The 72089-nt window shown below is 39.0% G+C and overlaps 2 protein-coding genes across 3 annotated transcripts; one reads left to right on the forward strand and one right to left on the reverse strand.

Moving 5' to 3' along the window:
- Window positions 1-4614: 4614 nt before the first annotated feature.
- Window positions 4615-29454, reverse strand: CLIC2 (CLIC family member 2). Of its 2 annotated transcripts, XM_055393458.2 has the most exons (7): window positions 29149-29454; window positions 16141-16216; window positions 14389-14498; window positions 14138-14263; window positions 6606-6712; window positions 5761-5942; window positions 4615-5165 (listed from the first exon to the last, which is right to left on the reverse strand). In XM_055393458.2, the coding sequence occupies exons 3-7, from the start codon at window positions 14442-14444 to the stop codon at window positions 5004-5006; spliced, it is 633 nt and encodes a 210-aa protein (XP_055249433.2). In that variant the 5' UTR covers window positions 14445-14498; window positions 16141-16216; window positions 29149-29454; the 3' UTR covers window positions 4615-5003. The 2 variants fall into 2 exon arrangements, with proteins under 2 accessions (XP_055249433.2, XP_055249432.2); XM_055393457.2 differs by lacking the exon at window positions 16141-16216.
- Window positions 29455-40327: 10873 nt separating this feature from the next.
- Window positions 40328-40822, forward strand: LOC129535199 (histone H2A-Bbd type 2/3-like). The gene has a single exon (XM_055393840.2). The coding sequence runs from the start codon at window positions 40496-40498 to the stop codon at window positions 40820-40822; it is 327 nt and encodes a 108-aa protein (XP_055249815.1). The 5' UTR covers window positions 40328-40495.
- Window positions 40823-72089: the final 31267 nt, after the last annotated feature.

Genomic DNA, 72089 nt, shown 5'->3' on the forward strand with positions numbered 1-72089 from the left:
GTACTGACTCCCAACATGATATCAATCCCCTGACTGATCAGCCAGCTCCCTGGTGGCAGGTTAGTGTTAGGACCCCTTCCCTTGTGGAAAAGGCAGTGAAGAGTTTTGTCCTTACTGCAATGGACACTCAGCGTGGCCGAAGATTTGCCTCCTCTGCACACAAGGCTTCTGCCCAAACTACCCTCCGTGGCCTCACAGAACACCGCGTCTGGCTTAACGGCCTTCCAGGCGGCACTGTACTGATGAAGGAAGTCGCTTCACAGCACAGGAAGTGCAGCAATCGGCCCCTGCCCATGAAATTGACTGGTGTTACCTCCAGCGTGAAGGAGCTGGCTTGGTGGGTAGAAGGGTGGCAGGCCCTCTTTCAGGCTCAGTTGTCGTGTCAGTTGGGTCGTGACACCTCTGAAGCAAGGCCAGGGTCTCTAGAAGGCTATGTACACAAGGCTGTGCACACAAGGTTGTATACGCTCTGACTCAGCGTTCAGTGTATGGAGCTGTTTCTCTAGCAGCCATGATTCGCTGGTGCGGGCATCAGGGGCTGGAAATGGGGGTGGCACCAGTCTCCATTACCACCAGTAGCCCACGAGAAAAAGCTCTGCTTCCTGTCTCTGCAGCATTCTGCTCCACTGGCCTCGAGGTCTTAGTTCCAGGGGGAGGGTGCTTCCATGAGGAAACTCCACAATGATTCCATTGCACCAGAAGTTAAGATTGTCACTCAACCTCTTTGGGCTTCTCATACCTCTGAATCAACAGGCAAGGAACAGAGTTCCTGCGCTGGCTGGGGTGATAGCTCCTGACCACCAATGGGAAATTGAACTGCTGCTCCACACTGAAGGTAAGGAAGATGATGTCTGGATTATGGGACATCCCCTAGGGTGTCTCTGAGTGTCACTTACCATACCCTATGATTAAAGTCAAAGGAAAGCTATAATAACCCAATTCAGGCAGGACTACCAATGGCCCATATCCTAGAGGAATGAAGTCATCCTACCAGCTAAAGAACCACAATCAGTTGAGGTGCTTGATGAGGGCAAATGGAATATGGAAGAGATCATGAAAGAAAGTAAGCATGAACACCAGCAATGAACATGTGACTAGTTACAGAAGTAAGGATTATAATTGTCACAAGTATTTCCTCCTCGTTTTGTTATGAATATGTTTGTGTGTATATATGCATATGTTCAGAAAACATCTTTATTTTTATTACTCTTCTATTGCTTTATTATGTAACCTGTATCATATAGAGGTTATAGAATTTACATCATAGTATTTTAGTATCATTAACTTTCCATCGTATTATTCAAGTTAAGGATACCAAGGGAAGAGTTAACATTACTTGAAGGCTTCACATCCTCTTCAAGGGAAGAGTGTGTTTTAGTTTGCATTGCAGAATACTTATGTTATTAATAGATAGAATTAAGATCTGTTCTTGTCTTTACTTGGAGATTAAGTATGATCTAAGGTAATGTGTATAAGTGCCAAGTAGAAAAGTGGTGGAATTGCAAGGATAATTTTATGTGTCAAGTTGACGGGGATAAGGGATGCCAAAAAAGTGGTAAAACATTATTTCTGGGTGTCACTATGAAAATGTTTTGGATGTATTTGAATGGCAAACTGAATAGATTCGCCCTGACCAACATGGTGGGCATCATTCAATCCTTTGAGTGCCCAAATAGAATAAAAAGTCAAAAGAAGGGCCAATTTCCTTTCTTCTTGAGCAGCAACACCTATCTTTGCCTGTGTTTGTATGTTGGAGGACATGGTTCTAGGGCCTTCAGCCTCTGACGGTTTTACCAGTCAGGACCTCCTACTTCAGTGAAGTGAAGTGAGTCATTCAGTCATGTCCAACACTTTGAGACCCAACAGTCCATGGAATTCTCCAGGCCAGACCACCGGAGTGGGTAGCCTTTCCCATCTCCAGGGATCTTCCCAACCCAGGGATCGAACCCAGGTCTGTCACATTGCAGGAGGATTCTTTACCAGCTGAGCCACAGGGGAGTTGTACCACCGGCTTTGCCGGTTCTCCAGCTTGCAGATGGTAGTTTGTGGAATTTCTCAGACTCAATAAACTGGGTGAGCATATATCTGTATTTATCTAATTGTGTCTGTTTTTTCTGAAGAACCCTGAAAAATACACTTGTTTTGAGGTACTGTTTGTTAAGCCTCTCCACTGTAAAGTTACTTCCCCCCCACATCCACTTTCATACTCTTTGGAAGCAAGTCACTCTAGGCCTGGGGAGTTAAGCTCCACTTCCTTGAGAGGGGACTAGCTCATAAATTATTTGGAATTCTTCTGTATGGGAGATCTGCCTCTTCTCTATGTATTTATTTATTTGTATCCATATGGAATCATGTATATTTATTTTATACTTTGTGTTATAATCCAATACAATAGCGTTTGTTTTTGTTGCTCAAATTGTTCCAACTTTGGGAGTTCTTTCACGTTGACTTCTCTGTCCATTTGCCATGCACTCATATTTTGTTTTTTTGAGCACTTCCTCTCTTTCTGATTCTACAGAATGCTCCAGGCTCATTTTGAATTTGTCCCTGACCCGACATTTCTCCAATGAATCCTGGTTCTTTTCTTTGGAAAATAATGTGAAACCAGTATCTTGCTACTGAGTGTATTTGTTGCTACTGGGGTACCATTGCTCCTGGATAGAGCTAGGAAAGTTACTCGTGTATATACACCTATCTAATTTTTGTATTTATTTATCTTTCTTTATATTAATCTAAATATAAGTACATACTGATATCTCTAAATCTAATCCAGTGCCACATAGTACACTGTAGCCTACCCCCTTTTTTATTTGTAACTTTTCTCAGACAATGAGAAACTTGGTTTTTTAATCCAGCATCTATTTCCTTATTTTTCAGTCCTAGTATACATATATGGCTGTTTCAATATTGTTTAACCATATTCCCTTGAGAAACAAATTTGCCAACTAGATACAGTGTTTACATACAGTTTCTTTTGTCTTTAGTTATATATTTTCCCGTGAAAGCAAGATTTTCCAGAGTTATTGTTGCCAATTCCTTTCTTCCTTCACCTTGTTTGGCCAACAAATGAGCCACTCACTAATTTATTTTGATTTTGGCCTTTTTCAATTTTTGTGATGAAGTTATGTTGTTATATTTCAATTTGAATCTAAGTTTTCTGACTGTTGCTTTCCCACGAGTTAGGAATATTGTGACAAGTGCTTAGTCTGATGATGTCAGTGTATGTTGGACTCTTTTAGCACAGCTATAGTCTCAGGACATAATAAACACACTACTTTGCCATATATTTTGGTATACCAAATGGATAACAAATTAATCCACACTATTTCTGCTTCATTGACTATGCCAAAGCCTTTGACTGTGTCGATCACAATAAACTGTGGAACATTCTGAAAGAGATGGGAATCCCAGACCACCTGACCTGCCTCTTGAGAAACCTGTATGCAGGTCAGGAAGCAACAGTTAGAACTGGACATGGAACAACAGACTGGTTCCAAATAGGAAAAGGTGTACGCCAAGGTTGTATATTGTCACCTTGCTTATTTAACTTCTATGCAGAGTACATCATGAGGAATGCTGGGCTGGAAGAAGCACAAGCTGGAATCAAGATTGCCAGGAGAAATATCAATAACCTCAGATATGCAGATGACACCACCCTTATGGCAGAAAGTGAAGAGGAACTCAAAAGCCTCTTGATGAAAGTGAAAGAGGAGCGTGAAAAGGTTGGCTTGAAGCTCAACATTCAGAAAACAAAGATCATGGCATCTGGTCCCATCACTTCATGGGAAATAGATGGAAAAACAGTGGAAACAGTGTCAGACTTTATTTTTTTGGGCTCCAAAATCACTGCAGATGCTGATTGCAGCCATGAAATTAAAAGACGCTTGCTCCTTGGAAGGAAAGTTATGACCAACCTTGATAGTATATTAAAAAGCAGAGACATTACTTTGCCAACCAAGGTCCGTCTAGTCAAGGCAATGGTTTTTCCCGTGGTCATGTATGGATGTGAGAGTTGGACTGTGAAGAAAGCTGATCGCCGAAGAATCGATGCTTTTGAACTGTGGTGTTGGAGAAGACTCTTGAGAGTCCCTTATACTGCAAGGAGATCCAACCAGTCCATTCTAGAGGAGATCAATCCTGGATGTTCATTGGAGGGACTGATGCTAAAGCTGAAGCTTGCCTCACTTTTCTTTGAACCTATTAAAACACTGCTTCATGGAGATTTTATCTAGGGAATTCCCTAGTGGTGAAGACTCAGGGCTTCCACTGTAAGGGGCATGGTTTCCATCCCTGGTCGGGGAACTGAACTGAGATCCCACATGCCCTGGGGTTGGCCAAAAATAAATAAATTTTATCTAACTCCCACCAAGATGTATAATAACACCTGTATTTCTTTTGTGAGGCTGAACTTTGTTTCTTCTCTGAAGGACCATGAGTAAAGTTCAGTTTTTGTTTTCAGATTTGAGTGATTTGATTGCATTTTACGGTGGACATCTGAGTACATATAATAATGGAACAGTTTAAAATTCTGTAGAAAGATTTATGATTATTCTCTAAGAACAGTTTACTTTACCCTTTAATGAATAACAACAAGACCTTTTGTTCAGTCAGATGTCTTAGTAAAATTGTTTTAATGATTTAGGTGGAAATGTCTCTAAAGGACAGTTTGAAACCATGACTATATGTCATTTTTAACTTTAGCCATCGGTTGAACTTGCACACATGATACCTTCTAGGATTTCAATCAAATGGTAAAAGATGTTGACACTTTTCATATAATTTAAAATTGCAGTGGTTGTGCCATGGGAATTAAAAAATGAAATATGAAGACCTGTAAAATACACAGTAAGCAGATAGTTTGGATTAACTAGGTACAGAAAATACAGTATTCTTTTTCATAAGAAAGTTGAATAGAGGAAATAGCATTTTCCATATTCTTATTTCTAAAAGTATTCCTAATATGATAGCAAGTGAAAAGAGATTTTTCTACTGAAAGGGCTGTCTTAACTCTTCTGTTTAGCCACACTTGCATAGGTATTTTCAATTTCTTTGTCTTCTGGACATGTGTGGGTAAATTCCTCACGGGCATAAGCATTGTGGAGATAGCGCCAGACTCCTGAGAATTCTACTGGAATGTCAAAGTCGCGGTATTTCTTTGCAGCAACCTAGGGTTTTGGAAAAAAAAAGAAGAAAAGCAGTTTGTAGTGAGGGGCATCAGTAACATGCTGACTGTGTAAAAATATATCTCAAAGATCCAGATCATTGAGGACATGTTATCTACACAAAAAGTACAAAATAAACTTAGAGTCTTGGATTTATTATTTTAATGTTTTTTCTACATATGTAAACAAAACTTCATGCTTGTAATTATTTTTATATTTATGCTATATTTAATTATAAATATATTTAGAAGAAGGAAGCACAATAAAGAGCTTGTATCTCTTCACTGGACTAAGTGTTTGTTTAGAATTCCAACAGTGTCTTACTCCTCAACTATTCTGTGCAATGGATACCCTTGTTTTATAGACAAGACAGTAGAAAACACCCTCTGATTTAGGAAGAAAGAAGCAAGAAGTGTTTATGTTTCCCAGTGGAGATCATTATGAATTTTTCCTCTGAGAAGAAAAGGAGACATACACTACGCATAACAATGATGACAAATCAATAATATAAAAACCTCACACTGAATGGTTACTGTACTTTCTGCTGGCGACTCCCCAGACCCTTCTCAATCATTCAGCCCACCCTTTAAAGACTTACTTTAATAATGTGCAGTTTGGGTAACAAACTACAGTCAGCCAGGGTCAGTTGATCGCCATCCAAGAACAACCTTCTGGAGACTGTGAGTTCCTCAACACTGTCTGGATCAATTTCATCCAGAAGTGGGGTGTTCAAGTAGTCATCCAGACGCTTAAATTCTTTAAGCAGAGATTTTTCAAAGGCTGAGGCAATGAAATCATAGGTTTACATATACATTTGTTGTTTTCATGACTGAATACATTCTCAATATGCTTTTCACACATTTAGATATCTCTGTCTTTCCATATTGCTTACACTGACTCTTCAAAATCTGTGTATTTAACTAGAATGCTCAACTACACACTGATAAGACAGAGGCAGATGTTTAATCAAATGGTGAGTGGAAATATTTTTGGGCTTTTCTTGAGGAAGTACATTGGGAGGAGAGTCAAAGAAAGAAAGGTGAGTCAGACAGTGGGAAAAGGGACTCACAGCTCTCCTGATTCAGAGAATAGTAAACCTGTTCAAGAGTGTTTGTGGGAAATGGTAGCTGCTATGGTTTAAGAAATCTTAAAGGTACACACAACTGGGAGAGTTAGAGGGTTAAGAAATACAATCCTGCAGTTAGTTCCCATCTGGCATGCCAATGTTCTAGTTGAGCTAAGTTGGTGATTACTATATTGAATATTAGGTTCTAAATCCAATAAAACTTCATTCAAGGGAATTTCAGAAGAGAGAAAAGAGAACGAGATGAAGAGTATTTCCCAATATATATTATATATTCAGGAAAATCTTATTTTAGTCGAGTCAGAATGTGATTGTGAGCACGTGAGAAAAACAAAAAGATGTAAATAAAGGTGTCTTACTCTTATTTGCCTCCTTTTGTGTATTCTTAATGTATGCAGAAAACTTGGCAAAAAGATTACAGCCCACATCAAAGGACTCTTTGTTCCTGGGACTCAAGTGAGGATACCTTAAAAAGAAATAGCACTGCACATAACATTCACATATAACAAGGCATACACCAGGTGTCCTAGCTTGCACTCTACTGAGAATAGAAGTTTTGGAAAATCGTGCTGAAAACTGAAGGTCCTGAGAAACTTTTCATTGAAAATATGTCTTTTTCCCAGTCTGGGAATACTTTAGTGTTTAAAATTCACTGGGAAACCAGCTATTTGGAATCCAAAGTTCCTTTATCTGTGAAAACAACATTTCAAATGACTGTTGGGTCCCCATGGTGGTGGTTTAGTCACTAAGTCACGTCCAACTCTTGCAACCGCATGGACTATAGCCCACCAGGCTCCTCTGTCCATGGGATTTTTTCCAGGCAGGAATACTGGAGTGGATTTCCATTTCCTTCTCCAGGGTATCTTCCTGACCCAGGAATCGAACCCAGGTCTCCTGCATTGCAGGCAAATTATTTACTGCCTGAGCTATGAGGGAAACCCCCCCATACTTGATCCTAAAAACCTGTTTGGCAGAAGATAAGTAGTACAAAAAAACATGGCTTCAAATAACAAAACACATAAAAGTGTAAAGAGGAGAAGGTGTGGAAAAGAAGCAAAGTTGTCTTTCTCTTAGTAATACAAAGTTAATTTAGCATAATACAATAAATAATGTAATTCACCACATTAACAAATGAACAAAAGCTGTATGATCATGAACAGATGCCTGAAAAGTGTCCAATCAATAAATCAATTCCTATTCAGAAAACACTGCACTAGCAACTAGAAATGGTTGGGTCCAACATTGAACCATCTTCCTTGGTTCCTCTTTCTTTCCATCCCTGCATTTGATCCATTAGTAAGTCCAGCCAGCCTACCTTTCAAAATGTATCTATAATCTGTCCACAACTTGCCAAGTCCACTGCTTCCTGCCTGGTCCCAAGCCTATATTACTGCAACTGTTTTTGATTACAGTAATTCCCCAACATACGAACCTTCAAGTTTCAAACTTTCAAGGATATAAGCTAGATCTGCAGAAGGATGACTTCATTGAACTCCTTGCTGTGTAACACAAGGAGCTCACTAATGAAGACCTGATGGAACTGGAGGGCCAGAGAAAGGACAGGGAGGCCAGAGGAATAAGTAAGTGAAGAATGGATGAGGTTTAAAACACAGCAAATGGCAAGGGGATTTTCTTTATTTGAGGAGGCACTGTTAGTTTTTGAAACCCAGGACCTGAACCTAGAATGGTACATAAATGTTGCAGCAGGTGTTCAGAATGCAATCCACTGCTACTGTGTCATCTATGGTGAGAAACAGAGTAACCACCCTGACATCACTGGGCTGTTTCTTCAAGAGGGTGGATAGAATTGAGTCCAGCAAGGAGCCAGACACTGTGCCGTCAATGCAGGCATGAATGACATTGCAGCTCGTCCTCTGTCTCCTATTGCTCTTGACCTTTCAGCTCTACTATCTCCCGCATTGTCTCCCTCCTCTAGTCAGTAACCCTTCTTTCCTGTTCACTGGATGCCAGCTCCTGGATGCCAGCTGTTGTACTGCACTACTGCACTTTTCAAGATGCTGTGCTGTAGATTAAAAATGCTTCCTTTGTTTTTTTGTGCTTGTTTACGTTTTATGCATTATCTGTGTGATAAGTATTAAAAAACCTATTACAATACAGTAGTATATAGCTGATTGTGTTATTGGGGGGGGGGTATGTGCTCAGTGGTGTCTGACTCTTTGCGACCTGTGGACTGTAGCCTGCCGGGCTCCTCTGACCATGGGATTTTCTAGATTATTGGGTACATAGCTCAGTCGGTAAAGAATCTGCCTGCAATGCAGGAGACCTGGGCTGGATTCCTGGGTGGGGAAGAGCCTCTGGAGAAGGAAATGGCAACCCACTCCAGTATTCTCACCTGGAGAATCCCATAGACAGAGGAGCCTGGCAAGCTACAGTCCATCGGATTGCAAGAGTTGGACACAACTTAGCGACTTAACCACCACCACCAGGCTAACTTCACTGGATTTACAAACAAATTGGACTTTTGAACGTGTTCTCAGAACAGAACTCGTTTGTATGTAGGGAACTTCTCGTATCCTCCCTGTCCTATGCTTGTCCCTTACACTCTCAGAATAATCTGCACCTGCTACCAGAGCCCAAGTCTTCACAGTGGTGTGATCTGATCCCACCTTACCTCTCTGCTCTCATCTCTTCCCACTCTCTGCCTTATTCCCATTGACCACATTGCTTTTCTTCAAATAAGCCTGACAAGGTCCCACTGCAGGTCCTTTTCACTTGATCTCCTTTTACATAAAGAGCTTTCCCCCGTATATGCACATGGCCTGCTTCCCTCTTCTTTCAGGTCTTTTAATCTGATATCTCCTCCTAAGTGAGGCCTTTCAATGGCCACCTTATCTGACATTGCAACCTCTCCCTTGTCCCAAACACCCTCTACTTCCCTCCCTTGCTTTACTTTTACTTCATATTTATCATCATCTAAAATAGTTTATAATTTTCTTTTTCTCTTGCTTATTTGCTATCTTCCCTAACTAAAATGTAAGTTCTGCTAGGGCAGAGAGACTTTGCCCATTTTATTCACTGATGTGTCCCAAGTGCCTCGAATAGTACCTGACACATAATAAGTATTCAGTAAATATTTGTTAAATGATTACATGAATAAATTAATTTCTTTAACTTGGTCAAATGTATCCATCAATAACTTTCAGCAAGTATCATTTTAAATGGTGAAATGTTACAACTATTCCCTTTAAAATCAGTAAAGGACAAGGATAATCATGATAACTATGCCTCTTCAATATTGTGCTGAATGTACTAACTTGTGAGACAAGGAAAACACCATTCTGGTGGTGACTACATTTTGTGCAAAAAGTTAAGGCAACAAGTCAGAAATGCCTATGATTGCTATTATAGTTGACATTTTCTGAGGTTTTAGCAAGTGGAGAAAAACAACAACATAAAGCAATCAGTATAATTATTGGAAGAGAAGTAACAATATAACTGTATACCTATAAAAGGCAAGAAAAGATTGCTTTTTCTAGCCAAAATAATTGCTAGAATGAATGAGATATTTTGATAAGGTGGCTAAATACAAATCAAGCATTAAAGAAATAGCCATAACAAAATGGATATTCGTAACATATTCCACTTACAAAAGTGACAAATATACAAAATATTTAGAAATAATTTAATATGAAAGGTATAGAACCAAAATAAAAACAGAACTGTACAAAATTTCATCAAATAACACAAGACACTTAGGACAACCTGAGTGTCCACCAGTGGATGAATGGAGAAATGTGGTTCTATTCACACACACACACACACACAAACACAATGGATATTAGCCATGAAAAAGGAGGAAATCCTGCCATTTATGCCCACATTAATGGATCTTGTGAACATTATGGTAAGTCGGACAGAGAAAGACAAATACTATATGATATCACTTACATGTGGAATCTTAAAAAGCCAAACTCACAAAAATAGAGAGTAGAATGATGGTCACAAGAGAGAGGATGGGGAATGGAAGAATTTGGAAGATGTTATTTAAAAGTAAAAACTTGCAACTAGTATATAAATATGTTCAGGAAATCGAATCCACTGCCTAGTGATTATAGTCAATAACAATGTATTATAAACTTCAAAGTTGCTAATACAGTAGATCTTAACCATTATTACCACTAAAAATAAATGATAATTATGTGATGGAATAGAGGTATTAGCTAATACTAGGTGGGTAAACATACTGTAATATGTAAATGTATTGAATCAACATGTTGTATACCTTAAACTTACACAATGTTATATGACAACTGTACTTCAATATTTTTCAGACACATTTTTCAATGACTGTATGGTATTCCATTGTATGGAGGCATGAAAATTCATTGCTAATTCTAAAGTTTTGAAGTTTAACAAAAGATACAGAGAATAGCATACAAAAAAGAAATGCCCATGTACCCACCATCCATATTTACTAAAAGCCAACATTTTGCCTTTAAAAAAGACTTGAAGGAACCTTCTACTGGGCATGTGGGCAGTGGCTCCTGAGGGATCTCTCAGAGAGAGCTGACATCTGCTGGAAAGACATCAGTGGGGACCCAAGCTATTATACACTGGGAACCAGAAGTTTACTTGAGATCACAAGTTAGCAGAAATGCAAAGTAAAGTATCAGTGAGATATGACTAAACCCATCTGGGTGCCACAGATGTTAAAAGAATGATAATGCATAGTATTAAAGATATGTAGAAAAAGTGTATCCTTATGGATAAAGCAGTAAAATTTTTTAAAAGATACGTACCATTTGAATTTTGTTCCTGTGAATCTATTCCACAGGAATAGAAACACCAGTACATAAGGACACATGAGCAAGGATGTTATTTATAGTAGTTTGTAGTGATAAAAAAAACTGGAAGGAAAGGGAATGTCCATCAGTAGAGGAATCGTTTGGCAACTTGCAGCACAATTATAGTAAGCATGAATCTACACTAGTGGAGTTGATGAACATTAAAAACGTTTTCTGAAGTCAGATAAGCAAGATGTATAAATTATGCTTACTATTATTGTGTTTATATGAGCATAAAAAGGGTACGGAAACATACATCATAGATTATTTTTCATTAATTACCTTTGGGAGCAAGAAAAGGTTGGGGAGCAGGTGGTTTGAGGGGATTCAGTAGTAGAGGAAGATGGATGAGGAGAAAATAACAAAATAAGACTCAATGCTTATAGGACAAACTTGGAACAAGTGCTTAAAATACAGGAAGCCATCACTAATGGATGAAAGAGACATAGTATAGGAACACAGAAAAGAATCTGAAATAGTATCCCTAGTTTCTTAGATAGGAAGAATTTTGTACTGATAGACCCTTTTATTTATAATGTATACATAAACATTAAGACTTTATTTTTTTAGAGCAGTCAATGTATGCAAAACCAATACAATATTGTAAAGTAATTAGCCTCCAATTAGAATAAATAAATTAAAAAAATAAGCTTACAGCCAGACTTCTGACTGATGAAAACTTTGAGATAATAAATGAGTGATATTTTAAGACACTGAGTTTGTTGAACAACAATAAAAAATGTATACAGTAGTCTTATTATTTTCAGCCACTATCCTGGGTGGGCAGAGATGTAGAGCTGTCATTCAAGTATAGACAGTGCAGTTATGGCCTCTGGCTAATTGAGAGATATCTGTTTCCTGGTTTTCTTGTGATGGGTATGTTCTCCCTTCATGCCATCAGTGATATAATGAGCTAGTCTTCATTAGTCCTCATGGACTTTACAGTGCTATTATCCCACACCTTCACTCCCAACCCTTCAATGGTTTCTTCTCTATTTCTAGACTACAGAGAATTTACTTTTTTATTTAAGTAAGTTATACATTTTAAAAATAATTTGAAATATTATATTGATGGTCTTTGTGTCTTTGAAGTCAAAGGGGGAAGTTTATGCATAATAGACATAATATTTCTCCCCTGCAAGACTAAGAGATCAGATTGAATTGAAGGCTATTTCAAAACTGTAGAACTTCTGAGGGCTCTACAATAAAATAAGTTTGATTTATACCAGTATAAGTGTCCCCAAACTTCATTATGGATCAGACAATGTGGCTAAAATTAAATTTAATTTCTAACACACTACTTGCATCTCATAAAGTTTTAATATATGTAAAAGTATTCTAATCATATATGGAGTGATCAGGGTGGATCTTTGCAAACTTTTCTAGAAAGAACAAAATGAAGGTCTGAAACAGGCCATTCAGGTATGACCTAAGTCAAGTTCCTTATGATTATACAGTGGAGGTGATGAATAGATTCAAGGAATTAGATCTGATAGAGTGCCTATAGAACTATGAATGGAAGTTAGTAACTTTGTACAGGAGGTGGTGATCAAAACCATTGCAAAGAAAAAAGAAATGCAAGAAGGTAAAGTGGCTGGGTGAGGAACACTTACAAATAGCTGAGAAAAGAAAGGAGGCAAAAAGCAAGGGAGAAAGGGAAACATATACCCAACTGAATGCAGAGTTCCAGACAATAGCAAGGAGAGATAAGAAGGCCTTCTTAAATGAACAATGCAAATAGAAGAAAACAACAGAAAGGGAAAGACTAGAGATCGCTTCAAGAAAGTTAGAGATACCAAGGAAACATTTCATGCAAAGATGGGCATGATAGAGGACAGAAACTGTATGGACCTAACAGAAGCAGAAGAGATTAAGAAAAGGTGGGAAGAATACACAGAGTAACTATACAAAAAAGGTCTTAATGACCTGGATAACCATGATGGTATGGTCACTCACCTAGAGCCAGACATCCTGTAGTGTGAAGTCAAGTGGGGCTTAGGAAGCATTACTACAAAGCTAGTGGGGGTGGTGAAATTCCAGTTGAGCTATTTCAAATCCTAAAAGATGATGCTGTGAAAGTGCTGCACTCAATATGCCAGCAGATTTGGAAAACAGCAGTGGCCACAGGACTGGAAAAGGTCAGTTTTCTAGAAGGGCAATGAAGGGCAATCCCAAAGAAGGGCAATGCCAAAGAATGCTCAAACTACCGCATAATTGCACTTATCTCACATGCTAGTAAAGTAATGCTCAAAATGCTTCAAGCCAGGCTTCAACAGTACGTGAACCATGAACTTCCAGATGTTCAAGCTGGTTTTAGAAAAGGCAGAGGAACCAGAGATCAAATGGCCAACATCCGGTGTAGCACTGGAAAACCTGGAGAATTCCAGAAAAACATCTACTTACACTTCATTGACTACACTGAAGACTTTGACTGTGTGAGTCACAACAAACTGTGGAAAATTCTTCAAGAGGTGGGAATACCAGACCACCTTACCTGCCTCCTGAGAAACCTGTATGTGAGTCAAGAAGCAACGGTTCGAACTGAACATGAGACAACTGACTGGTTTAAAACTGGGCAAAAAGTATGACAAGTCTATATATTTTCTCCCCGCTTATTTAACTTATAGGCAGAGTACGTCATGTGAAATGCTGGGCTGGATGAATCACAAGCTGGAATCAAAATTGCCAGAAAAAATATAAACAACTCACTGGAAAAGACCCTGATTCTGGGAAAGACTTAAGGCAAAATTGGAGAAAAGGGTGGCAAAGCATGAGGTGGTTAAGTAACATCACTGACTCAGTGGACATAAATCTGAGCAAACTCTGGGAGACAGTGAAGGACACAGGAGCCTGGCGTGCTGCAGTCCATCAGGTTGCAAAGTGTCAGACATGACTTAGCAACTGAATAACAACAACAAAACAAAAGTTTTCTAATCATATATGGAGTGATCAGGGGGATCTTTGCAAACTTTTCTAGAAAGAGCAAAACTGAAAAAGAAATGTCTAGAAAAACCCTCAATCTGCAATAAATAAGCCAGTAAAATAGATCATCTCAAGAACAATAATATCCTGTAAAAATGCTATACCTTGGAGGAGCCAGTGTCTGCTCTAGAAACTCCTCAATTTTAATGAAGTCTGTTTTCAACTCCTTGTTATATACCAGGAAGGGCGGATTGGTGCCTGGGGCTAAGTCCTTCAGCTCTTCAGGCTTTCTATGATTATTGAAAATAAGCAGAGTTAGGCTTCTAGATAAAATACATATTATGCAAATACCAAGATTGTATCGGTGTCTACTGATTTTAACCCCCAAAATAAAACATATCCTGATTTCTCTTACCTGGTCATGTCAACAGTAGTAACATTGAACTTAACTCCTTTAAGCCAGAGGATCATAAAAAGGCGTTGACTAAAAGGACAATTTCCAATACTCTCCCCATCACTTCCAGCCTATTAAGATAAAGAAAGGCTTCATTCATTCATTTGCTCAACAAATATTTATTGAATGCTTACTGTGAAATGAGCTAGTTGCTAAAGACAGAGTTGGAAGTCCTTAATCTCAAGGATTCTACAATCTGTGGGCAGAGAGTGCTAATGAAGCAAATAATTTTATTGTATGTAAAAATAACAAGTGTGATGAGTATATAATAATGATAAATTTTATACATTACCAAAATTTATAGAACCATTTCAGATAATCCAAAATTTTGTTACTCTAAATACTTCAGTAACAAATGTTTCCAATCATACAACTTGTTCCATTTCTAAGATTATATATTTAGAAAGATCAGATGCTGACTAAACATTTTTTGTATTTTACATTTTGATAGATCCTGCCCAGTTTCTTTCTTGAAAGATGTATTCCATATTTTCATTGGATATTTGATTTCCTTATTCTGTGAATTGTTTGTTCATGACAATTTTATATTTTTTATTAAAATTATGACTTTTTCCTTATTAGTTTGGAAAGATTATTTGTCTACTAAAGACACTAACTCTTTTTGATACATGTTACATGTAATTTTTTGAAGTCTCATGTAAAATTAAAGTTTTAAATAAAATCTTATACTGTTTTCCTTTGTAAAATCTGGTTTTTCTTATATGCTTATACAGCTGTTATATACATTAAAATTACAAAGAAAAAATATTTTCTTATTTTGTTTTACTATAAAGATGTCCTCTCATGTTTTTTCTCGTACCTTTATGGTTTCCTTTTTACATTTGTTTCATCTATTAATATTTAGAATTTATTTTCACATAAGGAGTGTATTGGGACTCCAGCTTTATTATTCTTATTATTTTACAAATAGATACATGTGCCTGTACATTCATTGCAGCCCTATTTATGATTGCCAAGATATGGAGTCAACTTAAATGTACATTGACAGATGAAAGGATTAAGAAGATATGGTGTGTATATATAATGGAATACTGCTGCTGCGTCACTTCAGTCGTGTCCAACTCTGTGTGACCCCATAGACAGAAGCCCACCAGGGTCCCCCGTCCCTGGGATTCTCCAGGCAAGAATACTGGAGTGGGTTACTACTCCACCATAAAAAAGAAGGAAACAACACCATTTGCAGCAACAAGGATGGACTTAGAGATTATCACCCTAAGTGAAATAAGCCAGACAAAGACAAATACAGATATCACTTATATGTGGAAACTAAAATATGACACAAATGAACTTATCTGTAAAACAGAAACAGGCTTACAGATGTAGAGAACAGACTGTGGTTGCCAAGGGGGGTGGTGAGGGACGGATGGAGTGGGAATTTGGGATTAGCAGATGCAAATTATTATTAGATGAAGTCATTAAGGTCAAACCCTTATGATGGGATTAATGGCCTTAAATGGCAACCCACTCCAGTGTTCTTGCCTGGAGAATCCCAGGGACGGGGGAGCCTGGTGGGCTTCCCTCTATGGGGTTACACAGAGTTGGACACGACTGAAGTGACTTAGCAGTAGCAAGAAGGGATCAGAGAGCTCCCTCCCCTGAATTGCTCTTTCTTCATTTTCCCCTACAACCATGCTTACAAGTTTGCAGCAAAGAAGGCACTTATTTATCATAAACCAGGAAGAGCGTTCTCACCAGAAACTGATCACTGCCACCTTGATCTTGGACATAATTCGTATATTTTGGTAAGTTATCCTTTTCTTGGCAGTGACTGTAACAGAGGAAATAGTGTTCATTGTTGCTGTTTGTGGCATCCGAGAGTGAAGAGATATGGGAAGAGACAACCAGTCTTGGCAGTCTGAGCTGCTTTTGTAACAGAAGTCAGACTAAAGATCCAATCATAACTGGGGTTAGTGAATGGAATCTTGATTAAGGGTGGGAGGCAGGAAGAACAATAAAGTCTGATAATAGTTACAGCAGGAAGGGTGGGTTGCTTTTGGTAAAAGGAAAGGCAGAACACTGAGGTGTGGGGGAAATGCAGTACAATTTTACAGGAAAACTGAAACTTTTTCTGTTGTTTATAATAACGCTGATTTAAAGTGCCATTACACAAAATGTATGAATATACAATAGAGAAAAAGACAGTCTTTTTTCAATAAGTGGTGCTGTGAAAACTGGACAGCTACATGTAAAATAATGAAATTAAAATATTCTCTAAAACCATAAACAAAAATAAACTCAAAATGGATTAAAGGCCTAAATGTAAGACCAGATACTATAAATCTCTTAGAGGAAAACTTAAGCAAAACACTTTATGACATAAATAGGAGCAAGATCTTTTCAGATCCACCTCCTAGAGTAATGAAAATAAAAACAAAAATAAACAAATGGGATATAATTAAATCTAAAAACTTTTGCACAGCAGAGGAAACCATAAAACAGAGAAAAGCACAAACCATAGAATGCGAGGAAATGCTTGCAAATGAAGCAACTGACAAGGGATTAATCTCCAAAATACACAAATAGCACAAGCAGCTCAGTATAAAAAAAGAAAGAGCCCAATCATAAAGTGAGCATAAGATCTAAATAGACATTTCTCCAAAGAAAACATACAGGTGGCTTATACTCACATGAAAAGATGTTCAACATCTCTCATTATTAGATAAATGCAAATCAAAACTACAACAAGGTATTACCAAACACTGGCCAGAAAGGCCATCACCAAACAACCTACAAACAATACATGCTGGAGAGGATGTGAAGTAAAGGGAACCCTCCTATACTGTTGGTGGGAATGTAAGTTGGTGCATTCACTAAGGAGAACAGTATGGAAGTTCCTGAAAAAACTAAAAATAGAGCTACCATATGACCCAGCAATCCCAGCCCTTAGCATATATTCAGAGAAGACTACAATCTAAAAAGGTAAATGCACTTCAGTGTTCATTGTAGCACTGTTTACAATAGCCAGTACATAGAACCAACCTAAATGTCCATTGAAAGATGAATGGATAAAGAAGATGTGGTATTACTCAGCCATAAAAAGGAATGAAATAATGCCATTTGCAGCAATACATATGGACCTAGAGATTGTAATACTGAGTGAAGTAAGCCAAATATCATATGATATTGCTTATATGTGGAATCTAAATATGTTGGAAATGAACTTATTTACCAAACAGAAACAGACTCACAGACTTAGAGAATAAACTTATGGTTACCAAGGGGGAAGGTGGGAGAAGGGATAAATTGGGAAATTGGGATGGACATTGACACACTGCTTCTGTTGTGGCTGCTAAATCACTTCAGTTGTGTCTAACTCTGTGTGACCCCTTAGACGGCAGTCCACCAGGCTCCCCTGTCCCTGGGATTCTCCAGGCAAGAACACTGGAGTGGGTTGCCATTTCCTTCTCCAATGCATGAAAGTGAAAGTGAAGTCGCTCAGTCGTGCCCGACTATTAGTGGCCCCATGGACTGCAGCCTACCAGGCTCCTCCATCCATGGGATTTTCCAGGCAAGAGTACTGGAGTGGGGTGCCATTGCCTTCTCCACATTGACACACTGCTATACTTCAAATGGATAACCCAAACTTTAAATGATACAATCAAACAGTTAGACCTAATTGATATCTATAGGACATTTCACCCCAAAACAATGAATTTCACCTTTTTCTCAAGTGCACATGGAACATTCTCCAGTATAGATCACATCCTTGGCCATAAATCTAGCCTTGGTAAGTTCAAAAAAAATTGAAATAATTTCAAGCATCTTTTCTGATTGCAATGGTAAGATTAGATGTCAAATACGGGGAAAAAACTATTCAAAATACATACATATGGAGGCTGAACAACACACTTCTGAATAACCAACAAATCACAGAAGAAATCAAAAAGGAAATCAAAATATGCATAGAGACAAATGAAAACGAAAATACGACAACCCCAAACCTATGGGATTCAGAAAAGCAGTGCTAAGGGGATGGGTCATAGCAATACAAACTTACCTCAAGAAGGAAGAGAAAAATCAAATAAATAACCTAACTTTACACCTACAGCAACTAGGAAAAGAAGATATGAGAATCCCAGGGTTAGTAGAAGGAAAGAAATAATAAAAATTCGGGCAGAAATAAGTGAAAAAGAAACAAAGAGACTATAGCAAAAATCAACAAAACTAAAAGTTGGTTCTTCAAGAAGATAAATAACATAGACAAACCATTAGCCAGACTCATCAAGACAAAAAGGCAGAAGAATCAAATCAATAAAATTAAAAATTAAAATGCAGAAATCACAACAGACAACTCAGAAATACAAAGGATCATAAGTCAGTTCAGTTCAGTTCAGTCACTCAGTCGTGTCCGACTCTTTGCAACCACATGAACGCGAGGCCTCCCTGTCCATCACCAACTCCCGGAGTTCATGCAAACTCATGTCCATCGAGTCGGTGATGCCATCCAGCCATCTCATTCTCTGTCGTCCCCTTCTCCTCCCACCCCCAATCCCTCCCAGCAACAGAGTCTTTTCCAGTGAGTCAACTCTTCGCATGAGGTGGCCAAAGTATTGGAGTTTCAGCTTTAGCATAAGTCCTTCCAATGAACACCCAGGATTGATCTCCTTGAGAATGGACTGGTTGGATCTCCTTGCAGTCCAAGGGACTCTCAAGAGTCTTCTCCAGCACCACAGTTCAAAAGCATCAATTCTTCGGCGATCAGCTTTCTTCACAGTCCAACTTTCACATCCATACATGACCACTGGAAAAACCATAGCCTTGACTAGACGGACTTTTGTTGGCAAAGTAATTTCTCTGCTTTTTAGTATACTATCTAGGTTGGTCATAACTTTCCTTCCAAGGAGTAAGCGTCTTTTAATTTCATGGCTGCAATCAGCATCTGTAGTGATTTTGGAGCCCTAGAAAAATAAAGTCTGACACTGTTTCCACTGTTTCCCCATCTATTTCCCATGAAACGATGGGACCAGATGCCATGATCTTTGTTTTCTGAATGTTGAGCTTCAAGCCAACTTTTTCACTCTCTTTATATTACTACCAATTCTAATTTCTGGAAAAGGCCAGTTTTCATTCCAATCCTAAAGAAAGGCAATGCCTAAGAATGTTCAAACTACTGCACAATTGCACTCATCTTACACACTAACAAAGTAATGCTCAAAATTCTCTAAGCCAGGCTTCAATAGTATGTGAACCGTGAATTTCCAGATGTTCAGGCTGGATTTAGAAAATGCAAAGGGCTGAATAACCAACAAATCATAGAAGAAATAAAAAAAGAAATCAAAATATGCATAGAAATGAATGAAAATGAAAACACAAAAACCCAAAACCTGTGAGACACTGTAAAAGCAGTGCTAAGGGGAAGGTTCATAGCAGTACAGGCGTACCTCAAGAAACAAGGAAAAAGTCAACTAAATAAACTAACTCTACACCTAAAGAGACTAGAAAAGGAAGAAATGAAGAACCCCAGGGTGAGTAGAAGGAAAGAAATCTTAAAAATTAGGGCAGAAATAAATGCAAAAGAAACAAAAGAGACCATAGCACAAATCAACAAAGCCAAAAGCTGGTTCTTTGAGAGGGTAAATAAAATTGACAAACCACTAGCCAGACTCATCAAGAAACAAAGGGGGAAAAAACAAATCAATAAAATTAGAAATGAAAATGGAGAGATCACAACAGACAATACAGAAATACAAAGGACCATAAGAGACTACTTTCAGCAACTATATGACAATAAGATGGACAATGTGGAAGAAATGGACGAATTCTTAGAAAAGTATAACCTTTCAAAACTGAACCGGGAAGAAATAGAAAATCTTAACAGACCCATCATAAGCACAGAAATTGAAACTGTAATAAAAAATATTCCAGTAAACAAAAGCCCAGGACCAGATGGCTTCACAGGTGAATTCTACCAAAAATTTAGAAAAGAGCTAACACTTATCCTCCTCAAACTCTTCTAGAAAATTGCTGAGGAAGGTAAACTTCCAAACTCATTCTATGAGGCCACCATCACCCTAATACCAAAACCAGACAAAGATACCACAAAAAAAGAAAACTACAGGTCAATATCACTGATGAACATAGATGGAAAAATCCTTAAGAAAATTCTAGCAAACAGAATCAAACAGCATATTAAAAAGATCATACACATGGGCTTTATCCAGGGATGTAAGGATTCTTCAATATTCACAAATCAATCACCATAATACACCACATTAACAAATTGAAAAATTAAAAAAATATGATTATCTCAATAGATGCAGAGAAAGCCTTTGACAAGATTCAACACTGTCCAGAAAGCAGGCATAAAAGGAACATACCTCAACAAAATAAAAGCTTTATATGACAAACCCACAGCAAACATTATCCTCAATGGTGAAAAATCGACATCATTTCTCCTAAAGTCAGGAACAAGACAAGGGTGCCCATTCTTACTGCTATTATTCAACATAGTTTTGGAAGTTTTAGCCACAGCAATCAGAGAAGTAAAAGAAATAAAAAGAATCCAGACTGGAAGAGAACAAGTAAAACTCTCACTGTTTTCAGATGGCACGATCCTTTACATAGAAAACCCTAAAGACACCACCAGAACATTATTAGACCTAATCAATGAATATAGTAAAGTTGCAGGATATAAAATTAACACGCAGAAATCCCTTGCATTCCTATACACTAACAATGAGAAAACAGAAACAGAAATTAAAGAAACAATCCCACTCACCATTGTGACAAAAACAATAAAATATTTAAGAATAAATCTACCTAAAGAAAGACCCATATATAGAACACTATAAAACACTGATGAAAGAAATCAAAGAGAACACAAATAGATGGAGAGATATACCATATTCATGGATTGGAAGAATTGACAGAATGAAAATGAGTATAATACCCAAAGCAATCTACAGATTCAAGGCAATCCCTATCAAGTGACCAACTGTATTTTTCACAGAACTAGAACAAATAAGTTCACAATTTGTACGGAAATACAAAAAACCTCTAATAGCCAAAGCAATCTTGAGAAAGAAGAATGGAACTGGAGGAATCAACCTGCCTGACTTCAGACTACACTACAAAGCCACAGACATCAAGACAGTATGGTAATGGCACAAAGACAGGAATATAGATCAATGGAACAAAGTAGAAAGCCCAGAGATAAATTCATGCACCTATGGACACCTTATCTTTGACAAAGGAGGCAAGAATATACAATGGAGAAAAGACAGTCTCTTTAACAAGTGGTGCTGGGAAAACTGATCAACCACTTGTAAAAGAATGAGGCTAGAACACTTTCTAACACCATAAACAAACTCAAAATGGATTAAAGATCTCAATGTAAGACCGGAAACTATAAAACTCCTAGAGGAAAGCATAGGCAAAAGACTCTCTAAGATAAATCACAGCAGGATCCTCTATGACCCACCTCCCAGAGTAATGGAAATAAAAGCAAAAATAAAGAAATGGGACCTAATTAAACTTAAAAGCTTTTGCATAACGAAGGAAACTATAAACAAGGTGAAAAGACAGCCCTCAGAATGGGAGAAAATAATAGCAAATGAAGCAACTGACAAAGAATTAATCTCAAAAATATACAAGCAACTTCTGCAGCTCAATTCCAGAAAAATAAATGATCCTATCCAAAAATGGGCCAAAGAACGAAACACACATTTCTCCAAAGAAGACATACAGATGGCTAACAAACACGTGAAAAGATGTTCAACCTCACTCATTTTCAGAGAAATGCAAATCAAAACCACAATGAGGTACCATCTCATGCCAGTCAGAATGTCTGCTATTAAAAAATCTACAAACAATAAATGCTGGAGAGGGTGTGGAGAAAAGGGATTCCTCTTACACTGTTGGTGGGAATGCAAACTAGTACAGCCATTATGGAGAACAGTGTGGTGATTCCTTAAAAAACTGGAAATAGAACTGCCATATGACCCAGCAATCCCACTGCTGGGCATACACACTGAGGAAACCAGAATTGAAAGAGACATGTGTACCCCAATATTCATCGCAGCACAGTTTACAATAGATAGGACATCGAAGCAACCTAGATGTCCATCAGCAGATGAATGGATAAGAAAGCTGTGGTACATATACACAATGGAATATTACTCAGCTATTAAAAAGAATACATTTGAATCAGTTCTAGTGAGGTGGATGAAACTGGAGCCTATTTTACAGAGTAAGGTATGTCAGAAAGAAAAACACCAATACAGTATATTAATGCATATATACGGAATTTAGAAAGATGGTCATGATGACCCTATATGCTAGATAGCAAAAGAGACACAGATATAAAGAATAGACTTTTGGACTCTGTGGGAGATGGCAAAGGCTTCCCTTATAGCTCAGTTGGCGAAGAATCCACCTACAATGCAGGAGACCTGGGTTTAATTCCTGGGTTGAAAAGATCCCCTGGAGAAGGAAATGGCAACCCACTCCAGTATTCTTGCCTGGAGAATCCCATAGACTGTAGCCTGCCAGGCTCCTCTGTCCATGGGGTCCCAAGAGTTGGACACAACTTAGTGACTAAATTACCACCAGGAGAAGGCCAGGGTGGGATGATTTGAGAGAATAGCACTGAATCATGTATATACCATATGTGAAATAGATGACCAGTCCAAGTTCGACGAAACAGGGCACTCAAAACTGATGCACTGGGACAACCCTGAGGGATATGATGGGGAGGGAGGTGGGAAGGGGGTTCGTGACAGGGGACACATGTACACCCGTGACTGATTCATGTCAATATACATCAAAAACCACCACAATATTGTAAAGTAATTAGCTTCCAATTATAATAAATAAATTAATTTAAAAATTAAAATGGATAACCAGCAAGGACCTACTGTATAGCACAGGAAACTCTGGTCAAAATTATATAAACAACCTAAATGGGAAAAGAATCTAAAAAAAATGAATATGTGTGTGTGTATAACTGATTCAGTTTGCTGTACACCTGAAAGTAAATCAACTATACTCCAATATAAAATAAAAATTAAACAAAAAAATAAAGTGCCATTACACAAAATGTTAGGCTTTCCAGGTGACACTAGTGGTAAAGAATCCACTTGTTAATGCAAGAGACACAAGAGACCCGGGTTTGATCCCTGCGTCCAGAAGATCCACCAGAGGAGGGCATGGCAACTCACTCGAGTATTCTTGCCTGGAGAATCCTATGGACAGAGGAGCCTGGCGGGCTGCAGTCCATGAGGTCACAAAGAGTTGGGGATGACTAAGTGAGTGAGCACATACACACACAAATTGTGAAGCCTGATTGATAAATTACCTACTTCCAGCTGGCAAAGACAGGATGTGGTCATTCACCAGAAGAACATTTTCTCTTCGCGTTTGTGATCTAAGTTTCTAAGTGTAAAAAAAATAACAACAACTGCAACATCTGACATTTACTGAGTATTTACTATGTTAAAAACTACTGTGTCTTACATATTTATTTGATTTAATCCTTATAGTGAAGATGGTTCTGTGAGGGAGGTTCTATCATTATTCTTGTTTTATAGATATAGAATGAGGCTCAGAGAAGCTGACTTGCTCAAGTACTCTCAACTAGACAAGAGTTGAACACATATACTCTTCTCATGTAGCAAATCCATTACTATCTACTCCAGAACCCACACTCCTTAAACCCTGATTTCTCCCAATTAATAGTTTTATTGGATTTGTTATTAATCAGAAAAGGCAGAGGAACCAGAGATCAAATTGCCAACATCCTTTGAATCATAGAAAAAGCAAGAAAATCCCAGAAGAAACATCTACTTCTGCTTCAGTGACTATGCTAAAGCCTTTGACTGTGTGGATGACAACAAACTGTGGAAAATTCTTAAAGAGATGGAAATACCAGACCACCTTACCTGCCACCTGAGAAACCTGTATTCAGGTCAAGAAGAACTGGACATGGAACAATAGACTGGTTCAAAATTGGGAAAGGAGTATGTCAAGGTTGAATATTGTCACCCTGCTTATTTAACTTCTACGCAGAGTACATCATGTGAAATGCCAGGCTGGATGAATCACAAGCTTGAATCAATGTTGCTGGGAGAATTATCAATAACCTCAGATATGAAATGACACCACCCTTTTGGCAGAAAGCGAAGAGGAACTAAAGATCATCTTGATGAAGATGAAAGAAGAGAGGGGAAAAGCTTGCTTAAAACTCAACAGTCCAAAAACTAAGATCATGGCATCAGGTCCCATCATTTCATGGCAAATAGATGGGGAAACAATGGAAACAGTGAAAGATTTTATTTTCTTGGGCTCCAAAATTACTGCGGACAGTGACTGCAGCCATGAAATTAAGACACTTGCTCCTTGAAGAAAAGCATAGGCAGCATGTTAAAAAGCAGAGACATTACTTTGCTGACAAATGTTTGTAGAGTCAAATCTGTGGTTTTTCCTGTAGTCATGTATGGATGCGAGAGTTGGACCCTAAAGAAGGCTGAGCACCAAAGAATTGATGCTTTCAAGCTGTGGTGTTGGAGAAGACTCTTGAGAGTCGCTGGACAGTAAGGAACCAGTCAAACCTAAAGGAAATCAACCCTGAATTTTCATTGGAAGAACTAATGCTGAAGCTGAAGCTCCAATACTTTGGCCACCTGATGCCGAGAGTTGACTCATTAGAAAAGACTCCAGTGCTGGTAAAGGTTGAAGGCATGAGGTAAAAGGGATGACAAGATGAGATGGTTGGATGGCATCACCGACTCAGTGGACATGAGTTTGAGCAAACTCCAGGAGATGGTGAAGTACAGGGAAGCTGTAGTGTGCTGCAGTCTATGGGGTCGCAAAGAGTCAGACATGACTGAGCAACTGAACAACAACAACAAAGTCTTTATGATCATCTTTATGATAGTTCTAATTTGAAAACAGTCTGGTTAGAGAATAGTATCGTTTTCTATCTCACATTTATCAATAAAGACAAAAATATTTTATTCAGGATTTTGGCCCAAATGTTAAAGTCTATAATGTTATGGGCTTTCCTCGTGGCCCAGATGGTAAAGAATCTGCCTGCAATGCAGGAGACCTCTGTTCAGTTCCTGGGTTGGGAAGATCCCCTGGAGAAGGGATAGGCTACCCATTCCAGTAGTCTTGGGCTTTTCTGGTGGCTCAGATGGTAAAGAATCTGCCTGCAATGCGGGAGACCTGGGTTTGATCTCTGGGTTGGAAAGATCTCCTCGAGGAGGGCATGGTAATCCACTCCAGTATTCTTGCCTGGAGAATCCCTATGAACAGAAGAACCTGGAGGGCTACAGTCCATGGGGTTGCAAAGAGTCAGACTTGACTGAGTGACTAAGCACAGCACACGTAATGTTATGTACAAATACGTGAAAACTTAATTTTAGACTGGTAGCTGCTGCTGCTGCTACTAAGTCGCTTCAGTCGTGTCCGACTCTGTGCGACCCCATAGACAGCAGCCAACCATACTCCTCCATCCCTGGGATTCTCAAGGCAAGAATACTGGAGTGGGTTGCTATTTCCTTCTCCAATGCATGCATGAATGCTAAGTCATTTCAGTCATGTCTGACTCTGTGCGACCCCATGGACAACAGCCCATCAGGCTCCTCTATCCACAGGATTCTCTAGGCAAGAATACTAGAGTGGGTTGCCATTTCCTTCTCCATTAGACTGGTAGAGTAGAGAACACAAAAACTCCATTTATTAGTGAACAGCAAACAAATAAGTCAACCTCTGCATCTAGAGAAAATAAAATGTGTTATTTTAGAAAATCCTTTCCTAGTTCCCATATATAAATCTTGCCCAAGTCATTCAGAGCTGAAAGGCAATGTTTTCACTAGCTACATGGAACACAGGGGTGTGTGTGATATGAATTCTTAACTGTGATAGGAAAATACTTTCTTTTAAGGATATCATCAGTGCTATTGGGAAATTGTGGTAGGTAGCTGGGAAAATTGCAGAGTTATTTAATCTTTGGAAACGCACCACAGTATAAATGAGATACAGTTGCTTTTTAAGTTTTGTTACTAACATTTTCACTTCTCTCAATCCCTATTCTCCCTCATAGTATCTTCTACAGAACTTCTAGAGATCTTTGGAATCAATCTTGCATGCATGCAAGATAAGTCACTCAGTCATGTCCAACTCTGCGACCCTATGGACTGTAGCCTGCTGGGCTCCTCTGTCCACGGGATTCTCCAGGCCAGAATACTGGAGTGGGTTGCCATTCCCTTCTCCAGGGGATCTTCCCAACCCAGGATCGAACCTACCTCTCTAATGTCTACTGCATCACGGGCAGATTCTTTACCACTGGCGCCACTCTTAAAGCAAAGCAAAAACCCAGACCAGATGATAGTCAAGGTTCTTTCAGAAAATCTGTGACTTGTGTCAAAGTCATTAGATAAGCTTACATCTAGAGGATTTGATCTAATGAAATTCTGAGAAATTTTACTAAAAATTGTGCCCAAGTGAAAACAATTAAGATTATTCACAGCTATTTTAATTTCCTAGGTGGTGCAGTGGTAAAGAATCTGCTTGCAAATGCATGAAATGCAAGAGACGTGGGTTTGATCTCTGGGTCCGGAAGATCCCCTGGAGAAGGAAATGGCAACCCACTCCAGTAGGCTACAGTCCATAGGGTCGCAAAGAGTTGGACACGACTTAGCCACTGAATATGCACACACAAAACAGCTATTTAAAAGGCCTGGAATTTTAACCCAGCCATTTATTAGCTATGTAACCTTAGGCAAAACTACCTAGCTACTCTTCTTTAGTTTCTGTACTCATAAAATAGGGTTAATGATAAATCACTTAGCACAGGCCCTGCCATATAGTAAGTAATCAGTAAGTTATTAGTTTTTAACCTGAAAGTTATTGTTTAATTTAACATTTGCTCCTCCAACGTGTGACTTCCTAACTTTACTGTCTAGATAACCACACAAATCATGGGAAGTCTATGAAGATAAACACACAGAACAGTGCCAGCAATGGGTTAGAGGAATTTGGTTGGATTGAATAAACAAGTTTAGACAGAAGAAACTAGTTACCCTATGAAGAGACTTATTACCTCTGGTTTGAAATTGGTAGGTGTAAAAAGCCAGTTAGAAAGTTAAGGCTTACTTAGATTTGCTGGAATCCAGAGGTAGGAGATGGAGAAGGAAATGGCAATCCATTCCAGTACTCTAGCCTCTAGCCTGGGAAATCCCATGAACAGAGGAGACTGGTGGGCTACATTCCATGGGGTCGCAAAGTGTTGGACACAACTGAGTGACTATACAGCAATAACAAGAGGTAGGAGAAGTGGCTCTTATGCCCCACAGTCCAGCACTTACTTGGATTCTTTTTCTGCGTAGGAATTCAAGAGTCTCTCTCTCCCCCATAATTTTGAAAATGCAGATTAACTATGTCCTTGGTGTATATATGTTAAAAAAAGTGAAAGTAGAAGTGTTAGTCCCTCAGTCATATCTGACTCTTTGCGACCCCATGGACTACAGCCCCCCAGGCTCCTCTGTCCTTGGAATTCTCCAGGCAAGAAGACTGGAGTGGGTTTCCATTCCCTCCTCCAAGGTATCTTCATGACCCAGGGATCTAATGTGCATCTCTTATGTCTCCTGCATTGCAGACAGATTCTTTACTGTCTGAGTCACCAGCATATAAAAGTATTACTTTGGCTAACAGGTGTTTAATCTAATATTTGGTAAGGACACCTTATTTATGTCTTTGTAGGCCATCAAGAGGAGATGTAGTTTTAGAGGAAAATTACTTAACCTTTATTTCCTTAGCTTACTTATCTAGAAATCATGAGAACAATATTACTACCAATGCTACATATAATACTATTTTATTAACCTATCCTCCTAAACTAAAAGAGATAATATATGTAAGGTGTTTAGAAAAGGGTCAAGCATGATATGAATTTGTTATTATTATTATCATCATCATTGTGAATACTTCCAATAGTAAATGAAAATATAGAGAATATAGTTAATATAGGCAAGGATTTAGGAAACTATGTAGTTTCTACCTGGAATAACCCATACAAATTCTTTTTCTTGATGAGATAATTTAGAAACACATGTTCCTTTATCCTGCTTTAGGGGTTTTCCAAAGGGCTTTTCTTAAAATTTAAGATGTTTAAAAAAAAAAAAAAACAAGGCAAAATGCCTGCTACTCACATAACAGGCACACAAACACTCCTGGCTTTCCCCTCCTATAGTGTTCATGTGACACTGCTGTGATGTTCATCCATTATAGAAGAATTTTAGAAAGCTCTATTTGGACCATGGGTGGTAATGAGGCTCTCGGGCCATTTTTAGCCCTCTCCTCACATTCAGGCCTTCCAAAATCTATCCAATAAAACATAGATTGTGAGACCTGGAAAGAATTAAGGATCATTTTGTCAGACTCCTTCATTGTATAGATAGAGAAACAAAGAGGTCCACGGTTACAAAGGAAGTAGCTGAGAATACAATTTAGTTGTTCTGACTACTAACCAGTCTAGTTGTCTTTCCACCATATCTTCTTGCTTTTTTCAGATGGGATGTTTTTCTATTGTTATCTAAGAGCAGCCAAACACCCAAGAATTCTTCAAGGACTCAGAGTAGGTACATAATTGCAAATTTATTTCCTATGTCTAGCTGAAATGTTGGCTTTTTAAAAAGGAGCTGAGGTCCAGTGTCAAGAAAAAATACATTCTGTATGCTATCAGTAGAGCTAGAAACTTACCTTCACAAAAAGCTCAATTTCAGGGTCTGCTTCACTGCTGGGCCTTGGGCCTGCCATCTGTCTGTTTTTAGTGGCAGTTGTCAGCCCTTTGCCTTCTGCACAGTCCACAGTACTCACAGATTGGTTTCTTCCAATTTTATCCAAAGGCTAAAATGCAGGTTGTGCTTTAAGAGGGAAATCCAGCTTCTAATAGTCAGAACTGGGCTAGTCTCTCTTCAAGAGGAGGGGTGCAGAAAATTCTAGATGCCTGAGAGCGGCTCTTGAATTCGTTTTCCTTCTTCCTCTTGACCTAGCATTTGAATCAAGGAGGAGCCAACTGGGTGTGTATAAACTGGCTGGCTAGAGGGTGGGGGTGTTTCCAGAGACACTTCAATGCTATGAGTCAGCATAGAGAAACACATACACATAAATACACAAGCATTTTCAATATATCAAGCAGACCAGATGTTCTCTAGAGCTTCCCTTTGAATCCTGGGCTTCATGCCCAGAAAATGGCCCCTTATGCTGTTCTGTAACTTGACAGCAGCAAAAACCTCTTCCAGGAAAAGATCCAGAAATCATTAGGGTGTTAACATTGAAAAGGATATTTATCTAATGATACTGCCTTTGGTTTGAAAAGAAGTGTACTTCATCAAAAGTCTCCAACCTCAATTCTACTGCTGACACAGCCAGATTTCCCTTCTGGGTTGAAAAATTTCACTTCTCTTCTATAATCGGGGAATGTTCAACGGAAGGGTTGAGTCTGGGGGTGTCTTTTGCATGTTTCTCTGTTTCTGGGAATAGTGGACTCATTCTCTGTTTCTGGGAATGGTGGACTAGAAGGGATCACTTCCTGGTTTTAGTGTCTGTATGAGGAACCACAAGCAGCTTTTGTATCTCTGTTTGTCAACCCTGGAAACAGCAGTAAAATATCCAAACTGATCACTCACTCTCTGCAGTGTTTTTGGCAGCTGTGTTTTCTGCCTGCCAGGATGAGGTGGGGTGGGGTGGACGCAGGCCCTGGGTGAATACACCCTTCTGATGGGAAGAGTCTCTTTCTGCTTGGAGCCAAAGTGAACACGGATCCACCAGCTGGGCACCATTGTGACCCTCTCTCTACAACACCACATGCCCCCCGTGCTCATATGTGCTATACATGCACCTGCAGTTGCCCACATGTAAAGAATTTGCAGGACAATTTACAGGCTTTGGGCAAAATCTGGTCTCTGCCACACCCACAGGGTTTAAACAAGGAGTGGCCACCAGTTATGAATACGAGTGTCCTTTAGGATGGAGGACATGATGATTTCCAAAGTGATCAATAGGGTGAGAGGGAACTTCTGCTAGACATCTGCTGAGCCAACCTCGTGGATAAGCGTAGGACTGGCTGTTTGGCAGGACCCCGTGGAGGCTTTGGCCATATTTTTACTCTGTTCATTCACACTGTCACTCCGAAGACAATCAATGAATGCTTCCTCTGTGCCAGGATGCTGATCCACTCTGAGATGAGCAGCACAGGAGGACAGTAAGTTTGAGAGGACGACAGGAATTCAACTTGAAGCATGTTAAGTCCGAGTCATCCTCACTATTCCTCGTTCCTAATATCTGATCAGTGCAAAATCTTGCCACTTCTGCGTCCTGAATATATTTTTGTAAACCCACTCACTTCTCTGTTCTCCCCTGTTACTCAGAATTTCAACCCAGCAACACTTTTTTTTCCTGTTAATTATAAAACTGTATTAAAGGACCCAAGTCTTTGCTTGACCCTCAGTCCTCAGGGGAAAATCTCCACTCCTACCATAACCACAGCAACAGCAGCAATATCAACAACATACAGCAGCTCAATGAGGCGTGTATGAAGCCTAATGAATAATCAAGCACACGAACTTTCTGTTTTTCTCTCCTTCCCAAAGTGTTTTTAAAATTTTGTATTGAGATATAATATTTACACACCATAAATTTGACTCCTTTTATGTGTACCTTCAAGGATTTTTAGTAAATTTCTCGAGTGGTGCAGCCATCACTGCATCTGACGTTAGCTATTTCTGTCACCTCAATAGCATCTCTCTCTTGCCCATGTGAAGTTAGTCCCCATTGCCACCCCAACCCCCTTAACAATCACTAGTCTACTTCTTGTCTCTATGGATTTGCTTACCTTGGACATTTCATATAAATGGAATCACAAGTATGTGGTCTTTTGTGACTTGCTTCTTTTACTTAGCATGACATTTTCAAGGTTCATCCGTATTGTAGCATGACCATAGTTCATTATTTCTGATGGCCAAATAATGGTAGATAACATGTATATATCACCTTATGTTTATGGACATTTGGGTTATTTCCACCTTTTTGCTATTGTGAATAAGGCAGGTATGGACATTCATGCACACAATTTTGGGTGCACATATGTTTTCAATTCTCTTGGGTAGATACCTAGCAGTAGAATTGCTGGTCATGTGGTAACTCTATGTTGAATTCTTTGAGTAACTGCAAAACATTTTCACAGTGACTGCACCATTTTACATTCCCACCAGCAGCATATGACAATTTTAATTTTTACAAAATACTTATTTCCTGCTTTTATTTATTTTTATTTTTTATTTTACAATATTATATTGGTTTGTTTTGCCATACATTGATATGAATCCGCCCCGGGTGTACATGAGTTCCCCCTCCCGAACCCCCCTCCCACCTCCCTCCTCCCGTTATCCTCCCTCTGGGTCATCCCCGCATACCAGCCCCGAGCATCCTGTAACATGCATCGACCCTGAACTGGTGATTCATTTCACAAATGATAATATACATGTTTCAATGCCATTCTCCCAAACCATCCCACCCTCACCCTCTCCCACAGAGTCCCAAAGACTGTTCTATACACCTGTGTCTCTTTTGCTGACTCGTATACAGGGTTATCATTTGCATCTTTCTAAATTCCATATATATGCGTTAGTATACTGTATTGATGTTTTTCTTTCTGACTTACTTCACTCTGTATAATAGGCTCCAATTTCATCCAACTCATTAGAACTGGTTCAAATGCATTCTTTTTGATGGCTGAAAAATGCTCCATTGTGTATATGTACCAAAGCTTTCTTATCCATTCATCTGCAGTTGCTTCCATGTCCTGGCTATTATAAACAGTGCTGCAATGAACATTGGAGTACATGTGTCTCTTTCAATTCTGGTTTCCTCGGTGTGTATGCCCAGGAGTGTGATCGCTGGATCATATGGCAGTTCTATTTTTAGTTTTTTTCAAAAACTTCCATACTGTTCATAGTGAGTGCACCAGTTTACATTCCCACCAACAGTGTAGGAGGGTTTCTTTTTCTCCACACTCTCTCTGGCCTTTATTGTTTGTAGATCTTTTGATGATAGCCATTCTGACTCATGTGTGGTGATATGACATTCTAGTTTTGATGTGCATTTCTCTAATAATGAGCAAGGTTGAGTGTCTTTTCATGTGTTTATTAGGAATCTGTATGTCTTATTTGGAGAAATGTCTATTTAGGTCTTCTGCCCGGTTTTTGATTGTGTTTGATTTTCGGGTATTGAGCCACATGAGCTGCTTGTATATTTTGGAGATTGAGATTAATCCTTTGTCAGCTGCTTCATTTGCATTTATTTTCTCCCATTCTGAGGGTAGTCTTTTCATCTTGTTTATAATTTTCTTTGCTATGAAAAAGCTTTTAAGTTTAATTAGGTCTCATTTGTTTATTTTGGTTTTTATTTCCATTATACTAGGAGGTGGATAAAAAAGGGTCTTGCTGCAATTTGTGTCAGAAAGTGTTCTGCTTATATTTCCTCTAAGAGTTTTATAGTTTCTGGCCTCACATTTAGGTCATTGATTCATTTTGAATTTATTTTTGTGTATGGTGTTAAGAAGTGTTCTAATTTACTTCTTTTGCATGTAGCTGTCCAGTTTTCCCAGCACCACTTACTGAAGAGGCTGTCTTTTGTCCATTGTATATTCTTGTCTCCTTTGTCATAAATTAAGTGACCATAGGTGTGTGGGTTTATCGCTGGGCTTTCTAGCCTGTTCTGGATTGAAGGCAGGAGGAGAAGCGGACAACAGAGGATGAGATGGTTGGATGGCATCACTGACTTAATGGACATGAGTTTAAGCAAACTTTGGGAGTTGGTGATGGACAGGGAAGCCTGAAGTGCTGCAGTCCATGGGGTCGCAAAGAGTTGGACATGACTGTGCAACTGAACTGAGCTGATCCTGTTCCGATGATATTTTTGTTTTTGTGCCAGTACCATACTCTCTAGATTACTGTAGCTTTGTCATATAGTTTGCAGTCAGGGAGCCTGCTTCCTTCAGCTCCGTTTTTCTTTCCCAAGATTGCTTTGGCTATTTGGGGGTATTTTGTGTTTCTATACAAATTGTAAAGTTTTCATTCTAATTCTGTGAAAAATGCCATTGGTACTTCGATAGGGATTGCACTGAATCTGTAGATTGTTTTGGATAGTACAGTCATTTTCACAATATTGATTCTTCTATTCCAAGAAGATGATATATTTCTCCATATGTTTGTGTTGTCTTTGATTTCTTTCATCAGTATCTTAGTTTTTTGAATACAGGTCTTTTGTCTCCTTAGGTAGATTTATTTCTAGGTATCTTATTCGATTTGTTGTGATGATAAATGGGATTGTTTCTTTAATTTTTCTTTCTGATATTTCATTGTTAGTGCATAGGAATGTATAGGATTTCTGTGTATTAATTTTGCAACTTTACTAGATTCACTGATTAGCTTTAGTAGTTTTCTGGTAGCATCTTTAGTATCATCTATGTATAGTATCATGTCATCTGCAACCAATTGACAATTTTACTTCTTCTTTTCCAATTTGGATTCCTTTTGTTTCTTTTTCTTCTCTGATTGCCCTGGTTAGAACTTCTAAAACTATGCTGAATAATAGTGATGAGAATGGACATCCTTGTTTTGTTCCTAATCTTAAGGGGAATGCATTGCTTTTCACCACTGAGAATGATATTAGCTATGGGTTTGTCATATATGGCCTTTGTTATGTTGAGGTAGGTTTCCTCTATGCCTACTTTCTGGAGAGGTTATTTTTAAATCATAAATGGGTTTTTAATTTTGTCAAAAACTTTCTCTGCATCTATTGAGGTGATCATATGGTTTTTATTCTTCTTTAATATGGTAAATCATATTGATTGATTTGCATATATTGAAGGATCCTTTCATACCTGGGATAAATTCCACTTGATCAGAGTGTATGATCCTTTTAATGTGTTGTTGAATTCTGTTTGCTAGTATTTTGTTGAGGATTTTTATGTGTATGTTCATCAGTGATGTTGGCCTGCAATTTACTTTTTTTGTGATATCTTTGTCTGGTTTTGGTATCAGGTGATGGTGGCCTCATAGAGTGAGCTTGGGAGTATTCCTTATGCTGCAGTTTTTTGGAAGAATTTGAGAAAGGATAGGTGTTAGCTGTTCTCTAAATTTTTGACAGAATTTGCCTGTGAAGCCATCTAGTTCTGGATTTTTGTTTGTTGAAAGAGTTTTAATCACTGTTTCATGACTTGTGACTGGTCTGTTGATATTTTCTATTTCATCCTGGTTCATTCTTAGAAGATTGTACCTTTTAAAGAATCTATCCATTTCTTCCAGGTTGTCCATTTCATTGGCATATAGTTGCTTGGAGTATTCTATTATGATCATTTGTATTTTGCAGTATCAGTTGTAACTTCTCCTTTTTCATTTCTAATTTTATTTGAGTCCTCGCCTGTTTTTTCTTGATGAGTTTGGCTAAAGGTTTATAAATTTTGTTTATTTTCTCAAAGAAACAGATTTTAGCTTCACTGATCTTTGCAACTGTTTTTTTAAATTTCTATTTCATTTGTTTCTGCTCTGATTTTTATGATTTCTTACCTTCTGCTAACTTTGGGTTTTGTTTGGTCCTCTTACTCTAATTGTGTTAGGTGTAAGGTTAGGCTGTTTATTTGAAATTTTAAACTTAAGCTTCCTTCTTAGAACTGTTTTTGTTGCATCCAATAGGTTTTGGTTTGTCTTATTTTCATTCACTTGTTTCTAGATATTTTCTTTATTTCCTCTTTGATTTCTTCAGTATTCTGTTGATTATTTAGTAGGGTATAGTTTAGGCTTCATGTGTTCATGTTTTTACAATCTTTTTTCCTGTAATTGATTTGTAATCTCAGAAAAAAATGCTTGATATGATCTTAATTTTCTCAAATTTACAGAGGCTTGATTTATGATACAAGATATGGTCTCTCATGGAGAATATTCTGTGTGCACCTGAGAAGAAGTTGTATTATGCTGCTTTTGGATGGAATGGCATATAAATACCAATTAATTCTATCTGGTCAAATATATCACTTAGGGCTTGTGTTTTCTTATTGATTTCCTGTCTGGATGATCTACTGCTGTAAGTGGGGTGTTAAAGTCTCCCACCACTATTGTGTTAATGTTGATTTCCCCCTTTATAACTGATAGCAATTGCCTTATCATGGGGGTGCTCCTATGTTGGGTGCATAAATAATTACAATTGCTATGTCTTACTAGATTTAACTCTTCATCATTAGTTTTGTTTTTAATTATAGTCATTACAGTGGACGTGGCAGTGGTGTTATCTCCTTGTGATTTTGATTTCCATTTCCCTAATGACTAACATTAATTAATTGAGATTGGGTACAATCTGAAAAATGACAGAATGATCTCTATTTGTTTCCAAGGCAAACCACTCAATATCACAGTAACTCAAGTCTATGCCCCAATCACTAATGCCAAAGAAGCTGAAGTTGAGCAGTTCTATGATGACCTGGAAGACCTTTTAGAACTAACACCAAAAAAGATGTCCTTTTCATCACAGGGAACTGGAATGCAGAAGTGGGAAGTGAAGAGATACCTGGGAAAAAAAAAAGATATACCTGGAGTAACAGGCAAGTTTGGCCTTGGAGTACAAAATGAAGCAGGGCAAAGGCTAGTAGAGTTTTGCCAAGAGAATGCACTGGTCATAGCAAACACCCTCTTCCAACAACACAAGAGACGACTCTACACATGGACATCACCAGATGGTCAACACCGAAATCAGATTGATTATATTCTTTGCAGCCAAAGATGGAGAAGCTCTATACAGTCAGCGAAAACAAGACTGGGAGCTGACTGTGTCTCAGATCATGAACTCCTTATTGCCAAATTCAGAGTTAAATTGAAAGTAGGGGAAACCAGTAAACCATTCAGGTATGACCTAAATCAAATCCCTCACGACTATACAGTGGAAGTGAGAAATAGATTCAAGGGACTAGATGAGATAGACGGAGTGCTTGATGAACTATGGATGGAGGTTCATGACATTGTACAGGAGACAGGGATCAAGACCATCCCCAAGAAAAATAAATGAAAAAAAGCAAAATGGATGTCTGAGGAGGCCTTACAAATAGCTGTGAAAAGAAGAGAAGGAAAAAGCAAAGGAGAAATTGAAAGATATACCCATTTGAATGCAGAGTTCCAAAGAATAGCAAGGAGAGATAAGAAAGCCTTCCTCAGTGATCAATGCAAAGAAATAGAGGAAAACAATAGAATGGGAAAGACTAGAGATTGCTTCAAGAAAATTAGAAATACAAAGGGAAAAAATAAAGGACAGAAATGGTATGGACCTAACAGAAGCAGAAGATATTAAGAAGAGGTGGCAAGAATACACAGAAGAACTATACAAAAAAGATCTTCATGACCCAGATAATCACGATGGTGTGATCACTCACCTAGAGCCAGACATCCTGGAATGTGAAGGCAAGTGGGCCTTTGGAAGCATCACTACAAACAAAGCTAGTGGAGGTGATGGAATTCCCATTGAGCCATTTCAAATCCTGAAAGATGATGCTGTGAAAGTGCTGCACTCAATATGCCAGCAAATTTGGAAAACTCAGCAGTGGCCAAGGACTGGAAAAGGTAAGTTTTCATTCCAATCCCAAAGAAAGGCAATGCCAAAGAATGCTCAGACTGCCACACAATTGCACTCATCTCACACTCTAGTAAAGTAATACTCAAAATTCTCCAAGCCAGGCTTCAGCAATACGTGAACCGTGAACTTCCAGATGTTCAAGCTGGTTTTAGAAAAAGCAGAGGAACCAGAGATCAAATTGCCAATGTCTGCTGGATTATTAAAAAAGCGACAGAGTTCCAAAAAAACATCTATTTCTGGTTTATTGACTATGCCAAAGCCTTTGACTGTGTGGATCACCAGAAACTGTGGAAAATTGTTAAAGAGATGGAAATACCAGACCACCTTAACCTGCCTGTTAAGAAGTATAAATCTGTATGCAAGTTAAGAAGCAATAGTTAGAACTGGACATGGAACAAAGGATTGGTTCAAAATTGGGAAAGAAGTGTGTCAACGCTGTATATCGTCACCCTGCTTATTTAACTTATAGGCAGAGTACATCATGTGAAATACCAGGCTGGATGAAACACAAGCTGGAATCAAGATTTCTGGGAGAAATATCAACAATCTCAGATATGCAAGTAATATCACCTTTATGGCAGAAAGTGAAGAGGAACTAAAGAGCTTGTTAATGAGGGTGAAAGAGAAGAGTGAAAAAGCTGGCTTAAAACTCAACATTTAGAAAACTAAGATCATGGCAAATAGATGGCAGAAAAATGGAAACAATGACAGATTTTATTTTCTTGTGATCCAAAATCACAGGACTTTTTTTTCCATAGGGGAGTGGCCAAGATGGTGGAGTGGGAAGGCTCTGTGCTCACCTCTCCCATTGACACACCAAAATCAGTACTATTTGCAGAGCAACTGTTGATAAGAATAACTTGAACACTAGCAGAAAAGATCTGAAGGGAACAACCACAGTGACATAGGTAGAAGGAGTGAAGACGTGATATAGTCAAGACCCATACTCTTGTGGTAGGCAGCCCACAAATGGGAGGATAATTACTATTTCATAGGTTCTCCCCAAGGATAGAGGGAGAGTGAGTCCCACATCATGCTCCTCAGTCTAAGAGTCCTGTACCAGAGGGACAAGATCCTAGAGCATTTGGAGTCAGTGGGGCTTACTTTTGGAAGAGTCAGAGATCTGTAGAAAATAGAGACTCCACACTTAAAGGGTGAACACAAGATCTCATACACTCTGAGATCAAAGCCAGAAGCAATAATTTGAATGATGCCCGGGAGAGAGCCACTTACTGATCTTAGAGAGACTTCCAAAGAGGTAGGATGCAATGGGGACCTCTCCTAGGGACACAGACACTGGCAACAACTATTTTTGGGAGCCCATTTTCAAAATGGATCACAGACATAACTGCAAAACTGTAAAACTCCTAGAAGATAACATAGAAGAAAACCCAGATGACCATGGGTATGGTGATGACTTTTTAGATAAAGCATGAAAGCTAATGACCTGTGAAAGAAATAAGTGATATGGTTGATGCCATTAAAATTTAAAACTTCTCTGAAAAAGACTCTGTCAAGAGAATAAGACAAGCCACAGACTGGGAGAAAAATATTTGAAAAAGACACATCTCATAAAAGATTGTTATCCAAAATATAAAAAGTATGTACACTTTGCTGTTCATTCTTTGGGTGTAACATCTATGTCTGTCTTTATTTATTTATTCTGCATGTAGATGTTAAGTTGTTTCAGTATCATTTCTTTAAATATTATCTATGTTCCATTGTCTTTTCTTTGCTCCTTTATCAAAGATTAGTCAATTATATTTATGTAGGTCCATTTTTGGGCACTTTGTTCTATTCCATTTATTTGTTTATTCTTTCACAAATACCACTCTATTTTGATTACTGAAGCTTCATGGTATGTCTTCAATAGGATAATGTCAGTCCTCCAACTTTCTCCCTTTCCTTCAATATTTTGTTGGCTGATGCTAAGGCACTTCAGTTGTTTCTAACTCTTTGTGACCCTTTGAACTGTAATCCTGCCAGACTCCTCAGTTCATGGGATTCTCCAGGCAAGAATACTGGAGTGGGTTGCTCTGCCCTCTTCCAGGGGATCTGCTTGACCCAAAGATTGAACCTGTGTCTCTTTACATCTCCTGCATTGGCAGGCAGCTTCTTTGTCACCAGTGCCACCTGAAAAGCCCATTGTGTTGGCTCTTCTGGGTCCTTTACCTCTCCATATAAACTTCAGAACCATTTTGTTGCTATCTACAAAGTAACCTGCTGGGACAATTGGACTTTTTTAATTGGATTGTTTGTTTATTTATCATAAGTTTTAAGACATCTACATCCTAAGTGTACTTTATTAGTTATATGACCTCAAAATATGTTTTCTATCTGTTGCTTGTCTTTCCAAACTCTGAACAGTATTTCTCACAGAGCTAAATTTTAAATTTTGATAAAATTCAATTTAAAGTCTTTTTTTTCTTTTTAAATTGGAACATCATACCTAAGAATTTTTTGTATAACTCAAGGTAATGAATATTTCTCATGTTTTCATTTATATAATTGAAATAGAATTAAGAGTCTAGAAGTAAACCCATAAATCTATTCATGGATATAAATCCCAAAGAGTTGAAAACAGGCGTTCACACAGAACCCCATAGAGGAATGTCCACCACAGTAGGCAAAAGGGAGAAGGCACCCAAATGTCCACCCACTGCTGAGCAGATAGAAAACACGTGTGGTCTAGCCATACAGTGGAATACTATTCAGCCAGGAAAAGGAAAGAAATGCTGATTCTTGCTACCACGGTCATGGACCCTGTGCTCAGTGACAGCAGCCAGACACAGAAGGCCACCTTATTGCATGCCTCCATCTCTAGGAAGTCTCCAGAACAGGCAAACGGCTGTGGATAGGAAGCTGATGAGTGGTTGGTTGCCTGAGGACTATGCGGGGTAGGGTGGGGTGGGGGAAACTGCAGGAGAGGGCAGTGGGGATTGACTGCCTGGTTGGTACAGGGGTTTTTCTTTGCTGTGGTGCCAACATTCTGGAACTAGATACAGTGGTGATGGTGGCCCAGCACCGACAGTGTATACTTGGTGCCACTAGGTGGTCTGCTGCCTTCTCTGTACAAAGGTCTCCTCCCGTGGAAAGGGAGAGTTCCGACAAAGAGAGGGTCCAATGGGCAGGGTGAGCAGGATCCTGCCATCGCCATTTCTTTGCAGGCCTAGGCCTGTGGGGGTAGGGATGGGTTGGGGGGCATGGGAAAGCAGTGACCTCAGGGTGTCTGCCTGCCACAGAACATGCGCCCCGACCAATGAGGGGCCGGCTCGTGGTTGCTAGGATACAGAGTAGGGGTCTGAGAGTACCAGTTGTCTTGAGAGTTTAGGACCAGTTGACTCATCCCACTGCAACTCATCCCACCACACCTCATCCCACTGCACCGCAAAGTGAGGCCTCAGAGAAAGCGGGCTCAACTGTCAGCATGCCCAGGGAAAGGGGCTGTCAAAGGTCGTCTGGTCGCCACTCCCGCACTGCCCATGCTGAGCTGTCCTCCATGAGCCACATGGAGCACCTCCTGCGGGAAGGCCACTACGCCCAGTGCCTGAGCTCGTCCGCACCCATCTTCCTAGCATCCATCATGCAGCACCTGACTGCCAAGGTCCTGGAGCTGGCAGGCAACGTGGCCCAGAACAGCGGTCAGAGGCACATCACCCCAGAGCTGGCGGTCATGGCGGTCCACCACAGCACTCTGCTCAACGGCTCTTTTGGGATGACAACCATCTCCCTGGTGGCCCCAGCCCGGCACTAGCTGCTCAACCCTGGGTCCCGAGCCCCGGGTATCCAGTCCCCAGTTGGGCCTCCCCTCGGCTGTCAGGCACCATGCCTGTTCACTGACCAACCGCACAGCCTGGTGCTTCAGGCCGTCATGTCGAATCAATCAAAGTGTTTCAAGACATCCCTGTGTGTGCTTAGTCACTTGGCATGGGAGGTGGTGGTGGGACACCCCTCCTTGGAGAGGTGGGGATCGGGGGTCTGGCTGGACCGGAGGGGGAGTGTTGTGGGTATGGGTGGAGTTGCGGATGGCAGGCAGAGAGGAGCGGTCACCCATGGTGATAGCACATGCGGTGGCCCTGGTGAGAGAGCCTGGCTCAGCGGAGGTGCGGTGGAGTGGGGTCTGGGGGGGAGGCCGGGGAAAGAAAGGCTCCCCCGTTGGCTCTGAGCAAGTAGGAGCTAGGCCACGTCCCAAGAGAGACCGGAGTCCTGGCGGTGATGCTCAAGACTGAGAGGGTGGCGTCGTGGTCAGGCGAAAGTGCCAAGGTGACGAACCGCCCCGTGGCATAGGATGCAGGGATGGTGGACAGCGTGCTTGACAGTGGTTTCCATGGGGGTAGAGCCTAGATGCCCATGGGGGCGGGGGCCTAGACTGCAAGACTGCGGCGGGATGGGGACTGGGATGGGGACTGGGGTGGGACACAACCCGCCTGTATGCAAAGTCGGAATCAGGGTCATGCGGGGTCACCAGTGGACTTTTTGGTTGTGTGCCTTTAGAGATGCCAGGAGATGCTCTTCTTGCAACCTGCGGGAGCAAGCTGTCACCTAGCAATGGCGGGCTCCCGGCCAGGGCCTGTGCCACCACCCCCATCTTGCATATGTGACTTTTGCGGGACCAGGCTCCACCTCCAGGCACTAGACTTGCATATCACCATGGAAATGGAGCTTTAGCCGAGAAAGCTGGAGTAGTCATCACGTCTGAGACCCACGTTTTAAAATTAATGCTACTTCTTTATGCCTTAGGTAGTTTGGATTTAATTAATAAGAAGCTTTATGCTGACTGCTGCTTCCCTGATAAGGAACTAGCCTTTTACTGACCTTTAATTTCATTTTAAATAATGAGAACATAATAACTGCCCACCATTTCAGAATAATGGTTAGAAGGATTAGAGGAAATTACATGTATCTGATATACATAATATAGAACAAGATCTTTTTAAAATATATAAAAACACATTGCTTACTTAGTCAGTCATGTCTGACTCTTTAGTGACCCCATGCACTATAGCCTGCCAGGCTCCTCTGTCCATGAAATTTCTCAGGCTAGAATACTGGAGTGGGTTGCCATTTCCTTCTCCAGGGGATCTTCTGGACCCAGGGATCGAATCAGCTTCTCTTGCATTGGTGGACAGATTCTTTACCAGTGAGCCACCAGGGAAGCCCATATAAAAGTATACCTGTGCTAAAATAAAAACTTACTAAGTAGTAAGATTAGTTCTGTATGCAGTCCATGGCACTGTGATATTTCTTTCTGGTTTTTGGTTTTCTTATGCAATAAAATCAACCTCTTTTGGAGCCCAGTTCTATGAATTTAGCACATGTAAACATGTGTGCATTCACCACCACATTCAGGACATGAAACAGCTCCATCAACCCAGCAAGTTCCTGGTCTGGTACACCAGTCCCTGTTTAAGTGCTTGATTTTTGTAAAAAGAATGTTGCTTAAATAGAGCCCTGGGTGGAGAGTTGGATGGGGAGCCAAAATTCAACAAAGACCGCAAGGGAAAGTGAAATGGAGAAGTTTATTACTCATAAGTCCTGGAGGAGGTACCAAGCATGCCTGGAGGGCCACACAGGAGGTCAGGGCAGGGGACAGGCAGAGAGAAGGCAGCAGGATCTGGGACTTACAGCTTTTATTAGGGCCCATAGGTTAAGTGTTTCTGAGATTCCCTGGATAAGGCCAAATTGGTCAATTCAAAACGAAATAAATAAAATAAATAAACCAGCAGAGTTTTGGTAAGCTCTGTGGGAGTTCTATCTAATGGACTCACAAGAGGAAGGAGCTGGGAGGCAGAAGAAACTGTTAAATTGCCAGGGCCTTTGGGGAAGTCATTTCAGTTGCAATTTCTTATGACTGCTGGCTGTCATCCAGGGTATGCCCTTGAGGATAAATTTATGTCCAACCAAGGCCCCTGCAGGCCCCTTAGCCACACAAAAGGAACACGCTATTATAGAGTACTTTAAATTCTCAACAGTTGTCAAACTCATTCTTCAGACCTAGTCCTTGACAACCACTGCTCTGGTCTCCATCTCTTAAAAAACTACCTTTCCAATATGTCTTGTAAGTAGATTTCATTAAGTCTGTCAGATTGTGAGGCTGGCTGCTATCACTAAACATACTGCTTTTGAGGTTCATCAAGATTGTTGTGTATCAATAGTTATGTTCTATTGTTGAGTAGTATTCCATTGTGTGGATATACCACAGTTTGTTTAACCCTCAGCCTATTGGAGGACATTTTTGTTGTTTCCAGGTTTTTGGCAATTTTGAACAAAGCAGATATGAGCATTCATGGATAAGTTTTTATATGAACATAAAGGTTCGTTTCTCTAAGGTATATACTCAGGAGTTGGCCGACTGGATCATAAGAAAAGGTTCTTCAGGTCTCTTGACAATTAGCCTCATTCTTATACCCTAGGGGCAACCGTTGTTCTTATGTTTTTCACCACATGTTGGTTTTGCCTGTTTTAGAACTTCAAGTAATGGAATCATACATGTAAGCACTTTCAGTGAAGACTCTTTTGAGAAGAGTATCTATGTTCATTCCTTTTTATCACCAAATGTTATACAGCTATATTAATAAACTGCTGTTGATTGATACATTCAACTGTTGATGAACATCTGGCTTCTTTTCAGTTCTTTATTATTATGAAAGAAGCTGCTATAAACATTTGTGTTCAAGTTACCACGTACTCATATTTTTTCATTTTCTTTGGGTAATTTCTAAAAGCAGAAGTGTTAGGTAGTAGGTGAGGTGTATATCTAGCTTTATGAAAAACTGAAAAACCACTTTTCAAAGTATATGTACCATATTATACTCCCACTATGTATGGGGGTTTTAGTTGTTCCATATCCTTGCCAAAATTTGATGTTGTCAACTGGTTAGTTTCAGTAATTTTGGTGGATATATAGTGAAATCTCATTGTAGTTTTTAATTTGCCATTACATAATGAATAAAGATGTTGAGGATATTTTCAATTTTCCAATAAAGTGATTTCAAAATATCCAACATAACTATTATTTTTCTAATATCAAACTATCTTAGCTTTCTTAGATCTTCTGTGTAGTACATATTTATATTTCATTTACTTTCAATCTTTCTTTGTCATCATGCTTAGATAGCATGTCTTTTTGAATTTTTATTTTATTTTGATAAACCTTAAAATAAGGTCTATTTTCTTAATACATTTGTCTGTGTGTTAGTCAACAAGTTGGGTTCAACTCTTAGCTACCGCCATGGACTGTAACCCACCAAACTCCTCTGTCCAAGGGATTCTCCAGGCAAGAATACTGGAGTGGGTTGCCATTCCTTTTTCCAGGGGATCTTCCCAACGCAGGGATCAAACCCAGGTTTTCTGCATTGCAGGCAGATTCTTTACCAGCTGAGCCACCAGGGAAGCCCTATTACATTTTTTAGTGTACAATATATTATCATTGCCTGTAGATACAATGTTATACAGCAGATCTTGAATTAATTAATCTTACTTATCTAAAACTGAATGTGCAATGACTAGTAACTTTCCACATCCCCCTCCCAGATGGTATTCCAGAAAAACAGTGTTCAGTTCAGTTGTTCAGTCGTGTCCGACTCTTTGTGACCCCATGGATTGCAGCACGCCAGATTTCCCTGTCCATAAGCAGCTCCAGAGCTTACTCAAACTCATGTCCATTGAGTTGGTGATTCCATCCAACCATCTCATCCTCTGTCATCCCCTTCTCTTCCTGCCTTCATTCTTTTCTAGTATCAGGGTCTTTTCAAGTGAGTCAGTTCTTGCCATCAGGTGGCCAAAGTATTGGAGTTTCAACTTCAGCATCAGTCCTTCCAACGAATATTCAATAATGATTTTTTTTAGGATTGACTGGTTGGATCTTCTAGCTGTCCAAGAGACTCTCAAGAGTCTTCTCCAACACCACGTTTCAAAAGCATCAATTCTTTGGCGCTCAGCTTTCTTTCTTTCTTTTTTTTTTTTCCATTTCAGCATTGTTTATAATACTGAAAAATTGCAAACAGTATATAGGCCTATATACAAAAGATTGGTTCAAATAATTATGGATTACACATTCTCAGTTCAGTTCAGTTCAGTCGCTCAGTCGTGTCCCACTCTTTGCAATCCCATGAACCGCAGCATGCCAGGCTTCTTGTCAATCAACAACTCCCAGAGTCCACCCAAATCCATGTCCATTGAGTTGGTGATATCATCCAAACATCTCATCCTTTGTTGTCCCCTTGTCCTCCTGCCCTCAATCTTTCCCAGCATCAGGGTCTTTTCAAATGAGTCAGCTCTTTGCATCAGGTGGCCAAAGTATTGGAGTTTTAGCTTCAAAATCAGTCCTACCAATGAACACCCAGGAATGATCTCCTTTAGGATGGACTGGTTGGATCTCCTTGCAGTCTAAGGGACTCTCATGAGTCTTCTCCAATACCACAGTTCAAAAGCATCAATTCTTTGGTGCTCAGCTTTCTTTATGGTCCAACTCTCACATCCATACATGACCACTGGAAAAACCATAGCCTTGACTAGATGGTTTCTTTCCTAGATAAGTGTATATTCTGGTTTATAGGTTCCAGTTTCATCCACCTCATCAGAACTGATTCAAATGTATTCTTTTTTTTTAAATCAAATAATCCAATTTTATTTATTTTTTTTTCAAGTTGAACAGACTAAATTTCTTTAAACAAACTTACTTATACTCCAGAGTCCTTTAAAAACTTAATAGCATTTATACATTGAAGGTATTTGATTTTCTTGTAACTAGCACTTCAAATGCAACAAGCATTTGAAGCAACAAGCATTTGACCCAACAAGTAAAACTTCCTACAGTTCATAACTTTTATAAATAAAATAAATTAAATGTACAGTGAATAAGTTCTCTGAAATATTTCAATATTTCTGCAGGTTTAGTAACATCATAAAATACATTTCAACTAAAATTCACAAATCTAAAAACCTGTTAGGCATTTTTAGGCGTTTTAAGTTGGAAATGAAGACCAATGTTACATCATAATATGCCAATTACAAATAGTACTTCAAATAGCAAATACTACAGTTTGTCCCAAACTTTAAAAACTATTCATGAACTCAACACTGAACTATTGATGGCTATGAGAATTGTTTCCTAGCCTTTTTGAAAATTTCAACCCATTTACGTTTAAGGTAATTACTGATAAGTACGATCCGGTAGCCATTTTCTTTATTGCTTTGGGTTCAAGTTTATACACTTTTTCTGTGTTTCCTGTCTATAGAAGATCCTTTAGCATTTGTTGGAGAGCTGGTTTGTTGATGCTGAATTCCCTCAGCTTTTGCTTGTCTGTAAAGCTTTTGATTTCTCCTTTCAAATGTATTCTTTTTAATTGCTGAGTAATACTCCATAATGTATATGTACCAAAGATTTCTTATCCATTCATCTGCAGATGGACATCTAGGTTGCTTCCATGTCTACGCTATTATAAACAGTGCTGCAATGAACATTGGAGTACATGTGTCTCTTTCAATTCTGGTTTCCTCAGTGTGTGCCCAGGAGTGTGATTGCTGGATCATATGGCAGTTCTATTTCCAGTTTTTTAAGGAATCTCCACACTTTTCTCCATAGTGGCTGTACTAGTTTGCATTCCCACCAACAGTGTAAGAGTGTTCCTTTTTCTCCACACAATGCAATCCCTATCAAGCTACCAATGATATTTTTCACAGAGCTAGAACAAATAATCTCACAATTTGTATGGAAATACAAAAAACCTCGAATAGCCAAAGCAATCTTGAGGAAGAAGAATGGAACTGGGGCACTCAACCTGACAGACTTCAGGCTCTACTACAAAGCCACAGTCATCAAGACAGTATGGTACTGGCATAAAGACAGAAATATAGATCAATGGAACAAAATAGAAAGCCCAGAGATAAACACACGCACCTATGGACACCTTATCTTTGACAAAGGAGGCAAGAATATAAAATGGAGAAAAGACAATTTCTTTAACAAGTGGTGCTGGGAAAACTGGTCAGCCACTTGTAAAAGAATGAAACTAGAACACTTCCTAACACCATACACAAAAATAAACTCAAAATGGATTAAAGATCTAAATGTAAGACCAGAAACTATAAAACTCCTAGAGGAGAACGTAGGCAAAACACTCTCCAACATAAATCACAGCAGGATCCTCCATGACCCACCTCCCAGAGTACTGCAAATAAAAGCAAAAATAAACAAATGGGACCTAATTAAAATTAAAAGCTTCTGCAAAGCAAAGGAAACTATCAGCAAGGTGAAAAGACAGCCTTCAGAATGGGAGAAAATAATAGCAAATGAAACAACTGACAAAGAGTTAATCTCCAAAATATACAAGCAGCTCCTGCAGCTCAATTCGAGAAAAATAAATGACCCAATCAAAAAATGGGCCAAAGAACGAAACAGACATTTCTCCAAAGAAGACATACAAATGGCTAACAAACACATGAAAAGATGCTCAACATCCCTCATAATCAGAGAAATGCAAATCAAAATCACAATGAGGTACCATTTCACGCCAGCCAGAATGGCTGCTATCCAAAAGTCTACATGCAATAAAGGCTGAAGTTTCTTTTTAAAAGGCCAGGAATTTTCTTCCTTTCTTAGCAACTGTCGCAAAGTTTTCAGATGATCACACTGGTATTATTATATATAAAAGCTTTGACTATCTGTTTTTCTGCTGAATACCCACTGAGGGTAGATGGACACATCTTATTTCCACATCTCTATCTTCTCTGATCATGCTTTCTTACTATTACAGACACTTTTTCCTCAGAGATTTTCCTTACCCCCATCTTATGCTTAACATTTTTAGTTAATACTCTTCTTTCTTATAATATATAATAAATATTCTTCTTTATTATATTCTTTATATTTATATTATGTTCTTTGTTCTTCTTTATTATAATGATATAATACTTTAGACATTTTATAGCAAGGAACTAATAATCTATACATATACAAACAACTTTATAAAAATATTTTCACACATAGTAATAAAACTCAAGTAATAATATTTGTATAAGACCCTTGAACTGGAGGTGAGTTCTTGGATATTCTTTGTGTATATGTCCCCTCTGTGATAATGCTTAGGTTTCACTGAATGCAGTGCTACAATGCTAGGCTATAGACAAGAATTTTGCATTACATATCAACCCTCATGGTATATTAAGTAGATGGGGTTAGAGCAAGCAGAGAAGTACATCTTTTCCTTCTTATCATTACAATATTATTTATTTATTTATTTTTGCAATATTATTTCTTAAGTGACCTCATTTTTCTTGTGAAAGCTAAAATCATAAACTTGTTCAATGCACAATACCTCCTTAGGCTCGGTTGGCCCTTCAGATGACCAATTAAAGTGATTCATTTTGTATAAGTGTGTGAAATAGTCTTTATTTTTGCTTTTTTTCCTTCTTTTCATTTTTCTCTCTAGCTACGGATCTCTTTCTCTCTGTCTCTCTTTCACACACAGACACACACACACACACACACACACACAGTCACACACACATACACATACAAGAGACAAAGAGTGGGCTCTTTGTTTATAGACAATGAGGGTCTTTTAGAAGTTTGAGGCTAGTGACTCTGAATTCCAGTGCCATTCTGAGCTGGATGCAGGCAAGTGAGGAAGCATGATCCCAAATGCCTATTTTGGGACAATTTCTGAGCTGCAAAGTCTTGAATTTTGGATCAGTTCTGAGTTGTCTCTGTTTGGCAGTAGTGCTGGAAGCAGTCCCAGAATTTCCAGGTGAGTTGATAATTTCTGACCCTCTCTTTTCTTTCTTTTTGATACTAGGACATGCTCCCTCCCTACCCCACACATGTTTATTTATTTATTATTATTAGTTGTTGCATTTAGTTATTTAGGTATTATTACTGTTGTAGAATGAGTATAGAAAACATCTGTGAGTTGATACTTCTTCATACCATCTAATCAGTACCAGTAAAGAGGAAGGGGGCTGCACTGAGTCAAAGGCTTCTTAGAGCACACAGAATGAAACTGAGTTTGGAAGGAAATGTAAGGGAGATAAGAAAATTGAGGTGAGAAGAGAATAGAAGTTGAGTATTTCCTCATTATATACCCAAGGGAGGCACTTGGAAAAAAAAAAAAGCTTTCCTCAAGCATTTCTTGCTGTTCTGTGGACATGAGAGCCTTGTGTTTATATGCAGCAGGAAATTGTATATTGTCAGGGAACTGCTAAAGCAAGAAAAGGAAGTCAAGAATAAATGGCCTATGAAGTCTTCTGAAAGGGATACTGACTACCTCTTTTCTTCAGATGTCAAAGTATTGTTTGACTTTTGTGATTGTTTCAGAGGTAGGCCTCTTCCTGTTGATACTGCAAATATCCCCAGGTTATAGAAAAAGTATTTCAGAGAAAGAAATGGGTTCAAGAATAAATACTTTTCCGGAGAACAGAAAAATGGAGTCTTTGCCAGCAGAGAAAAGTACATACTCTACAATATTAAAATAATGATTTAGACTAGCTGTCTTGTGAGTGGAGGACAGATTGTAATAGATGTGGAGGGTTTTACACCTATATTAAGGGCTTCCCAGGTGGTACAGTCCTAAAGAATCCACCTGCCAGTTCAGGAGACATCAGATACGTGAGTTTATTCCCTGGGTTGGGAAGATCGCCTGGAGGAGCTAATTGCAGCCCACTCCAATATTCTTGCCTGGAGACTCCCATGGACAGAGGAGTTTGGCGGGCTACATTCCATGGGGTCACAAAAGAATCAGACATGATTGAGTTACTGAGCATGCACCCATACCTATATTAACAAAATTCACTACAAATATTTCTTTCCATTTTGTTTACGTAGCCACAGCTCTTGACAGTCCTTCCCTCTGCTTCCCTCTAGAGGACTCTTGGGGACATTACATAGAGTGACATTGATGAACATCAGCCCTGGCCTAGGTGTCAGGAAAATATATCCTGACAGGGAAACTATGGTTGACCCTGAGAACAAGTAAGTGTAAAAGTCAAATCTACACTTTTAAACAATTTGATGATTTATATTATCCACAGCATCCCTAGAGCTGTGAGATTCTAAGTAGTTAATTGTTCTTTAGTTTATCCTGAAATAAGATGCTGGCTCATGATTTAATACTGGAAACATCATTACTGTTATTTAGGTGAGTCAATAGTTTGATGCCAATTTGATGCTGATACCTTTTTTATTTGTTTCATTTTTGTAAACTGTATTTTTGCTGTTGTTGAAAGGTTCTTGTTCCAACTCTAGAAAATATGATCATAACTCAAAGCCACTAGTGTCCAGAACCAAACTCATATTGTTATTATTCCCTTTTTGCAGAAGAGTAACTTCAGACACAGAGATATTAAATAATTGCAAGAGAAAAGAATACACACACACACACATATAGGATCATACACCATGATCAAATTGAACTTTACACACATATAGGATCATACACCATGATCAAATTGAACTTCAGAAACACCAGTTCAGTTCAGTTCAGTCACTCAGTAGTGTCCGACTCTTTGTGACCCCATGAATCACAACACACCAGGCCTCCCTGTCCATCACCAACTCTTGGAGTTCACTCAAACTCATGTCCATCGAGTCGGTGATGCCATCCAGCTATCTCATCCTCTGTCATCCCCTTCTCCTCAAGCCCCCAATCCCTCACACACAAGGATAGTTCAATATTAGCAAATCAGTCAATATAATCCACATTAACAAAGGAAGAGTAAAAATAAAATCACATGATCATCTCAATAGACACAGAAAAGCATTTGACAAAATTCAACATCCATTCATGATAAAAAGTCTCTTCAAACTGGGTATAGAGGGAAAATATCTCAACATAACAAAAATCATTTATGACAAACCCACATAATACTCAATAGTGAAAAGTTGAAAGCCTTTCCTGCTAAATTCAGGAACAAGATAAGGATTTCCACTCTCGCTACTGCTATTCAACATAGTATTGGAAGACTTAACCCTAGCAATCAGAAAAGAAAAAATATTAAAGGTATCCATATTGGAAGGGAGGAAGTAAAACTGTCACTATTTGCAGATGACATGATATTCTATATAAAGAACCCTAAAGTCTCCATTTAAAAGCTGTTAGAACTAATAAATGAATTTGCCCATGTAGCAGGATACAAGATTAATGTACAGAAATCTCTTGCATTTCATTACACTAAGTAATGAAATATCAGAAATAAAAAGCAAAAAAAAAAGACTTTTAAAAATCACATAAAAGAAAATAAAATACTTAGGAATAAATCTAACCAAGAAGATGATGACTTTTACACTGAGAAGTATAAAACAATGATAAAGGAAGTTGAGGATAATTCAAAGAAATGTAAATATCTTACTTGAGACTGGGGAAATTACTGCCACTCACACAGAAAATAATAGGGTTCCTGTTAGTAAATAAGGGAGAAATAAATATTGTGTATTTTATTAAAAGTGTCTGATACAGTTTCATAAGACATGAGATGATGGAATAATATCCTGGGTTTCAAAATAGAAGAAAACAGTAGTTGTCAGAAACTACTTTGCACTTTATTTATTCAGACTCATCACATATTTTTTTTCCAGAACCTTAAGAAGTTTACTGACAAACTAGATGGGATTCATATGAGATTTCCAAATATGGTGAGAAATTTGAAGACCATTTAGAAGGAAGAAAAGTTGAGGAAATTTGGTTTGTGATTCAAGAAAGTCTAAGAAAGTCACTGTCACATCTAATGAAGCATCATGAGAAAGAGACCTCAGACCAATTCTATATAACTCCATGTGACAGAAGTAGGATCATTAAATAGAAGTTGCAGAAGGGTGGCCAGGGTTTCAGTTAACATGAGAAGAAACTTTAATACAACTATCCAACAGCCATATTTCAAATCTTCTGTTACTAAAAGTGCTTAAACAGATGCTAGATGACCAATTGCTGGGATTCTGTTAAAGATATGCAGTAACTGTGTGGAGGGCTAGACAAGATGAAATTAGAGGCCCTTCACCCTACACAAAAGCCTTTGGGAATAATACAGTGTTTGCTCCATTGTTTGTCTCTAACATTCCTTCAGGCTACCTTAAGAAAGTCTTGAAGAACCATACAGCTCGTGCATGTGAAGGAGAGAAATTGGGACTCACTTGCTCACAAAGGACATCTATCAGCATCCTTTCTGCTTTTTATGGTCGTAAAGTCCCTGATGAAAACTTTTGTCCAACTCAAATTGGTAAGACCAGTGAAAATGCCACCTGTGTGTCAGTCACAGTTAGACAGGTAAGGCCCAACTTCTCAGAAAGCAAGGGTCCAGGTAACTCTGCATTGAAAAGCAAACATATCTAATTTTATTTGAGGAAAGAATAGATTGAACATGTAATTACCATGGAAACATGAGTAAAATGGAAAAGAAATGTATCATGCATAGCTTGACTACACCATTTAGATTAGAAGAGCTTTGATTTCAGTTTACATATTCTTAATTTGGCCATTTCCTTTCCCTTCTTATATAGTAATAGCTAACATTTTTTGAGTACTTACTATGTGCCAGGCATATTGCTTGGCACAATACGTGAATTCTTTCCTTTAGTACACATAACCTCGTGAAGTAGGTACTATTTTTAAATATCATTTTATAGATGAGGAAACTGAAAATCAGATAAGCGAACTGATTCTCCCAAGGTTATACAGCTATTCAGTAATAGAGGTCATTGGTGACCTATATGGGTGCTGGATTAAGGGCTCCATCATTTGAGAAGCTTCCTAGAAGCTCATGATCTAATACAAGCTAAAATATACCTGGAATCAATTGAGAACATTCTAGTTTTCCCTAGAGACTAATATGGGCTTCCCAGATGGCTTAGGGTAAAGAATCTGCCTGCCAATGCAGGAGACTTGGGTTCGATCCCTGGGTTGGGGAAGATACCCTGGAGGAGGAAATGGTAACTCACTCCAGTATTCTTGCCTGGAGAATTCCATGGACAGAGGAGCCTGGCGGGCTACAGTCTGTGGGCTCATAAAGAGTTGGACATGACTTAGCAACTAAAAGCAATGTAACAAGAGACTAATGTACGGGCAGCTTCCTGATTGACCGACCCATCATTCAACCTTATATGCTTGAAAGAATATACTTTCTATCTCTATTTTCTTGGTAGCTGCTGCTGCTGCTGCTGCTGAATCACTTCAGTCGTGTCCGACTCTGTGTGACCCCTTAGACGGAAGCCCACCAGGCTCCCCCGTCCCTGGGATTCTCCAGGCAAGAACACTGGAGTGGGTTGCCATTTCCTTCTCCAATGTGTGAAAGTGAAAAGTGAAAGTGAAGTCGCTCAGTCGTGTCCGACCCTTAGCGATCCCATGGACTGCAGCCTACCAGGCTCCTCCATCCATGGGATTTTCTAGGCAAGAGTACTGGAGTGGCTTGCCATTGCCTTCTCCGTTCTTGGTAGCAGCTCAGTCTTATTCCTGCCACCACTGGCTCCACTGAGATCACCACTGATCTTCACCAGTGGACCCTTTGATGGCTTTGTCTAATGTGACTTAGTGTTGTCATATGACACAGTCTACCAATCTACCTTTCTTTAAACACGCAGTTCCTTTGGCTTTCATGATACCAGGTTCTCTTGTTTTTTTTCCCCCTCACTTTTAAGAGCTTCTTCTCTCCTTCCCATTGTAACTAACCACATTAATTTTTTGGCCACCTGCTTTTTGTATTTCCAGAACCAGAGAGTATTCAATTTGTCATATATTAAAAGCTTTCATTTCTGTAGAAATTAAATTTGAAAATAGCCCTTTGCTTAACTTGTGCCAGGAATTAATATCTCCATTTAACATACAAGCAAATATAATTTTACAGAGGCAATTTTCTGTTAGTCACATAGCAAGTAAGTAACAGAACTGTAATTCAAGGCCTTAGTTTTTATGTCTAATCCATCACTGTATATATATTCTCTTCTCAAAGTTCAATAAATAGAACATCTATGTGTCAGGGGAAAAAGAAACATTTTATTGGAAAGTTAAAGAATTCAACTTTTAAAAATTCTGTAAAATTCACTAGTGGAAATGATAACACATTGATGTGAATTTCAATTCAGTAATTTATCTCTTTTCCTTCTTCACAAGAAACTCCTGGATGAGTGCAAGGACAAACACTGGTGTCAGATATCTGTCAGATAATAGTCAAATGTTTGGACAAGATCCATGTCCTGGCATATACAAGTATCTTATAGTATCTTATAAATGTAGACCAGGCAAGTTTTACAGTGGTGTTTAAAATCAAGAGGGAATTTGCCAAAAAGTATGGGACCTTATAGTCTGTAGGCTCATTTCTAAGTGTTGTGTCTTTGTTTTCATGCTTAGCAATTTTAAAACACTGTATAATACCTTAAGCTGTATTAACCCAGAAACACAAAATACTTCTTGGTGATAGAGGCCTATTTCTATTCTACAACTCAAGATTTGATATTTACCCAAAAGTAAGAGCTACTTTCACTTTAACCCTCCTCTAATTTAAAAATTTTTCGTGGAATCCCAAATTTGGATTGCAATTCTTCTGACAGCTGATTTCTACAAGTTCAGATGACTTTATTATATATTTCTCCTCATTGTTCAGTTCAGTTCAGTTGCTCAGTCGTGTCCGACTCTCCGCAACCCCATGAATCACAGCACGCCAGGCCTCCCTGTCCATCACCAACTCCCGGAGTACACTCAAACTCATGTCCACAGAGTCGGTGATGCCATCCAGCCATCTCATTCTCCGTCGTCCCCTTCTCCTCCCGCCCCCAACCTTTCCCAGCATCAGAGTCTTTTCCAGTGAGTCAACTCGTCGCATGAGGTGGCCAAAGTATTGCAGTTTCAGCTTTAGCATCAGTCCCTCCAATGAACATCCAGGATTGATCTCCCTTAGAATGGACTGGTTGGATTTCCTTGCAATATAAGGGACTCTCAAGAGTCTTCTCCAACACCACAGTTCAAAAGCATCGATTCTTCGGCGATCAGCCTTCTTCACAGTCCAACTCTCACATCCATACATGACCACGGGAAAAACCATTGCCTTGACTAAACGGACCTTGGTTAGAAGGTTTAAACTATCAGTGCTTCAAAACAGTTTAAAAATATACATATTGGAATATAATGTTGAATTTGAAAGGGAATCTAAAGCATCAACTTTGTTTCCTAGTGAACTACCGAATAAAGACAGTGTGTGAGAATGGTACACTGAAGCTTCGATGCAGAAATAAATCTGTCTTGACAATTTCCTCTGCAAGTTATGGCAAATTCATGGAAGGAAAACAAGAATGTGATGTAACGAATAAAACTGGACCTGTCATAGGTATGTTGGAAATAGAAGACACACAAATCTACAGTAGAAATTTCCAAATTCTCTGAACTTTAAATAATCTATTAATATATTCCAGATCACCATGATATTAAAATATAAGCAATACCATGAGACTAGCACTGAGCATATAATATGAACATTCTCAACTGGTTGCAACTATTTTATGAACAAGAGTATAATCATGATTAGCTAGTGCAGAGCCACAGAAATGTTGCTTTTGAAAGCTATGCCTTATATGTTTTCCAGAGACAGTGTAGGTGTAAGACAATGCTTAGTTTTAAAATGTGCAAACTCAGTAGCCTCTGCGTACTCCAGTTTATCCTGAAGTGTATGCCACAAAATTAACATCTGTAAGAATTTGATTGGAAGACTCACTTACATTGACATATTCTCAGTTAATAACGCAACACTGTATCACATTATTGCTGAAGTAAGCTGTAACTTTAGTACCAATAAATAGGGTCTGTGTACAATTTCCACTGCCATGATTTATGTCTTTGGCCTAAACTGATCTCAGTTTCAGTGCTGTTGCTCTGTGATTATTGCTGCATTGTGTTGTTTTCTGGTATATTCATGGTTCTGTAGAAGACATGCCTCTTGAATGCTTCAGATCAAAAAAGCTTTGAATAACCTTTGTTGATTCTCATAAACCTTGGCATAGTTCAGGGCAAAATCTTCATACACCTTTTTCTTATTAAACCTAATTATGCACTTGATTATTTAGCTTAACCTCTGTCCAGTGATTGTCAATCAGCAGTGATTTTAACCTCTTCCCCAAAGACACTGTGTCTGGAAACATGTTTGGTTATCAACTTTGGTCAGTTGTTCCTGACATCTAGTGGGTAGAGGTCAAGGATGCTGTTAAACATTATACAATGTACAGGACAGCCCCCTGCAACTGAGAATTATCCAACCTTTAAAGTAAATCCTTCCAAGGTTGAGAAACTTTGCTCCAGTGATAGTGCATGCTCGTGCTTAGTTACTCAGCTGTCTGACTCTCTGCGATCCCATGGACTAGAGCCTGCCAGGCTCCTCTGTCCATGGGGATTCTGCAGGCAAGAATACTGGAATGGTTGCCATGCCCCCCTCAAGGAGATCTTCCCAACCCAAGGATCGAACCCAAGTCTCCTGCATTGCAGGTGGATTCTTTACCGTCTGAACCACCAGGGGAGCCCAGTGATAGAGTATAAGATACTTCTAACCTGGCTCCCTCATCTACACTTCAATTACTTCTTCCATAAAAGACAGAAGAAATTTAGTATTTGTAAATTTGTATTTTTCAAAGTCACTAAGCTGTACTAATATCTTTAATTGCTAACTACTCATAGACACTGAAAATCTAAAATAATACATTGTAAACTACATATTTAGAGCAGTAAAAAGAATTTGAGCTGTTAGGAACTTGGAGAAAATTTTAAGTGTTTAGAACTCTTGGCAAACAAAAGTTATGTTGCATTTTTTTTTCAAGTACAAAAATGACAAATCTCTTTCATGCATTTCAGAGGAAGGAAGATCCAATACTCGGCAGTATTTGATATCTACCAAGAACTTGGGAGGTCCTATGGTATGGTTTCCTAGGGAAGATAAGACAAGACGTCAGTTTCTTTCTAAGTTAAAGACAATTCTGGACCTGGTGTGCTGTTAAAGCCTGGCAGTATGATGTGATAGAAAAAACAAAAAATCAAGATTGCTCTTTCCATCCAAGAATAGTGTGCATTTGTAGTGTTTACTAAGATCTATTTTCCCATCCTACTAACATCCTGAATTTCCTGTTAGGAAATTATTAACATTGACTATAGTCTAAAGGGACAATGCTCTTCACTAGCCAAGGAGTGGGCATGCTAGCCAAGTCAGGCCAAGGTAATAGACGTTCCTTCCATGATTATTTGTATCTCAAATAAAATGACAAAGAGGATAACAGTATCCAGGTTCATTCACCCCAGTGAAGGCATCCTGAATAGACTATTTTGACTGCAAGACCACCCTTTTAGTTCTATTTCCTTGAGATCTTAAAGTATTTTGCATATTAAAAAAACTCTCAAGCCTGCATTGCAGAAATACCTTTTCTTATTCTTCTATGCATTCTACCTCTTATTTTCTTCCCCAACTCAAATCATTTGTTTGTTTGAATCATAACCAACAGAGTGCTTAGCTCCTGACACTCTACAAGGAGTCTTGAGACAGTGTCAAAAGAGAGAAAACTGTACGTCGTTTGCAGATACAGCTACTTTTGGTGAACCTTGTTTCCCAGGAGTGAAGAAACAGCTGCAAGTTTCCTTTATATGTGGTAAGAAAAAGAGGGTGTCCCTACCACTTAATAAATTACTGTGGAAAGCTACAATATTATAACTCACACCCTACAATTACAATAATAGCTAAAATCTGTATAGTACTTTTCAGTTTCCAATTTTTTTACATCTATGTTTCTCATTTGGTCATTACAATAATCCTGTGAGGCATTGTTGTTGTTCAGTTGCCCAGTCGTGTCTGACTCTTTGTGACCCCCCATGGACTGCAGCACAACAGGCCTCCCTGTCCCTCACGATCTTCCGAAGTTTGCCCAAGTTCATGTCCATTGCATCAGTGATGCCACCAGCCATCTCATCCTCTGACATCCTTTTCTCCTTCTGTCCTCAATCTTTCCCAGCATCAGGGACTTTCCCAATGAGTCATCTGTTCGCATCAGATGACCAAAATACTGGAGCATCAGCTTCAGGATCAGTCCTTCCCATGAATATTCAGGGTTGATTTCATTTAGGATTGACTAGTTTGATCTCCTTGCTGTCCAAGGGACTCTCAGGAGTCTTCTCCAGCACCACAGTTTGAAGGCATCAATTCTTTGGCAGTCTGCCTTCTTTATGGTCCAGCTCTTGCAACCGTTATGTGACCACTGGGAAGACCATAGCCTTGACGATATGGACCTTTGTCAGCAGAGTAATGTCTCTGCTTTTCAACACGCTGTCTAGGTTTGTTGCCTTGGCCTTCTTGCCAAGAAGCAAACGTCTTCTGATTTCAGGGTTGCAGTCACCATTCACAGTGATTTTAGAGCCCAAGAAGAGGAAATCTGTTGCTACTTCCACCTTTTCCCCTTTCTATTTGCCATGAAGTAAGGAGGCCGGATGCCATGGTGTGCTCAGATGCTTAGTCTTGTCTGACTCTTGCGATCCCATGGACTGTAGCCTGCCAGACTCCTTTGTCTATGGGATTTCCCAGGTGAGAATACTGGAGTTGGTTGCCATTTCCTTCTCCAGGAGATCTTCCTAACCCAGGGACTGAACCAGCATTTCTTAAGTTTTCTGCATTGGCATGTAGATACTTTACCACTAGTGCCACCTGGGAAGCCCAACTTTTCCCTTTCTATGTGCCATAAAGTGATGGGGCCTGATGCCATGATCTTAGTTTTTTTAATATTTAGTTTTAAGCTAGCTCTTTCACTCTCCTCCTTCACACTCATCAAGAACCTCTTTAGTTCCTCTTTACTTTCTGCCATTAGAGTGGTATCATCCACATATCTGAGGTTGTTGATGTTTCTCCCACCTATAACTCATCCAGCCCAGCATTTCTCATGATGTGCTCAGCATATAGGTTAAATAAACAGGGTGACAGCAGACAGCCTTGTCAAACTCTTTTCTCAATCCTGAACCAGTCAGTTGTTCCATACAGGGTTCTAAATGTTGCTTCTTGACTCACATACAGGTTTCTCAGTAGACAGGTAAGATGGTCTGGTGTTCCCATCTCTGTAAGAGCTTTCCACAGTTAGTTATGATCCACACTGTCAAAGGCTTTAGCTTAGTCGATGAAACAGAGGTAGATGTTTTTCTGGAATTTCCTAGCTCTCTATGATCCAATGAATGTTGGCAATTTCATTTCTCGTTCCTCTGTCTTTTCTAAATCCAGCTTGGACATCTGAAAATTCTTGGTTCCCATAATGCTGAAGCCTAGCATGCAAGATTTTAAGCATGACCTTACTAGTATGGGGGGCTTCCCTGATAGCTCAGTTGGTAAAGAATCCGCCTGCAATGCAGGAGACCCCGGTTCGATTCTTGGGTGAGGAAGATCTTTTGGAGAAGGGATAGGCTACCCACTCCAGTATCATGGCCTGGAGAATTTCATGGACTGTATAGTCCATGGGGTGGCAAAGAGTCGGACATGATTGAGCAACTTTCACTCTCACTTTACTAGCATGGAAGATGAGTGCAATTGTCTGATGATTAGCATGTTTTTTGGTACTACCCTTCTTGGGAATTGGGATGAGGATTGACCTTTTCAGTCCTGTGGCCACTGCTGGGTCTTCCAGATTTGCTGACATATTGAGTGCAACACACTGACAGCATCATCCTTTAGGGTTTTGAATAGCTCTACTGAAATTCTATCGCATCAAATAGCTTTATTGACAGCAGTGCTTCCAAAGTCCCACTTGACTTCACACTCCAGAATGTCTAGTTCTGGGTGGCTGACCACACCATCATAGTTATCCAGTTCATTAAGATCTCTTTTGTACAGTTCTTCCATGTATTCTTTCCATCTCTTCTTGATCTCTTCTGCATCTACTAGGTCTCTACCATTTCTGTCCTTTATTGTGGCCATCTTTGGGCAAAATGTTCCCTTGATAGTTTCAATTTTCCTAAAGAGATCTCTAGTCTTTCCCCTTCTGTTGTTTTCCTCTACTTTTATGCACTGTTCATTGAAGAAGGCCTTCTTGTCTCTCCCTGCTCTTTTTTGGAACTCTGTGTTTAGTTGGATGTATCTTTTCCTTTCTCCCTTGCTTTTATTCCCATTCTGTAGAAAAGAAAACAGAGATTCAGAAAGGAAAAGTAACACGTTTAAGATTATACAGGTATTAAATGACTTTGATTCCATGCCTGTGAGATATTCAGGAGAAAATGATAAGTTAGCATATATATATGTGTGTTGATTTGGGTGTGGGGCCAGTACTGAAGGTAGTAGGAGCTGTATCAGTTGGGATGGTTAGATACCTGCTGTAGAGGTCAACATAAGCTGTTTTAGCAGAAAAGGAGTTTATTAAAAGGGCACTGGATATCTCAGAGAAGTTGCTGAGAGAGATGTATAACCTGGCTTAGCTATATATTTAAGAAAAATGCCCCAAACTGTATTTTGGAACTTTCTGGTAAAAAAAAATGCTTATTCCATTAAACAGCTGATGTCACTGAAGAGAGAAAAGTTTTTAAGTCATTAGCGTCCAAGTCCAGGTGGCACAGACACATCTGAGTGGGCGAGCTTAGATCATGTTCCAAAGCCCTAGTTGTAAGGGAGATTGGGAAAGTCAGCACTTGAATTTTCATCCCCTGTGATAGGAGGTAAAATTTTCTTCCCACTAAAACCTATAATGTGGGTTAATACTGCAGTCATATTAACCCATTGCAGAAAGGGGTTAAGGTTTTGAGTAGTCAAAACAGCATAGCTGTCACTTATATTTAAAATATGCTTATATTCTTCCTGAAAGGTTAATGATACTTATCTACTAATATTTGTAGAATGGAGAAATCTCCAAACAAAAAGTTGACATAGCAGGATAACTGTTGTGTATAGTTTGAAGAGGGCTTAGAACAAAGTCCAAAGGAATGTTAGCACTTAAGAGACTTGCATACAAAACGAAAATTTCAAAGGGGACTCAGTTCAGTTCAGTCACTCAGTCATGTACAACTCTTTGCGACCCCATGGACTGCAGCACTCCAGGCTTCCCTGTCCATCACCAACTCCCGGAGTTTCCTCAAACTCATGTCCATCGAGTCAGTGATGCCATTCAATCGTTTCATCCTGTCCTCCCCTTCTCTTCCTGCCTTCAATCTTTCCCAGCATCAGGGTCTTTTCCAATGAGTCAGTACTGGAGTTTCAGCTTCAGCATCAGACCTTCCAGTGAATGTTCAGGATTGATTTCCTTTAGGATTGACTGGATGGATCTCCTTGCAGTCTAAGGGACTCTCAAGGGTCTTCTCCAACACCACATTTCAAACACATCAATTCTTCAGTGCTCAGCCTTCTTTATGGCCCAACTCTCATATCTGTACATGACTACTAGAAAAACCATAGCATTGATTAGACAGACCCTTGTCAGCAAAGTAATGTCTTTGCTTTTTAATATGCTGTCTAGGTTGGTCATAGCTTTTCTTCCAAGGAGCAAGCGTCTTTTAATTTCATGACTGCAGTCACCATCTGCAGTGATTTTGGAGCCCCCCAAAATAAAGTCTGTCACTATTTCCACTGTTTTCCCATCTATTTGCATGAAGTGATGGGACTGGATGCCATGATCTTAGTTTTCTGAATGTTGAGTTTTAAGCCAGCTTTTAAACTCTCCTCTTTCACTTTCATCAAGACGCTCTTTAGTTCTTTGCTTTATGTCGTAAGGATGGTGTCATCTGCATATCTGAGGTTATTGAAATTTCTCCTGGCAATCTTGGTTCCAGCTTGCACTTCATCGAGTCTGGCATTTCTCATGATGTACTCTGCATATAAGTTAAATAAGCAAGGTGACAATATACAGACTTGATATACTCCTTTCCCAATTTGGAACCAGTCTGTTGCTCCATGTCCAGTTCTAACTGTTGCTTCTTGACCTGCATACAGATTTCTCTGGAGGCAGATAAGGTGGTCTGTTATTTCCATCTCTTGAAGAATTTTCCACAGTTTGTTGTGATCCACACAGTCAAAAGCTCTGGCATAATCAATAAAGCAGAGTAGATGTTTTTCTGGAATTCTCTTGCTTTTTTGATGATCCAATGGATATTGGCAATTTGATCTCTGGTTCCTCTACCTTTTCTAAATCCAGCTTGAACATCAGCAAGTTCACGGTTGACATACTGTTGAAGTCTGGTTTGGAGAATTTTGAGCATTACTTTGCTAGCATGAGAAATGAGTGCAACTGTGTGGTAGTTTGAATATTCTTTGCCATTGCTCTTCTTTGGGATTGGAATGAAAACTGACTTTTCCAGTCCTGTGGCCACTGCTGAGTTTTCCAAATTTGCTGGCATTTTGAGTGCAGCACTTTATCAGCATCATCTTTTAGGAATTGAAATACCTCAACTGTAATTCCATCACCTCCACTAGCTTTGTTTGTAGTGATACTTCCTAAGGCCCACTTGATTTCACATTCCAGGATTAATTCAAAGGGAACTAAGAAGCGATAAAATATGAAGAAGATGAGAAGAATGTGGTGTGAAAGCAAAAAGAGAGAAGACTGATGGAAAGGAAGAAGTAATCAGCTGTGTCTATGATGTTATGAGGAACAGTAAGATGAAAACTCAGAGGTAGTTCTAGGGGGATGTGGGATTACAGATATCTTTTTGTTTTTGATTCAAAATATTCCAACATTTTTCTAAACTGAGAGGAAGGAGCCATCCATACATTAAAACAATGGCTTCATCTTCTTTGGTGTTTGGTAAATCCTTATTTTGAAATTGCGTTAATCCACAGTCTTCACTACTTTCCAGTTCAAGCATCCTTAGTACTTTAGTGAAACTCCTTGCTTCTGTGCTTTGAAATCTCCTTAGTTCATTTATTCCTTCCTCTGTTCTGTGACAATGCCTAGACCATTACTTGATTCAATACTCAGGATTTATCCCATGGAAATAAATAGGTATGATAAGGCTGTCACTTTAAAACTTAGATTAACACTATTTTAATTTAGTCTCTCACAATATATTATTTTAAACGAAAGTCTGCCAAATATCAACTTTTTAACCATCCCAGTTGTATGAAAAGTAATTGCAATTCCCATGCCAATTTTCTACTCTTTGATGTTTTGCATTTCAGTGCCTATAAAGCTGCTGCAAGAAATTGACCATAGCTCACTGGACCTATTTACACTGTCTGATTATATTTATGGTAAGTATCAGAAGACACTCTGCATAGTATGCCTACAGGTGAATGATTAGAAACAGAATAGCTAAATAGTCTTATTTAATACTAAATATTCCTTTCTTCATCCTTTCCCCTCTTAAAAACTTGGGTTTAATCTGATCTCTTACATACTGCCTTCCTATAAAATATCTCTTTCATTCTGACACAATCATGGGAATTTAATCTAAACTAAGACTAGGCAGTTTTAGGTGGAAAAATAAAGTCTCATAAAAATTGAATTTAATATTTGAAATGGTGCTTTATTGTCTAAGTCTATTGGAAAACTTGCTTAGATGGTGGAGAGCATCTTCCATACATACAATCTCAGGGAGTCAGATTTTGTACCGTAACTATATGTATTTCAATTAAAGAATTTAATTATAGAGTTAATATATGATATCAGAGTCTAAGGTGATTAGTCTAAACTCCGTTAATCTTTGACTCATTCTCAAAAGGCAAACTTCCTCCAAGTTTTATTTTTTTGCAGTCTTTTGAAGGTATAGTTTACATATCATAAAATTCATCCTATTAAGCATACAATTAATGATTTTTAGTATATGCACAGAGTTGTGTAACCATTACCTTGGTCACATTTTAGAACATTTTATCATCTCCCCCCAAAGAAATCCTGTGCTCATTAGCAACTTACATTGGATTCACCAGAGATCTGTTGAATGTAGATATATTATCAGTCCAATGCAGTTTTCAAATTATGCTAAATGCTGTAGACCTTTTTGATGAAAGTATGTGTAGAAGGATAACTTTTTGAGCAGGTCTCTTATAGATCCTCCTAGGTGACACTGCCTCTCCAATAGGCCAAAGCAGGCCAACAAACTGGTGAGAAAGAATAGTTTGCCACTTTCTTGAGAACCATTTCCCATAGGGTTGACATACTTTCTATATGGTCGTTACGAAAAGAAGTATGACTGCTCCATCTTACACACATTACTATCACAAACATACATTTAGCCTCATATCTTGAGGTCTGTGGCACATGGGTGACTATTTTCCTTTCTGTAGTAATGGTTGAAGTTTTCTGTTTGTGACTATTAGATCAATATTATTAATTTTGTTAAACCAATATTTCACATCTTCCTAGGATTTATGACTGCTTTCGCTGAAAATAAAAAAAAAGTGAAATGTTAGTCCCACAGTCATGTCCGGCTTTTTGTGACTGCATGGACTGTAGCACAACAGACTCCTCTGTCCATGGGATTCTCCAGGCAAGAATACTGGAATGGGTTGCCATTCCCTTTTCCAGGAGATCTTCCAGACACACAGATCTAACCTGGGTCTCCTGCATTGTAGGTGGATTCTTTACCGTCTAAGCCACCTTGCTTTCTCCATTAGTTCCTAAAGGAGGCAACATAGTGCTGAATTTTCACATTCCTTCTTTACTCCTATAAATTTTTGATTATGGATGTTGAAGCTATGTTATCACTTGCCTACGATGTTATATCATCCTGGTAATCTTTTTTTTTTGTACTCGATGTTAATAGAGTTGTACCAGCATTTTATGGTTTGCATTTTCCTGTTGTATCTTTAACCATCCTATTGATTTCTACTTTCGGGATTGGCATTTTTTAATCTTTATTCTTTTAATCAGAGCATAATTGCGTTACAATGCAGTGTTAATTTTTGCTGTACAACAACATGAATCAACTATATGTGTAATCAACTATATAAATCTCCTCCCTCTTGAATCTCCCTCCCACTTCATCTCCATCCCATCACTCTAGGTCATCACAGAGGACCAGGCTGGACTCCCTGTGTCATATAGCAGCTTCCTGCTAGCTATTTTATATGTGGTCATATATATATGTCAATGCTACTCTCTCAATTTGTCCCACCCTCTCCTCCGCCCCTCCCCATGTCCACAAGTCTGTTCTCTACATCTGCATCTCTATTCCTGCCCTGCAAATAATTTTATTGGTACCATTTCTCTAGATTCCATATATATGAGTTAATATACAATATTTGTTTTTCTCTTTCCACTCTGTATGACAGACTTTAAGTTCATCCACATCACTATAAATGACCCAGTTTCATTCCTTTCTATGGCTGAGTAATATTCCACCATATATGTGTATCACAACTTCTTTATCCATTCATCTCTCTCACCAAATAGAGAATTTCAATAAACAGAAGCTATAAAAATTAAACTTGATATAAATTCTGGAGTTGAAAAATATAACTAAAATGAAAAGTTTACTAGACAGCTCAAAATTATATTTGAGCTGGTAGAAGAAAGAATCAGTGAAATTAAAGACAGGCCAATTGAAAAAGGAGGGACAGGTTCTCTAAAGAAAGCAAGTTGAGAGAGGATAATAAAATAGGTGTTCAGTTCAGTTCAGTTCAGTTCAGTTGCTCAGTCGTGTCCGACTCTCCGTGACCCCATGAATCACAGCACACCAGGCCTCCCTGTCCATCACCAACTCCCAGAGTTCACTCAAACTCATGTCCACAGAGTTGGTGATGCCATCCAGCCATCTCATTCTCTGTCGTCCCCTTCTCCTCCCGCCCCCAACCTTTCCCAGCATCAGAGGTATAGATTAAATCGGATTAAGGAAGATGAGGGAGTTTCTGTTAGATGGATTCTGTTCTTTTTTGAGAGTGGAGATAAAGATGAATAGGTGGGGCACAGGGCAGTTTTAGAGAAGTGAAACTATTATATATATATATAATGATGAACATAAAACATTATGTGAAGTGAAGTGAAAGTCTCTCAGTCATGTCTGACTCTTTGCGACCCCATGAACTATACAGTCCATGGAATTCTCCAGGCCAGAGTACTGGAGTGGGTAGCCTTTCCCTTCTCCATGGGATCTTCCCAACCCAGGGATCGAACCCAGGCCTCCCACATTGCAGACGGATTCTTTACCAGCTGAGCCACAAGAGAAGCACAAGAATACTGGAGTGGGTAGCCTATCCCTTCTCCAGGGGATCTTCCTGACCCAGGAATTGAATCGGGGTCTCCTGCATTGCAGGTGGATTCTTAACAAACTGAGCTATCTACATGTATCAAAATCCACAGAACTGTACAACAGAAAGACTGAATCCTAATATAAACTATGGACTTTAGTTAATAATAATATGTCAGCATTGATTCATCAATTGTACCAAATGCATTGCACAAATTACACAAATGCAAAATGTTAATAATAGGAGAAACTGTGTGTGAATGGGGTGGAGGGAGGAGAGAGGGGAGGTACGTGGGAAGTCTCTGCTTTCTGACAATTACTCTGTAAACTAAAAACTTGTTCTAAAAAACTTTAAAAGACTTCACTCTGTTAAAAATAATAAAAATATAAAGGAAAATATGGATGTTGATAATCTAAAAATTTTCCTATAGAGGCATAATAGCAATAGAAATTTTCAAACGGAAAAAGAACTTATCCATTTGGCTATTCACAATGGAAGTGAAATATATTGTGGTGGGAAATAAATCTCTAGTTATTATTATTATGATTAAAAAACAGGAGCCGCAAGGAAAAGAGTTCTAGATTTGAGTAAATTAATAAAATTAAGCCTATGGACATCAAGAATTGCTACAATTAATGTTAAGAGGTAAATTGCAAAAATTGATTCTAATAATCCTGACAAAGAGCTAATAATAACAATGTATAAGAGCTCTTCGAAATCTATAACAAAATCACTTCCTTCTTTCAATTAAGCAAAAGATAGTAATATAAAATTGACAGAAAGGAGAAACATAAATGTCTAATAAAATTTTCAAAATGTTTAACATTACTGGAAATCAGAGTCATATATAATTAAACATTGTGATAATGTTTTCTTGTTAAAGTGGTAACAAAGAAAGTGCAATACTCCATGTTAGTTAAAATGCCAGTGGTGTGTATTATTGGTATACCATTGAAAGGGAGTTTGATAGTATCTACTTAGGAGTTTTAACAAGTTTAAGTCCTATAGACCATAATGCCATTAAAAGAAATTGAGAAAAACATTTGAAAGATCTACATCAAACAGTTGATAGTATTCCTAAGTGATGGTATTGTTGGTGGTTTTTTTCCATTTTCTGTATTTTCTAAGGTTTTTTCATAATATATCTCACCTTTATAATAAAAACACACAAAGAAAAAATTTAATCCATCTCTCAGTGGGAAAGAAAGGCTAGCTGGTCATTTCATGAAAAAATCATGATATTGTGCCCATTCAGTTCAGTTCAGTTCAGTCACTCAGTCGTGTACGACTCTCCGTGACCCCATGAATCACAGCACACCAGGCCTCCCTGTCCATCACCAACTCCCGGAGTTCACTCAAACTCATGTCCACAGAGTCGGTGATGCCATCCAGCCATCTCATTCTCTGTCATCCCCTTCTCCTCCCGTCCCCAACCTTTCCCAGCATCAGAGTCTTTTCCAGTGAGTCAACTCGTCGCATGAGGTGGCCAAAGTATTGCAGTTTCAGCTTTAGCGTCAGTCCTTCCAATAAACACCCAGGATTGATCTCCTTTAGAATGGACTGGTTGGATCTCCTTGCAGTACAAGGGACTCTCAAGAGTCTTCTCCAACACCACAGTTCAAAAGCATCAATTCTTCGGCGATCAGCTTTCTTCACAGTCCAACTCTCACATCCGTACATGACCACGGGAAAACCATTGCCTTGACTAGACGGACCTTGGTTGGCAAAGTAATGTCTCTGCTTTTTAATATACTATCAAGGTTGGTCATAACTTTCCTTCCAAAGAGCAAGCGTCTTTTAATTTCATGGCTGCAATCAGCATCTGCAGTGATTTTGGAGCCCCCCAAAATAAAGTCTGACACTGTTTCCACTGTTTTTCCATCTATTTCCCATGAAGTGATGGGACCAGATGCCATGATCTTTGTTTTCTGAATGTTGGGCTTCAAGCCAACCTTTTCACTCTCCTCTTTCACTTTCATCAAGAGGCTTTTGAGTTCCTCTTCACTTTCTGCCATAAGGGTAGTGTCATCTGCATATCTGAGGTTATTGATATTTCTCCCGCCAATCTTGATTCCAGCTTGTGCTTCTTCCAACCCAGAGTTCCTCATGATATACTCTGCATATAAGTTAAATAAGCAAGGTGACTATATACAGCCTTGACGTACTCCTTTTCCTATTTGAAACCAATCTGTTATTCCATGTACAGTTCTGACTGTTGCTTCCTGACCTGCATACAGGTTTCTCAAGAGGCAGGTTAGGTGGTCTGGGATTCCCATCTCTTTCAGAATGTTCCACAGTTTATTGTGATCCACACAGTCAAAGGCTTTGGCGTAGTCAATGAAGCAGAAATAGGTGTTTTTCTGGAACTCTCTTGCTTTCTCCATGATCCAGCGGATGTTGGCAATTTGATCTCTGGTGCCTCTGCCTTTTCTAAAACCTGCTTGAACATCTGAGAGTTCACGGTTCACATATTGCTGAAGCCTGGCTTGGAGAATTTTGAGCATGCCTTTACTAGCGTGTGAGATGAGTGCAATTGTGCAGTAGTTTGAGCATTCTTCAGCATTGACTGTTTTTGGGATTGGAATGAAGACTGACCTTTTCCAGTCCTGTGGCCACTGCTGAGTTTTCAAAATTTGCTGGCATATTGAGTGCAGCACTTTTACAGCATCATCTTTCAAGACTTGAAATAGCTCAACTGGAATTCCATCACCTCCACTAGCTTTGTTCGTAGTGATGCTTTCTAAGGCCCACTTGACTTCACATTCCAAGATGTCTGGCTCTAGCTCAGTGATCACGTTATCGTGACTATCTTGGTCATGAAGATCTTTTTTGTACAGTTCTTCTGTGTATTCTTGCCACCTCTTCTTAATATCTTCTGCTTCTGTTAGGTCCATACCATTTATGTCCTTTATCGAGCCCATCTTTGCATGAAATGTTCCCTTGGAATCTCTAATTTTCTTGAAGAGATCTCTTGTTTTTCCTATTCTGTTGTTTTCCTCTATTTCTTTGCATTCATCACTGAGGAAGGCTTTTTTATCTCTCCTTGCTATTCTTTGGAACTCTGCATTCAGATGCTTATATCTTTCCTTTTCTCCTTTGCTTTTCACTTCTCTTCTTTTCACAGCTATTTGTAAGGCCTCCTCAGGCAGCCATTTTGCTTTTTTGCATTTCTTTTCCATGGGGATGGTCTTGGTCCCTGTCTCCTGTACAATGTCACGAACCTCCGTCCAGAGTTCATCAGGCACTCTATCTATCAGATCTAGTCCCTTAAATCTATTTCTCACTTCCACTGTATAATCATTAGGAATTTGATTTAGGTCATATCTGAATGGTCTAGTGCCCATAACATTGTTCTAAGAAATAAAGTCATTTAAAAAATAAAAGGAAAAAGATAATATTGTATATAATGTTATCTGCTTTTTTTTCAAGTAAACTCTCATTAGCAGTTTACCCTGTCATAATAAATAATTTTTAAACACCCCAAAAGACAGCTATTGATAGATATAAGTCATAAAAAGATAAATTCTTCTTTCTGAATTGACAGTAAGGGGAGAAATAGCAATAGTTAAAGCAACAATGTTATTTTAAGAGAGTAAAATTCATAGCATTAAATACAAGGAGATAGAGATTGTTATATGATGATAACTAGCTTATCATCTCAACTAATACAGAGTTTCCAAGGGAATTTTTTTCACTGGATGTGTCTCTCTGGTGCAGTATGTTGCATTTAATACAGAACTGGTATGAAATAAGCCCCTTGTTTGAAGTTAGGAATAGGAAGTGTAACATTGTATTCTCTGTAATTTCAAGTTCGACAATGGAAAATGCATATACAACTACTATCTTTTGCTTGAGATGTTAGAAAAAAACCCCACTAAAACATGCTTGGGCTTCACATTTATAACGATTAAACGAACACAAAATTCCAGTCCAATTCTTATTCAATGTCTTAATCTGCTCAGGCTTCCAAAACAAAACAACATAGACAAGTTGGCTTAAACAACAAAAATTTATTTTCTCACAGATCTGGGGATGAGAAGATTCAGATTAAGGTGCCAGCATAGGAGGTTTCTGGTGGAAACTCTCTTCCTATATTGTAGACATCTTCTTTCTCACTGTATGTCCTTAAACGGGAGAGAGAGAGAGACAGAGACAAGAAAGGGAGGGAGGGGGAAAGAGATATACTTATGCTGTCTCTCCTTATAAGGGCACTAACCCCATCATGAAGGCCCCACCATCATGACCTTTTGTAAACTTTTTTTCCAAAGGCCTCATCTCCAAATATCATCATATTGAGGTTGTTGTTGGGGGAGGGGGCACAATTCAATCCACAGCATTCAGGAATATAAAAATCACCAAGAGACTAAAGAACCGGTCATTTGGCATTTATTCTTTGTTTGCTTTAGTATTTCTCATTTTGACTGCATTATAGAGTATGGGTTTATTGTTTATTGTTTTCCTCACAGGCATCCCTGAGAAAATGGGCCTGTATTTCCTGTTTGGTGTCTCTGGAGGCCTTATCTTTCTATTATGCATCTTTACTTCCAAAATGACCTTTGTCCAAGAAATGAAAGAAGTTTCTGGGTGTATAAATTCCAAGTTGGGCAGGAAAAAGTTACAGGACCAGGAAGAAGAAGAAAACCACAATGATGACAGTTCTTCTGGTTCCTCTTTTCATCACTTCACGCACACCTATCCATACTTGAATAGCATGTTTTGCCCTGAACTGACTGCAGGTTTAGAGCATGCAACTAAGGGAAGAAACCAAGAAAGAGATGAAATCTGGATGGCTAAAGAACCTAATCCTTATGCTATTTACAAAACCAAAACTGCCACAAAATAAAATGAGACACAATGTGCAATTTACCTAGTTTCCAGGTGTAAGGACATGATTCTATACTTTAAATACAGAAATGCCCAAAAGTACTGGGTAATATTGATGGAAAAGTATTATTGTTAATATATTAGTTTTCAATTGTCTCATTTAGACCATGAGTTTTCAGTTTACAATAAGGCCCCAGAAGCTATGCTGCTGTTCAGTCACTCAGTCACATCTGACATTTTGTGACCCCATGGACAGCAGCACGTCAGGCTTCCCTGTCCTTCAGTATCTCCCAGAATTTGCTCAAACTCATGTCCATTGAGTTGATGATGCCATTCAACCATCTAATCCTCTTTCGTCCTCTTCTCCTCCTGCCCTCCATCTTTCCCCACATCAGGATCTTTTCCAATGAGTTGGCTCTTCGCATCAGGTAGTCAAAGTATTGGAGCTTCAGCTTTAGCATCACTGCTTCCAATGAATATTCAGGGTTGATTTCCTTTAGGATAGACTGGTTTGATCTCCTTGCAGTCCAAGGGACTCTCAAGAGTCTTCTGCAACACCACAGTTCGAAAGCATCAATTTTTCCACACTCCCCTTCTTTAGGGGCCTACTCTCACATCCATACATGACTACTGGAAAAACCCACAGCTTTGACTATACATAGGACCTTTGTCGGCAAAGTGATATCTCTACTTTTGAGTACACTGTCTAGGTGTGTCATAGCTTTTCCTCCAAGGAACAAGTGTCTTTTAATTTCATGGCTGTAGTCACCATCCACAGTTATTTTGGAGCCCAAGAAAATAAAATCTGTCACTGTATCCATTGTTTCCCCATCTATTTGCATGAAATGATGGGACTCAGTTCAGTTCAGTTGCTCAGTCGTGTCCGACTCTTTGTGACCCCATGAATCACAGCACTCCAGGCCTCCCTGTCCATCACCAACTCCCAGAGTTCACTCAAACTCATGTCCATCGAGTCGGTGATGCCATCCAGCCATCTCATTCTCTGTCATCCCCTTCTCCTCCTGCCCCCCAATCCCTCCCAGCATCAGAGTCTTTTCCAGTGAGTCAACTCTTCACATTAGGTGGCCAAAGTATTGGAGTTT

The sequence above is a fragment of the Moschus berezovskii genome, chromosome X (genome assembly GCF_049115385.1).
Source record: "Moschus berezovskii isolate FMDL1 chromosome X, NW_MosBer_1.0, whole genome shotgun sequence".
NCBI classification, from domain to species: Eukaryota; Metazoa; Chordata; class Mammalia; order Artiodactyla; family Moschidae; genus Moschus; species Moschus berezovskii.

Coding starts and splice junctions, on each gene's coding strand:
- CLIC2 (XM_055393457.2), bottom strand. CDS start 29,205: ATGGCAGGCCCAAGGCCCAGCAGTGAAGCAGACCCTGAAATTGAGCTT. Junction 6,713..14,137: donor CAGACACTGGCTCCTCCAAG/GTATAGCATTTT, acceptor TTTCTTTTTAAG/GTATCCTCACTTGAGTCCCA. Junction 5,166..5,760: donor CCAAACTGCACATTATTAAA/GTAAGTCTTTAA, acceptor CCAAAACCCTAG/GTTGCTGCAAAGAAATACCG.
- LOC129535199 (XM_055393840.2), top strand. CDS start 40,496: ATGCCCAGGGAAAGGGGCTGTCAAAGGTCGTCTGGTCGCCACTCCCGC.